The 55160-nt window shown below is 36.6% G+C and overlaps 1 protein-coding gene across 1 annotated transcript; it reads right to left on the bottom strand.

Annotated features, from left to right (window-relative positions):
• Window positions 1–15688: 15688 nt before the first annotated feature.
• EPYC (epiphycan) lies at window positions 15689–35680 on the bottom strand. Its single transcript, XM_039704091.1, has 7 exons — window positions 35630–35680; window positions 33367–33547; window positions 22732–22885; window positions 19733–19891; window positions 18839–19041; window positions 17156–17251; window positions 15689–15859 (listed from the first exon to the last, which is right to left on the bottom strand). Exons 2-7 carry the CDS (start codon window positions 33532–33534, stop codon window positions 15689–15691), a joined length of 951 nt encoding a protein of 316 aa, XP_039560025.1. The 5' UTR covers window positions 33535–33547; window positions 35630–35680.
• Window positions 35681–55160: the final 19480 nt, after the last annotated feature.

Here is a 55160-nt window from a genome sequence, read left to right on the forward strand (position 1 = left end):
AACCATGAAATTTCTTTTTCTTAAAAACAGTGTGTATAATCTGATAACAAAAATCTCTAAAATTTACAGTTGTCCCTACATGATGAATAGTTTCTCCTTATTGCTGTGATGCAGTCCTCAGCCTTTCTGGCATAACCCCTAAAATGTACATTTTGTTATCATATCCTGTTCTAATGCAATATTATTACAGTGGAAAAAAGGACAAATAAAACTGATTTTGTGAAAAAGTACCTGTGACAACCAGGTAGAAATTCCACTAATTTGAAGTCTGAGCAATTCTTCAAAATGTGACTGTACTTCTATTTTTTTTAATAGTAATTGTTTAAATTTTACACACAAAGTAAAGATTTCATTAAGGTTTCAAAAAAAAAACCAAACAGAAAAACCCAAAAAAAACCCCAAACAAACAAGAAAACCCCCAACAAACAACAACAAAAAAACCACAAAAAACCAAACCAAACCAAACCAAAACAAAAACAACAACAACAAAAAAAACCCCAAAAAACAAACAAACAAAATAAACCCAACAAAAACAAACAAACCAAACAAACCCCAAAACCAACAAATGAGACCAATATTTGCCATTGGGATCTCAGCTTTATCTGCTATTTCTGGGACAGTACCTTAGAGTTCTTTCCAGACAATCAATAAAGTCCTCAGTTTCCACATCAATTATATCTTACCAGTTTTCTGAACAAAAGGACTTTGTGCTAATTTTTAATTGTGGGGGTTTTTTTAACAAATGTGCTAAGTTTTATCCAGTGTTATCTAGAAATTTATTCAATAAGGAAACATTAAAGGGGTTTTGTTTGCTTATTTGATGACAAACTTGCTATATGTAAATTTTGTGTTTACTTCACAAAACTGCTGGTCTGCAAATAATGCTGTACATGTACAGAGTAGATTTTCTTAGGCTTGCAACAAATATTTTGATTTTTATTCAAAAAGCACATTTGAATGATAGCCTGCTGTCATGATTAATATGATTACACATTAGGAACAAGATTTTTGTGGCATAGCATCCACTAACCTTTCTCTAAAATATAATATGCTCATTTTCACATTCTCCACAAAAAAAATCTCTCAAAATAGAAATTTCAGCCATGTTCCAGAAAGCCATCGTTCAACCAAGAGCAAGCACGTATGAGCACCTGCTCTTCCACACTGGAAATTTGGGAGGCAAGAAAGGGTGTTGTGTGAATCCAAGGATTACTCAGCAATGACTGCTTGAGCAAACACATTAGTCTCATGCTTAAAACAGATGCAGGTCACGTTCTCTGGGCCAACATGTGCAGACAAGACTGTTGAATTGCCATCTGTGCTTAATCTGTCACTGAAGAACAAACAAGGCTGTTCCAGCCTTTCAAAGGAAATGCTGACTGGTAGGAACATGTGCAGCATTAAAAAGCCCTCCAGTCACAGGACTCTGTTCACTTATGCCTTCTGTTTGATTGCTTTCTTAATTAATTATTTGGCCAAGATAGTTATCTTAATCAGTATAGGCATTTATTTAAAAGATTAATTGCTATAAAAACAGGGAAAAAGATTCGCCTTGAAGTTTTTTTTCAGTACACTACTGCAGTTATGTAATTTCTGGACATGTCTGTTCTAATTAGCCATCTTCTTCTTAAAATAGTCCTAGGTTTTTAAAACATGATTCTCTGAAATTATGTGCTTAGAGCTGTAAAAATGTACAAGAAGTACTTTCAAGTTACTTTAATATATTATCTAAGGGGTTTTTTTAGAGACAAATCACACCAAAGCATGGTTCCAGGAGAAATGTTCTGCCAAAACCATTAGTTTGCCAGTGGGATTTTTAGTCCTCTTTTCTACTGTAGAGATACTTCTGTGGATTAAAAGTAGACTTTACCTTGCCAAAATCTTTCTCTTCTCTGAAACTCTCCTACGTATATACTAATTCATGCAGCTCCTTCTATCTTACTGCCATCGCCAAAGAAAGGATGTAATTTCACAAACCATGTATTATGACTCAGCTACTGCAGCAACTAGAAAAATATATCAAATTACTTTCTCTCTAGGGGCAAGGCATCACTTTGATAATTAGGCAAGATGGCAGAAAAAGCTGGTGGAAAGATCAAGACAAATCTGCATGCATTTTAAATAATATGGATGACGTATATCTCTATAAAGTGACAGAGTTCCACTGATATAAATGCCACTCTTAGTAAAGTAGCCTGAAAATTAAGCTTGATGTGTTTCGGATTTTTGTAATTTATCTAGCAAACTACTCAGCTGCCTGCTGCCATGGGCCGGGTGCTAAGGGCAGGGAGAGAAGATAAAATATAGCCAGGCAGTTTAGGTCCCCAGGCAGTTAAGAGGGTCCTCCTATCCATAAAGTCACAGGAATAGTAGAATAATTTTGTTGCACCTTCCACTATGTCACAAATGAACAGCAAACAGGACAATTTGCTAGCCTTTAAAAAGTCTTTGTAAGCTTGGATCTTTCTAAGAAAGAGAAAATATTATGAAGACAAAGACTTCTGAGAAGAGTTTATTATTTTCCTCTTTCAGTGCATGAAGCTGTCATGAATCTTCCATGATCTCAGACATTTTCTGGCCAAGCACCCCCTCTTTCTGAAAGTTACTGTTATATTTTGATTTGCCTCTGTCTCCTCAGATAATTTATTTTAAGTAGGTTTTCTTTTACATTTAAGCACTAGGTATCTCTAACCTTTATTTTACTGAGGCTAAAAAGGAGAAAATTCAGCTCTAGAATGGTAAATTTTTTTTTTTTAAATCAAAGTGCCAAATTCAGTGGCATATTGCACCAGCTATTGGGCTCTTTCTAAACAAATCTATCTCATTTTTTCGGGGTGTGGGCATAAAATAATCACTGTACTTAATAAATTCAGGATGGTTTCATCCTCTCAAGCACTATTCCATAGAGATAATGACATTAAAAAAATCAATGTGTGGATTTTTTTTAAGTCTCAAAAATATTTCTAAAGTAGCTCTTATGTACTCTTTGTGGCATATCCAGATGATATGGCAGTGGAATATAATGGTCATTTTTAGCAATATTTTGGGGTGTATGATGTAACTTGATCCTGGTCTTATAATTTATAGATAATTCAGTTTCCCAAAACTCATGCTAATAGAAATGAAAAATTACTGGAAACAAAACCATAACATGTTCTATTTTGCTTTTAGAGGAATCTCTCCTCTGTCACCATTGTTCTTTTCTAAACAGTGACAATTTTTCATTGTGAACCTGAACTATGCTTTGACAAACTGTGTTTTGAAGCAGGAGAAGCTCTGTTGGGCTCTCTGACTAGCTCTGCATATCAGAGATGAGCAGATGGAAAGCCTGTACTACTCCCACCAGCAGTGAGATTCAGGGAGTCGATGCTTTTCACTTCCCAGGAAATTTTACTGTCTTCAAATTTTTCTCCTCCCACTCTCAACCCTCAATCCTCTTTGGGGCTGAAACCAGCCTTTTCTGTTGTTTTTTAGTCTTGCTTCTCAGTAACAGTTAAAATCACTCCCCACCTGAAACAAGAGCTGGGATGACTCCTGGATACACAGATATTTTTATTTCTTTTGCAGAATGCATCCAGAGTTCTCTAAACAGTTTATGAGTGGATTAAACACGCTGGCATATCCAGCAGCCTCAGGTAAAAGACTGCTGTTTTGTCTACAGAAAAATCAAAGTTTAAATTTGTTTGGCAACTCACTTATCACCATTCAGAATCCAAGGACTGGAGTGGAGATTGAAATTCAGGGTTTACACGGTTGAGGGCAGATTATTCATGCTTTCTTGAACTATTTTGTTTCTTAACCATTAAGGCTATTAAACTATTTATGACTTGTCCAAAAATGACTGTCCCTTCCCTGCCCAAATAATGTAATGCCTGAGTGCCCAGGTGCCATTTGTTAGGGAAATTGAAAGGATACTTTGAGTTTAATCTGTTCCTTTCAGGCTGCAGTGACTTGGTGTTAAAAGCTTTGCTGAACAGAGACGGGTTTCAGTGCCAGGAATGAAAGCTCGGATCTGACAAAAAGCGACAATCACAAATAAAACCTTTTCTGCTGCAAAGGGCCTGCCACTCTCGTGGTGACAAATACGTGTTCAAGTGACAGTGAGGAAACGCCGCTGTTGCCCTGTTTGGCAGCTCCCTGGAGCAGCGGAGCGCAGCCGCTGCCGGGCTGGCGGGCGGCGGAGGCAGCGAGCGGGGCGCTGCTCCGGAGCTCCAGGAGCAGCGGGAGCCATCCCCTGCCCAGTCCATCCCTGCCTGCCCCTTCCAGCCCCGCCTGCCCCTTCCTTCCCCGCCCGCCCTTCCCTCATTCCCTGCCTCCCGCCTCCCTCCCAGCCATCCCGGGCGCGCAGCGCCGCCGGCCGGGAGCAGCGCCGCCTCGACAGTCACTGTGCTGCAATGGGGAGCAACGCGTTCTGAAATGCAAGAGCAAAATGTAGGGGCTGGAAATAACTCATATACAAAAATAATGAAAGAAAAACACCAAAAGCTAACAACACAGCACCACACCAACCTCTCCCCTCAAGCCCACCACATTCACTTTGGTTAATGCACCCTGTCTTGTCATGTCGTCATGCTGGCTCTGTAATTAATCCAGGATTTCCATCCAAATGTTTCCCATTCAAAAGGACTAAAAAAGATAATAGTAGATAATTTAAGACGCCGTTCTGAAGAAACTTTACAGTACTGGGACCTCAAATTTGTCGTAGCTGAGTATCACAACCTGTCCAGTCCTCTGACTGAAAACATCATAACTCGTGCCTCTGTACAGCTTGTTCCTACCTAGATTACAAAACTTTTCTGTGGGCATCTGAAATGGATAGGCAAATACTGTATCCTGCTAATGTTTCCATAATGCATGTGCTAGTATGCCAAAATGTTGCAGTCATTTGAACTCCATAATGCCTCAGAAACCACCTTTTAATTTTTTTACTACTAAAGCCAGCCATGCTGTGGATGAGGCATGGACTTCTGCTCAGTGTGACCTAAAGAACCTATCTTACACTTTCAGGGCTGAAGAGCATTTTTGTTTTCATTTGTGTCTGGACCATGTTCTTAAAGTTCTGGAGGGGAAAACAGATTTTTTTAGATATTTAAAAAGGTGGGACAATTCCCATCACAGGTTTAAGTATGGACAGACCAAAGTTGTTTATTCCATCCAGTATTCTGTTGTATTCTCAAAACATGTTTTTTTTCAGGTGTAATTTCATGGGGGAACAATTATTTAATATATGTGCAGTTTTTATTGGTAGTTCATTAGTTTTTAGTTTTAATCATTGCCCATTATCAGTTGTAATTGTCACTGTAGTATCCTGTCTTCAGTTGTTTGTAACTGACCTTGGACTGAAATTTTCCTTCTTAGATATATTCATCAGTTTTCACCTTTGGAAAACTTATAATCAAATTTATTTTAGCTGTTTCTGAGAATATGAAAAAGTGTCAGGTCCCTGTTAAAAATCCTTGTGCCCTTTCTTTTTTAGCCTCCTGCACTACCTCTAAAGGGCAGGAACTTGAAGTTGAACTGAAATATGCTTTTATTTTAGGGCACATATCTTCTGTTGCGAATGAAAAATACATCAGTATTTTTTCTTACATTTATGAACCTTTTAAAAAAAAGTACAATTTAGTTATGACTGTAGGAGGTTTGCAAAGGTTTTACAGTCTGGCTAAAAATTCCACTTGCTCTGAGTACATGCTATCCACATGGACACATGTACCAGTTCATATTCCAGGGCAGGGTTGAAAGGGCTACAAAAGGATTTGGGCAGCTCTGATCCCTTGCAGGCTGACTTGAGAGTTTGGACTGAATTCAGAATAAGAAGCTCGCTGCTGTGCTGCTAAAACCAAGAAAGTTTGAACCAGAAGGAGAGAAAAGTTGGCTCAAAAAACGAAAAAAAGACATACAGATAGGAACAAAGTCTCTGAAGCTGCATTTGGACATGAGGTCTAATGACACAGCATAACTTATTTCTATATAACTCTGTCCCTTCCACCCAAATATAGCCTCATCCAGACTGCTGGCTTTGAGTGGCTCTCAGCCCTTGCTGACTGCAGGTATTATGTAGAAAAACATTAGTTCATTCAGGTTAAAAAGATGCCAAGTCCATATTGGAGGTATACACATCTGCCCTACAGTGCCTTGTGCGTTTTACTCTTCTCAGGTAGACAAAGGCTTTGGGTGGTAGTGAGGGGGGAACAGAGAAAACACTGAACAGCTCAGTCTGGGAATATTAGAGAGAATGACTGACTAAGAAGTCTAAATAGAAAACATAAGTTTGGGAGAAAGATGGCTTTAGAGAAAGTGCTTACCATGGATGAGAAGCTCTTGGATGGGGAAGGTTGGGATCTGAAAGTAATTTAATTGTAATCTTTGTAAACAACTATATCATTTTCAAATACCGGATACTTATCTCCTAAACATTTATCAAGGCAAGGTGCCCAAATCTCTATTCTGACATAGCAATAACAACAGTCAAACAGTATGATAATCAGTCTGGGGCTTTGCAGTCCCAGATTAGATTTCATGGATTTTGAAAGATGTCTCATTCTTGTGTTTTTGTAATGATATCAATACATAATAAAGCATAAATCATGTGGATATCTCATTTTCAAAAAAAACCTTAACTGAAATCAAATTTGCATTGTTTGGACATCTTCTAAGCATATCCTTAATGTTGCAATTTCTTTATTCCATGTGGCATAATTTGTTTAATGTTTACATTTCAGATGTATATTCTAAGGCATGCCTCCCATTTGAACTGCAATTTCTGTAGGAATTTTATTGCTTTTTGAAAAGTTAATTAATGATCACTAGGAAGGTAAATACAAGGCAGAATTACTATGTGCTCAATTAATGGTGTGGAACTGTTTTTTTAGTGGAATCACAGATTTGCTAAAGTAGTGCTTAGCAACTAATCTGTGTTGCTAAAGGACAAAAATACAGCCAAGGTAAAATGCTTACAGAATCACACAATGGCTGAGCCTGACATCCATTTTGAGATTGTGCAGCCAAACCCCAATGCTCAGAGCAAGGTCTGCTAGAACAGGTTGCCAGGACAGGTCTTAAAGATCCAGAAATGGAGATGGCACAGCCTCTCTGGGCAATCTGAGTCAGTGTTTGACCACTCCCACCGAGGTAGTAAGTATTTCTCATATTTACATGAAATTGCTTATATTTCATTTTGTGCCCCTTGCTTCTGGTCACCACTTGGGCACCACTAAGAAGAATCTCCAGCTCTATCTTCTGCACTGTCCTTGGATGTTCACACACATTCATAAGATCTGCCTCAGCCTTTTCTGCTCTTTGCCAAAATGCTAAACTAGTGGCTGCAAGCTTCTTCTCAGCTGCTATTTGCCACTCTTTGCATGCAGTACCTAAAATGAAACACTGATCAGCCTGATCTCTGGCCTCTGGCACATAAGACCATGGAAAGGAAGAGACACCTTTTTTGTGCTGCTTGTATGATCTGCTCCCAAGGAGAAGGAGCAGAAAGGCATCAATTGTTCTGTCAATATCTCGTTTGGTAAATGAAGAATGGGTCTCTCTCGACAGGCACCATTGCTAGGATATAAGGAGTAGTAAAAATTGTCTTGCTTCTTCATTAGTGTGTAATAGAGAGCTTTTGCCAGGTCTGTGGACTGCCATTAATGGGATTCCATAGCAATATTCTGTCAGACTCATTTACTAAATTGAGCATATATTTGTGTACAGTAAAAATATTAGTGATTTAGATTTTTGTGTAATGAGCTTTTTTTTATTGTCAGCACCAAGCTGATCTTTACATACTATCAGATGTCATCAGAAATACCTATTAAGTCACAGTTCACAATAAATTCCTGTTTAAGGAAGTGTGTATGTTGGGAGATATTAAGAAGTTTTATTTGGGAGGCTGTCTGGTGATGTGCCACAAATTTGAAAGTATTTAGACAACTTGAAATTATTAGCTACTGGTTGTCAGGAGAACTTAAACTGTAGTTTGATAAATTAAATAAATTCAAAATGTTGCCATAAAGTTAGGGTTGATTCATGCTCTTAGCTGTGAGAGCACTTTAGAACAAATTATTTCTCCATATTAGCCTGCATTAAAAAAAAAAGAAGAAAAAAAAAGAGGGGAAGGGGAGGAAGACGCTGTTATTTTCTCTCAGCTATTGTTTCTTATTAGAAATTCATATGTGTAATTCATACCCTCTTGGGGTACCATTATAATCAATCAATTCCTTTAACAGAATGTGCCCAGACTCTTTACTATTAAAAGATCTTTATATCTTTTTTATTTCTCCAATTCCCAGCAATAAATTAAAAACCCACAAATTTTTCCTTATGCTCTTGGGATAAAATAGCATTCCTGAACAGCTCTCCTCTAACAACTGTAGCTTCTTTTGTCAGAAGATGGAGATTTTTAAAGTGCAATAAGCTGGTTTTCCTTAGAAGCATTTTAGACAGAAATTCAATATTTAAACAATATTTTGAGCAGTACCCAGAGCTGCTTTTCCCTATCTATCACAAAAGCAGATGAAAGAGATGAAAAATTCAGATATTCAAATCATGGGATTTAAACAGTTTTATTGCCACATTACAAGTACTTCTAAAAAATGAATTTGTTTCCATATATGTAAATAATTGCAGAATTTTGAAGAAAAACATTTCAACCTTATAACTTTTAAAGTTATAGAGTTTAACAGTCTTAAAAAGTTTTAGAGTCTTTTAAAACAATCTCCTGTGACCTGTACAGTGTCAGTGGTCCACCATTGAACTCAAAAAGATAACATACAGCTTGTGCAACGTGAATGGAGAAAATATTCTGTAATAATTTGAGCTCATTTGACTGTGGATCAAAGAGATAAATATTTTGTACTACCTGTGGCACAGTCATCTTTTCTAGTGCGATAACAAAACAGAGAAAGGGAATAAGCAATTCCAGCTTTATAGGGCTGTGGTATTGCATTGACCGAAGAACTCTCGAGTTAAGAAGCCAATTTTTTTCTTCCTGAGTTTTGAATGCTAATTGATGTTGCTTGAAGTATAAATTTAGGCATTACAAAAAGAAAAACAGATTGGACAAATATTTCTTATTCATAAAAGAAAATAAAGATCTTTATCTTAATCTTTCAATTGAAAAAACAGTAGGAAAATTTGAATAGAAACAGTCTGAATTAGAATGCAAAATACTTGAGAGCTACATTTGAAATGCTTTGGGGAAGCTGTTTTTTGTTCTTGTGATGCTGAAGTTCTTGTTAACCTTACAACATGAGTAGAATAGAATAGAATAGAATAGAATAGAATAGAATAGAATAGAATAGAATAGAATATTTTCAGTTTGATGGGACCTGCATTGATCATCTAGTCCACCAGCTTGACCATTCCAGGGCTGACCAAAAGTTAAGGCATGTGGTTAAGGCTATTGTCCAAATGCCTCTTAAACACTGACAGGCCTCGACCACCTCTCTAGGAAGCCTCTTTCAGTGTTTGACTGCCCTCTCAGTAAAGAAATGCTTCTCAATGTCCAGGGTAAACCCTCCACTCACAGATTTGAACTGTTCCCATGCATCCTGTCACTGGATACCTGGGAAAAGAGACCAGCATCTTCCCCTCCTTGGGAAGCTGTAGATAGTATTGAGACAGCCTCTCAGCCCAAAATCCTCAGCCTTCCAGCCCTTTCCTCAACTTTGTTGCCCCCCTTTGGATGTATTCAAGGATCTCCACAACCTTCTCAAATTGTGGGGCCCGGGATTGCACACAGTGCTCCAGGTAAGCCCACAGTGAGGACAGTGGGACAATCCCCTCTTTTTCCCAACTGGTCATGCAGTGTTTGATGCACCCCATGCATATTGCCTTCTCACTGCTGACCTCACTCCCTGCTGACCTGTGTCAAGCCTGCTGCCCACCAGCACCCACATATCCTTTCTTGGAGGGCTGCTATTCCAGCCACTCTTGTCCCAGTTTATACTTGTGCCCAGCTTTACTCTTCCTAGGTGCAGAATATGGCATTTGTTAAATTTCATCCCATTAATTATTGCCCAGAGCTACAATCTATCAAGATCCCTTTTGATAAGCCAGAGTTTTATGAAGGTTTTTATTGTCTTTCAAAGACAAAAATATACCAAAAGGAGATACTATAAGATGACTATAAACATTAATTACATTTATTCAAGTTGTTTTCTTCATGATTAGTGAATTTGAAATTATTTTTACAGACAGTAAAAAGATAGAAAATTACACTGATTGAGGAATAAATTTAACAACATGGTTTTCAATTGAACAAGGGTTTGATAAGTCTGGCATAAACTTTTGCTCCTTAGTTTATGGCATATCAAGACTGTTCTTGCTTTACTGCCTCTCACTCCCTCTGTCTCTCAACACCACCATATCTTATTACAGTCCATGATATCATCTTGAAGGCTATGTCAGAATATGTGAGCTGAAAACGAGGCTTTCTACCAAATAAGAGATTTGAATGCTGCTAAATGTTCAAGTTCTAATGGTTTAAAATGGTTTCTATTAACCAGCAGTGAAGAAGAGTGTGAAGGAGGAAGACCAAAAAGTATTAAAGCATTATGAGATTTAAAGGTGAACTTCAGGAGGAGAATTTAGGACTTTTAAAAATTATTTGAAGAAAAAAGCCCAAAGAAGAAAAGTAGATCCACAGATCTAGGTAGGCACTTACTTTTATGAAGGATTAAAGAAATTTAAATATGTCTATTTACATATACATGTATAGTTGCTTTGCACAGAAAGCCTGTCAACACCTATAGCAACATTGTATTTAATATTGATTTTATTTATATTTTTAAATTATTTGTTTCACTATAAACATGAAAAAAATACTTGTATAATAAACTGATTTTTAAATTTTCTTTCAACTTAGACCAAGTTAAAAAAGGCTTACAGCACCTCATTTTATCTTTGGCTACAAATATAAGGATCAGATCAACAGCCTTTCCTTTAACATTTTTCCTTCTCCCCATTAAAAATCCCCTGTCCACATCAGCATCATTCTCTCTCAAGCAGCTTCTTAACCCAAGAGATTTGACTGTTGGGAATACTAGTATATTTGTGATGGTTTCCATGGTTATAATTTCAGCCACCTTAAAAAGCAAAGCTATGGCATATCACGAACCCTCTGCCTCTTCTTGACCTCTTCTAAAAGGAAAGCTATATGAGCATTCATGGCAGGTCAAGGTGCATGGTCTGTGATCTAAAGGGTTTTTTTTTTTTTGTTCTCTTTCTGTTATTTTTGTAATGCATTTAATTTGCTTGTATATATGCAAATGCACACTTTAGTCATTGATAAACAGGTTGTAGTGTCTGTTTATAGCAAAAAGTACATTTATTTATCAAGAATCCTCTTTTTTTATTTTCTAATGCTCAAGAAAGTCTCCACTGTGATGTTTGCTGAAATACATGTTGGGATTTTTAAAAATTTCATAATCTAGTTAGGTTTTCTCTTTTTAGTATAACATAATAACTTAAATATTATATTAATAAGAATACATATATAATATAATGATAAAATATTTAATTTTTCAGTATAACTTAGAAAACCTTCCTGAATGAGATATATGTATCTGAGGGGAACAAAGGGTCTCTAAAAATAAATCTCTAGGGTAACAGTTTTGACCCCTTTGGCATATGCAATGCTAACCTTCTGCTTCTTATTCTGCCAGGCCTCTCTTAGTGTATGTGAATCATTAGACTGAAGGCAGCAGGGTTAGAAGTGTGCAGATATATATATTTATTTAGGGAGCTGAATGTCAAGCAGTTCCCTGCTCTTAATAGCTGATGATTTTACAAGTCAGACATTTTTCTTGTGCTGTCACTCCGGTTTGGGTTTCACATGAGATCATCTTGGCACTTGCAGTCTTGACAGGCAGGCTGTGTGCTCTCCTCTTCCTCTTCTGCTGATGTGCCTTCAGCCTACTGATCTGTGGAAGGGAAAGCAGCCATCAGAGGGAAATCCTCATCTTCTGTGCTGCAGTCACTAACTTCTCCAGACACCTCCACTGCCGCTTCTCTTTTGTCCATGTACTCGCGGTAGCCCACGAAGTACTGGTTGGTGTTGTGGGGCGTGCACATCCCTGGCAGGCGGTATCCTGCCAGGTTCATGGGCCGGAGGCGCGCTCTTGCCTCTCGCCGTAGTGCTGCTGGCAAACGTGAGGTTGTGATCCAGCAGCGCTTCTTTGCATTCCAGAGCAGTTCGCTCTTTTCATCGCTGCCACTCTGCTCACCTGCCTGGTCTTGGTGGAGGGGTTCAGTGCATTGTGGTGGTTGTTGCTTCCAATTCCTGCTGCACTTGTGATCCTGCCACTGTGCCTTCACAGGATACTTCTGCTGTGGTCCATGCGCAGGACTACTGTGCTGGCCACCCTGTCTCTCACAGCCATTTGAGGAAGATGCACAGGGGACCTGCTCCATGAGGTCCTTCTCTCTCTTCTGTTGCCCTTGCTGACCGTCTCCGTTAACGTGCCGTCTGCCCCTGTGCTTCCATTCCTGCTGTTGTTTCCTGCCCCTGCCAGCCCTGTTGCTATACAGGAACACAATGAGCATGTCTTTTGCCTGTACTTGGTGGCCCTGCCTTGGTCTCTTTTCTCTGTCCTCACCTTGCTGTGCCTTCTTGCTCTGCCCAGCAGTGACCGCAGCCAGCAGCATGGCACGGCTGGGGGAGCAGTATGGGGGGCGGTTTTCCCTCCAGCCACGGCCTGGCCCTGCAGCCATGGCCCCATGGCAGTTGCTTACCTGGCAGGCCAGTGAGGGAGCCTTGTACCTTGCCCTCTCCATGCTGACACCCTGCTGTCCTGCAGAAGCTCTTTGTGTGGGCACTTTGTGACAGACTGCTGTGCCACCCTGCCTGGAGGAGCCGTGCTTGGCAGTGACATGGAGCTGGTGACAAGGGCACAGTCCATCGGTCAGTAGAGGGCCCCTCCCATGTGGGCCCTGCAGGCCCAGGCCAGGCCTCGCTGGAACAAATCCGACCTCTGGCTCTGGTACCATCCCCAGCCCTGGTACCATCACCAGCCCTGGGCTGTGCTTCCCTCCAAACACCTCATGGCACTGAGGGAAAGCTGTCCTGGACGCCTGGTGAAGAAGGGTGTGGAGGGACTAAGTAGCTGTCAGGAGCTGGCACAGAAAGTCAGCACCTTCAAAAAGCCTTTCTCACCTCCTGACTCAAAGTCCTTTATCCAGCCCTTTGTGTCAGATGTTGAATGAATTCCTACTTTTTCAGTGTGTAAGGTGAAAAATAGATGCCAGGCTTATCTCAATATTACTTTTCTATACAAGGCATATTGGCACAACACCAGGTACAATTTGTAGCATCCTTCTTGTTGGCGTTTTGTGATACAGAATAAAAACTAATAAATTACAGAATTGCAGAGTGGTTTGACCTGGAAGGAATCTTAAAGATCATGTAGTTCCAACCTCCCTGCCGTGGGCACATCTCCCACTAGACCAGGCTTCTCAAAAACCCTAGCCAGGCCTTGAACACTGCCAGGGATGGAATTAAATAAAATAAAGCCTATTATTTTTTTTAGTGTGTTTGTTATGGTGAGACAAAAAGCTTTATAGATGACAGCTATGTTGAAGAAAAGAGTGTCTTCATTCTCATCACACAAAGATAAAGATGGGGTTTTGGGGGCTTTGTTTGTCTTTGGAAGTTTGCACATTTTGTATTGCTGGGAATAGGTGGGTATTTATTGTTTTAGGTTCCCCATCCATCCACTGATACTGTCAGACCAGGCATGATTTCATAGTAAGTGGTGCATTTAGACCATTTAGACCAGAAAATGTGCTTGTCTTTTGCTGAGAGATATCATCAAGGACTCTGAATTTTTGTACTTAATGATTAGAGCATCTGTATAGTATCATGCCCTACAATAAATTGTTCTGATGGCATTTATAGTCTACTTATTTAAATACAAGCAAAATGAAAAAATTCATAAAATAATAATTTGAAATATGCTATACAAAAAGATTTTCACTCTTTTAATTTTTTTTTATTATTTTCTAGGTTGGTTAAAAAACCCCAAACAAAATACCAAAGCCAACCAAACAACCCCCTTAACAAAAACAAAAACAAAAATAAAAATATTTCACATAATCTTCCTTTGTTTTTATCATAAAAGAATTTTCTATTCCTTCAGCTTTCATTAAGGATGAAAGAGAAAAAAAATGGGCATAAGGTCGAGTTTACCGAACAAGTAAAGACAAGACGTAGTGTCAGGCTTTGGTATGATTTCATGTGTCACTATTTAGCAACACACGATGGCAGTAGCAGTCCATGGAATGATTAGCTGACTCTGTACAGGAGTGAAACAAAATCTGTCCAAGGCCTTTTTTTTAATAGAGATGGCTATAGTCTTTGCTTATGTATATTGACAGTTCTGAGCCCAGCTCCACAGAGAAATTAATTAAATAAAAAGAAAAAACAAAGGAGGAAAGTTCACAGTCTTTTCTTGATCAGCGTGACCCTAGATGTTATCCCAGGTGCAGTTTGTGATCCCAAACTCCATGTAAGAAGTGCAGATCAGTGCTTTCATTAACCACAATGACTTTTTGGAAAACTTTCTGGCTTACAATGTTAATCATAGCAAGTTCTGCAGTCATGCCAGTCATTCTTTATCTCCTGGTCATTTTGGGGATCTCCTCAAATCAAAGATTTCTCTAGCAGCCCATTTAGCTTATAACACTCCCTTATCTGTGATCAGTTTTGAATGAGGTATAAAAGGTACTTACTGGAGAGCCATATTGACTAAGCATATACAACTTTTTTCAAACTGCATTACCACTTCAGCTTCATTGCATCAAGGGAAAGTCTTTTAGACATGTGGCTTAATCCTCACAACTATGAGTTTGATTTAATGTCATTCTTGTCTCCCTCTTGAACCCTGAGAGCCTCAGACCTTCTGCAGAACATATCTTCCTGTATTTACTTTCAGGTGAGATATTTACTAGAAAATAGACATTTAACATCAACTCCCTGTAACTTAAAGTAATTACATGGTTGAGATTCTCATAGGTCTCCCAAGTTGAGTGTGTGGCTGAAGGAATATTTGTACTGGCCAGTGGATTGTGCTGCTGAGGTAACCCTGTATGCTTCCCAGCTCCAGAACCCAGCAGCAGAAATAGCTGCATCACTGCAAAAAGCCTAAGTTAACAGGATTTACCAAGAACCTCATCAGCATTACAAAGATAAATTATTGCTGCAAAAATATATATAGATTATGGGAGGGTAATCTGAAGAAAATATTCTGTTTTCTGAAGAAAACATGTTTTTGGAAGATTGCTAGTACTTTTCCAAAATGAAGGAATCTTTAAGGAAAGAAGTAGAAAAATAGATGTATCTCTGAGAGATTAATATTTAATTAAAATAAAACCCAATAAATAATCAATTGTGTAAACAATTTTATTTTTATTTTGTTATTTACCATATGATAGTTATACTTTAATATGTAAAATTATTTGAATTTAGAATTCATACATTAGATTTGAACAATTCAGCAAAAAATTTTGTATTTTCATTGCTTTTGTAGTAAAGTATTTTTCTTGATTTTGCTAAATAACTTGCAGTTGGGTAGATAAGGGATTTGTCTTTCAGCATTTCATAATCTTCTCAGTATCTCAGTAATAAATTCCAATATTAACAGAAATATTTCCCAGATAAATGATGTTTGTAAAAATTCATCTAGGTTAATGTAGCTTAGATGAGGTTACCAACTGGCAAACGGGGTAGACACATGTAAGCATAAGGTGTTTTGCTCAGGTTTATGGGATTACCATCCAGTCTGATGTCTTCAAGAGCCCTACGCACATAAGTAAAATCTCTCATTTTGCAGAAAGTATCTTCATGAATCTCTTGAATGTTGTTGTTCTAAAAGAAAATGAGCAAACAAGAAAAAAACTATCAAAATAGTTACCTGAAAATAATTTTTTTTACTCTGAAACACCATTTAGGGATATATTTTCAGTGTCTAGAGAGATACTTGCTTGAACTCAAGAGCCCAGATTGTGGCAGCAAGTCATCAACAGAGAAATCTTCCAGGCAGGGGAAAATTTCTTGGCCAATGCAAAACTTCAAAACTAAGTAACTCAAACCATGTAACAAAGACAAATTTTGAAGGAGGAGCCTGGTAGAGGTATAGAACATTCTCATTTCCAGATTATAGTGAGGAGCCATATTGAGACAAATTTGATCCACGATAGGCCAGTCCAAAAATCATAGAAACATAATTATCATCCTGACACCTTAATACACCTCAACTTGCAAAGGTACAACTCTGTAATTTGGTCTGTGACAATTTCTTTCTCTTCGGCCCTTTCACATTATTTTAACTCACACCTGTATATATACTGACAAAATTGAATTATTTTGGTTTTATTTCTTTGATTTAAATTGCTTTTACATGCCTTATATTCACTGAGCTTCCATTCTTGAAGCTAACCATTCTCAACAATGAATTGCTGGAATAAAGCATTCCAGGAATGCTTTGTCCATTGTCAGGAAACTGGGACTAAAAAGCTCATTACCTAAAATGAGGGCTGAAAATTGTTTTCTTCTCCATTCCTTTGCTAGTGAAAAATTGGTGTGGACAAAGTCTTGCTCGCTAAATTTTTTTCTGTGGCACATAGCACTGAATCTTTAATTTACAGGCACAAACAGGTGAAAAGGAAGTCAGCTAGTAGGCAGAGAGTTTAAAAAAATTGACTTACTAAAAGTTCTAAGTTAAATGATGTGAGGTACATTACATTGCTTACTGAAAGAGGTTTTTTTTGTATGGTGTAGTATGTAAAAACATCTGATAAACAAAACTGTAAATTGGTACAAGAGGAGACAGAAGGAAAGAAGCAAAGCAGGAAAAGGTTAAAAGGAAGGATTCAGAAAGAAACTATTAAATAATAGTAATTATAGAATTTGATTTTTGAAAAATATTTGTATTTTTGTAAAATAAAATTGTATTACAAATTCTGAAAAAAAATGCTTAGCTGAGCTAAATTTTACTTCTCTAAAACACTGCAATCACTAGTTAATTTTATGTTTCCTATAGTTCATTTAGTCAAGTAACACTTTTGGATAAAAAGAATAAACACTGCAAGACAAATATTTGCCCTTCTGAGTTGTGCATATGCTTTGAGCGTGATATAAAGAGCCATTTCTTTTGTAACCTACCTGAAGATGAAGAGCTTGGAGGCTTTCAGGGAGTGGCAATGGAATGTGATCCAAGTTATTGTCAGTGATATAAAGATGCTGCAATTCATCCAGATTCTAGAGGAATATGAAAGAAAACAGGGGCAAATGAGAGACATATTTGAAAATCTCTGGCAAGTAAGTTTGAAATCTATCACTGCAATGAGCATCACTGGATAGCAGAGCATTTTGTTTCAGCGTGATATGGTGAAAAAAACAGAAATTCATAGACAGTAGTGAACTCTGATTTGCATAGGCTGAGAATGTTGCTGATAAGGGTTAGATGTTCAGATTAAAATGAAAGGGAAAATGTTTTTCAAATATTTACAGAATTATTAAAGATGTAATTTTAATGATGATGTTATTTCCTTTCTTTTGTGACAAAGCTAGTCAATTTTTCAGAAGTGTATCGTGTTGAAGCAAATTATAACTCTATAAGAAATACCTGAGTTAAAAATTTCTGATTTCTCGCAATTTCTCATTCCATTTCAAAAGGTAAATAATTTTCTCCCTTGACTTGTTGAAGGAATGAGTGCTGACAAATCTGGCAGACATTATAGCTAGGCTGCTCACAGTGGTCTTTGAAAGGTCACAGGGGTCAGGAGAAGTGCCTGAGGACTGGAGGTAAGCCAGTGTCACTCGTATCTACAAAAAGGGCAAGGTGGATTTAGGGAACTACTGTTCAGTCAGCTTCACCTCCATCCCTAGAAAGGTGATGGAGCACCTCATTCCAGAGGTAATCTTCATCCCCAGGGATGATAAGAAGGTGATCAGGAGCAGCTAGCATGGATTGACTAAAGGTAAATCATGCTTGACCAACCTGATTGCCTTCTAAAATGAAACAACTACCAGAATGGATGAGGAGAAAACACTGAATATTTTCTACCCTGACTTCAGCAAGGCTTTCAGTGCTTTCTCTCATAGTATACTCAGCAAACTCAGGAAGTGTGGAGTGGAAGAGTGGAGAGTGAGGTGGATTGAGAACTGACTGAATAGCAGATCCCAGAAGGGTCAATGGCACAGTCTAGTGGGAGGTCTGCCAATAATGCTGTCCCTCAAGGTTCAGTGCTGGGCCAAGTATTATTTAGCATCAATGACTTAGGAGGCACAGATGCCCCCTCAGCAAATTCACTGATGACACAGTGAGCTGGGCTGATACCCCAGAAGGAAGTGCAGCGCTCCAGAAGGACCCCAACAGGCTGGAGAGATAGAATGAGAAGAACTGTCTGAAATTCAACAAGGGCAAATCCAGGGTCCTGCACCTGGTAAATAATAACCAGCAGTACACACTGTGGGGGGATCTGCTGGAAAGCAGCTCTGCAAAGAAGGACCTGGGGGTCTTGGTGGGCAAAAAGCTGTCCATGAGCCACCAGTGCCCTTGTGGTCAAGAAAGCCAATGGTGTCCTGGGGTACATTAGGAAAAGCATTGCCAGGAGGTCAAAAGAAGTTATCCTGCTCCTCTGCTCAGCCCTGGTGAGGCACATCTGGAGAGCTATGTTCACTTCTGAGCTCCTTAGGACAAGAGAGAGGCATGGAGCTCCTTGAGCAGGTCCATTTGAGGGCTGCGAAGATGATTGGAGGACTGGAGCATGAGGATAGGCTGCACTTCTAACCACATCCTCTGGAGAGAGGAAGAAAATGTTTTCCCATCACACCCAAACTTACTTTAAATGCCTCATTTGGTATCCCTCTGCGACCAAGCCTGTTCTTACTAACATCAATGAATGTTAAGGTGGATGGTAACTCAGGGAGTTGTCTTATCCTATTGTCACGGAGCACCAACTCCTGAAGTTGGGGCAATCTTCGGAAGGCATCCTTGTGGATATCTGATATGAAGTTTGCAGTCAAATCAATCCTCTTTAAATGGTCTGGCAGAGAAATAGGATATAACAGACTTATAAGAATGTATTTCCTGAAATTTTTAACAAAAACCCTGCCTATGTCATTCTTTATACATCTTTCAGTGAAAGACTTCAAAGTCAAGTTTTAAGATTTCTGTGTGTTTTGGGAATCTTATGAATTATTATCTTTTGGAGAAATGACACTTAAAGAGAAACATATTTTTTACTACCTTGTTCCACATTTCCTATATGTAAGAAATTTGATATATTGACTTCTTTATAAAATAAATTATTATCTTTTGGAAAAATGACACTTAAAGGGAAACAGATTTTTTTACTACTTTGTTCTACATTTCCTATATGTAAGAAATTTGATATATTGACTTCTTTATAAAATATACTCAAGCCCTTTTTCCAATTAAAAATCCCCCAAAATTAAATTGAATATTTGGAGAGTTTCATTACTTTTCTAAAGATGATTGCAAGTAACAGTAAAAAGATCAATGATCATTGTTATTTATAATAACTCAAAAGTTTGACAGAGAATCTGCATCTAATCTATGGACCTTTATGATCCAAAGTAACAAAATTCATGTGTATTTATGCGTAAAATTTACCATAATCAAACATTATATAAAATATATCACTATATTTTTGGTTTATATGAGCCAGAAATAATCAAAATCAAAGCTGATTTCAATAATACTGCTATCCATACTTAAGTTAGCAAAGTCATTTCTGCTGATCTTCTTGATTCTGTTATAGCGTGAATAGAAATATGTGGTTTTCTTAGGCAATGGTGGAACAGCATGAAGCTCACGATCATCACAGTAGACTGTGGTCCCTAGGCATGTACACAAAAGGCAAGTGGGAAGACCTATCAAGGAATTTAAAAGAAAACACTTTGTTAGAAAGGACATGAATAAAAGTCATGCATTAATTACTACAATGAAATGTTCACATAAGCACCTAATGATCATTTTTGTCCATGGTAGAGTTCACTTCCCATTCTGCTTTGATCACCAAATCATATAATTGCAACACTAAAGTGATTAAATTCTTTTTTAAATGAACTTGTTTTTCTTCCTGTGCCTAGAACAATTAACTTGTTCTAATAAATCGTTTCTCAGGCTATAATAGACTACTTGGTGACAGCAGCCAGCCAGAAGTTGATTTCCCTTTAAGCTGGCAGGTGTATGCTTCCATCTAGATGGAGGAATATAAGCTGATGAATGATTTTTTCTACCACATCTGTCTCTCTGACACCCTCTTTTTCTCCTCCCCTTCCCATCTGATATTTCTTTCTACCTCTCTCCCCCTCACATTTACTAATAAATAAAATCCATCCTAGTGACTTTGGCATATGGTCTCATTTACATCTTTATTCAGGCAGAGGCATCCATCCCTCTAACAATTTTAAAAACTGGATTGTAACAATTGTGACACTGTTTTTTTGATACATCTTTTATTAGTATATTATGAGTATACATTATGAGTATAAATCAGCATATCTATTTATCAGTTTTTAATCTCATAGAAATATTTTTCTGTTTCATGTTTTCCTCCTCCTTGTAGCAGATGGGCTGGTTTGCTCTTGTTATTTATATAATAGTAGGATAATTCAGGAATATGAAAATGTTTTTCTTGCAGATTAGTTTTTTCTCCAGGTCAGATGTGGCTACATGAAAGATGTGCCTCCTTAATCTGCCCCAATTGCCTGTAGATTATTGAGGTGCTTTTTGAGGCAAGATTAAGGAATTAGTAACCAGAGTACTCTTTTATTTTTATGTGATAATTGCTACTTGGACATCCAGGAATACAATTTCCCAAGAGATAAGGATCTTTTTATGCTTTCCCTAACTTTCTCCACAGGACAGATTAAATTGGATGCAGAGAGTAGGTCTGATACAGGGAAAAAAATATTCACATCTTGAACTATTCTGGCAAGTCTAGGCCTGAATGAATATTGAGTTAAGGATGGCTGACATTTTTTCATAATATTGCGACATAGTACTATAGTATGGGGAAAGGGTTTCACCCTGTCCTAATTTTGATCTTGGAGGAGTGGTATTTTTCACCTATGTCTGGTGGAGGGAAAAAAATATTCAAAAATATTCACATCTTGAACTATTCTGGCAAGTCTAGGCCTGAATGAATATTAAGTTAAGGATGGCTGACATTTTTTTCATAATATTGCGACATAGTACCATAGGGAAAGGGTTTCACCCTGTCTTAGTTTTGATCTTGGAGGAGTGGTATTTTTCACCTATGTCTGGTGGACACATAAAAAAAAAACCAGAGGTAGGGGACGAATTCAAAAATACATCAACAAGAAAAATGTGTTTGGCTTAATGTTACTGAGCCTTGTAGTCTCTTATTCAGTACCAGGCCAATAAAAGTAACATCTGACAGGAAAATATGTTGCTAAAGTAAAGGAAGACAAAAGAGAAATCTGATTTGATACATTACTGTTTTGAGCATCTCTTTATTTGATGTACTACTTCATTTGCATTCAGTACTCAAAAATGTTGACAGATACAGAATTCATCATATAGAATATTTACAGGATATAATGTAATATCCTCTAATTTTCAAAACTGAAAAAAAGGGTGGGCCTTCTTTTTTTTTAGTTTATTTTTTTTTCTGGAATCTCATTGGAAGTTCTCATTCCATTTTTATTTGTTTTGACAGTGTATTTTTTTGCCTGGTCAAGCTAATTTGTAGTACGTACCAAAATAAGACTATGAATTATTAAGTTCACTGAATACACAAATTTGGAAGCAGGAATTCTGGGTTTTATGTTTGGGGTTGTTTTCTTGGTTTTTTTTTGGTTTTTTTTTGTTTTTTTTTTTTTTTTTTTTTTTTTTTTTTTTTTTTTTTTTTTTTTTTTTTGGTTTGGTTTTTTTTTGTTTGTTTGTTTGGAGTTTTTTAGGGGTTTTTTGTTTGGTTTGGTTTGGTTTTTTTTTTTTTTTTTGTTTTGTTTTGTTTTCACTTAATTTTTCTTCTATGTAACTCAGCTGTAGTGTTGGGCATAGTAGAAAGTAGGATTTTCCTGTTACTATATGTGGATCACCATACAACACAAAGATCCCTCACTGAAACTGACAGGTCTAGTGACCTACTATAATTTAGAGGCAATTCTGACAAATGCCAAAAATTACCAATGCAAAATTTGTGTGGGAGAGGGGCAGATTATGTTTTGCAAATTTTAATTCCCCAGCAATGTTTAAGCTCTTATTTCACTATAGACAGAACTGAAAATTGTCTCCACTAAAAAGTTCTAAGTAACTCCTTTTCCTTAAGTTTTTCAGTTTATAGCTTTCATAGTCAAAAATTCTTCAACATTTTAATTTTTCTTTGTATTAACACATTTATAAAAAACATGTAGTAAATCATTTTAAGTAAAGACAGTTGATAATGATATTGAAATATAAGACAGAAAAACATGTACTGGTAGCATTTCCAACCATCAGCAAATTTTCAAGTTGTAAATCTTCTGGAAGAACTGGCACAGTTGTTTTCATAGTGAAATAGTAAGGAAACCTTTTGACTAGGCGTCTATCTGACTTTGGAGGAGAATTCAAGATAGGCATGTTGCATCTTTCTTCAGTTAGACGCATACAGAAACTATGTACTTCATTTTCAGTGAAAAAGAAAATAAAATGGACTTGCTCAAAATCAACACTACACACAAAAACATTTCTCTTTCCTACTAACCATCTTGAGTCTGGGGTCCAAGAACCCCTGACCCCTGTGCTGAAGACCCGTCAATTAATTTTGGCGTTGATGCTTCATCCTCCGTTTCTTCTGTCAGTGGTGCAGAAGAATAACTCTCTTGAATTACAGAATGTAGTTTTGTCCCAATACCTGTCTAAGAAAAATTAAAAGGAATTGTTACTGCTTACTCCCCTTGGAAGCCATTTGTCTTCCAGTTATTCATATTCTTCCACTAGAGGTCACATGTTTTCTGAGATTTAGTCCTGGAGCTGCATTTTATCTAGGAGCTATAATGAATTCTGATGATATATAAACAATTCATGAAAATCCAACATACTTGTTCACTTTTTGTCTGTGTTTGTGTTTTTAATGTATGCACACATGCATATACTTCATTACTGACAATATACTAGCAAAATTGTTTTTCCATATTTATATAAAGACAAATTAGATTTGTGATAAAAAATGATAAACTGTATGTAAAAAATTAAAATTTACTATTAAATATTAAAAAGGGCAAGTCATTTAACATAAAAGTGTAAATTGTACCATCATAAATCCAAATCCAATATAGGTGTGCAGGTTCTGCTTAGAACACTAACTTGATTTTAAAAATATTATTATATAATTCTGATCTCCACCTTCACATACAACTTTCTAATATGTTAAAGACTCTGATTAACTTCATTCATTAGTAGCTGCATTATGTAGTATGTAAAAATTGATATCGATAAAAATATTGGATAAAATCTTGGTTTTAAAACACTTATAAAATTTGGAAGATCCTTAAATGGAACTAGAAAACTTTTTTTTTTGTCCATCACTCAACATGACTAATCCAAGTAGTAAATTTTGTCAGGTTATCTCTAATTCTAAAAATGCATTATGTTGATTTTCCTATATGATGATTCAGAATAAAAATTATGATATAGCAATTTTCTTGTTTCACATCTCTGCACATAAAAAGAGAATTGCAGACTTGCCAGGCTTGTTGCAGAGGGGTCTATGTTAGCAAAGAGGCAGAGTTCTTTTCTGTAATCGCCCAGACAGTTGTGTGATCTTTGCAAGTTACTTTCCCATTGTATCTTGATTTCCCCATGTGTAATAACATTGTTCAGCTGAGCCAGAGCCCCTTTTGAAAGTGCACTCTTTCTTCTTTAAATCCAACACAATTAATTAGTATCATTATAGGATTTTGCATATCTGAGGTGCTGTTAAAAGTGTAGGTAATTGTGGAGACCCTGGGGGGCATCCCCTCGGTTAGGGGGACAAGAATCTTCCCCCAAAAAGCTGTTAAGACCCCATTGGCTGCTACCCCTGTTCCTATGTGTGTTCGTATGTCCCTGAGCCACTCCCCCCCATTCCCTGATTGGCCCTCATCTTTGTACTGCACTGAGACCAGGTTCACCCCCTGCCCCTCGGATAGAGAGAAACCTGGACCCCACGATGTGTGTGCCTGGGACCTGAGCATCTTACCAGGCGGCTGAATAAAACATCTGTGGATACCATGCAAAGGCCCTTTTTGATTTCTTACCCTGGACTTTACTTGCAGCAATTCAGGCTGCAACAGGTAAAGCATTTAACCCTGTGAGTGCTGCACCCCTGTGCTGCAGTTAGCACTCCTTATCTTTTTCTAAGACACAACCAAATATAGGAATTTTGTCACAGTATCATCATTCCAAGTGCAAAGGCACCAAAGCTCAAAATTCTGCTTGTTTTCATCCACTGCAGTTTTCTAGCACATCACCACCACAAAACTGCTGAATCCTGAGTCTTTCACCTGACTAAGCATCTCCTTTTTTGACACCATTCCACAGCTACTGCTTTCTTTGCAGTCTTCATGATGAACCAGTTGTTGAAATCAATCACAGTACTGTTCATAAATTCTAATTGTAAAAGACAGGTAAAAAGTAATTAACTGGCCAAATAGAATTTTTAAAATTTGATTTTGTATGTAGACTATAGAAGTTAAAAGAACTAAAACACCTAACATCTGGATTCCAAGCACCGGCAAGTCTTGCTGTATTTGAATCTCTTTGTATGTGTATATATATATATTTAATATGTAACCAGCAGCTAAAGGGATGTGATTCTGCCCTTCTACCCTGTTCCTGTGAGACCCCATCTGCAGTACTGCATCCAGCACTGGAGTCTCCAGCACGAGGAGGACATGGGCCTGTGTGGAGCAAGTCCTGAGGAGAGCCAACAAGGTGAAGACAGGCTGAGAGGGTTGGGGTTATCCAGCCCAGAGAATAGTCACTTTTCAGTGCCTAAAGGAGACCTACAAGAAAGCTCAAGTGAGACTTTTTAGAAGGATATGTAGTGATAGGACAAAGGGGAATGGCTCGAAGCTGAAACTTTTTTATATTATTAAGTTCTTTACTATGAGAGTGCTGAGGCATTGGAAATGGTTGTGCAGAGAAATTATGGATTCCCTTGCTCAAGGCAAGGTTGGATGGGTGGATGGGGCTTTCAGCAATGTGTGCTAGTTCAGTGTCCCTGTCCATGGCATTGGGGTTGGAAGCAGATGATCTTGGTCCCTTCCAACACAAACAATTCTATGATTCTATGAACTGTGAAAATTTTGGAAAAAACACTTTACTTCTCATAATAGACTGTCTTGCAGCATAGCTATATATAATTACTTCAGTATTAAGCACTGTGATCCTGGATTGCCTCAGAACATCTAAGTAAATACGTAAAATCCAAATTTTTTGTACATAAATAATTTGGTTTAGGTTATATAATGGCAATAGGCTCAAATATTTTATATCAATTGGTTTTGCTGAAGACGGAGAACATGAAAGCAATAAAAAACCAGTAAACACTCTGAACTACACAGGCTCAGATTTTGACTAAGAACATTGTAGGTTTTCGGTATATTCTTTAGTTGTATTCTACTAAGCCACAGATGCTATTGCTAATTAGAGTTTATGGATAAAAACGCCCCAATACAGTTACTAAGGTCATAACCTCACAAAATGCAAGGTAATCAAATGAGCAAGATGACCTTCAGCTGAACTGAGTAACTTGAGTTGATGTAAGAGTAAGGATGTACCTTGTCCTTCTGTGCAGACAAATACACAACATTACCATCTGCAGCACTGACAGTAGACAGCTTAACCAGGAATGGACTTGGGGACAAATCAAAAGAAGGCTTTGGGAACAAAGGAAATGGGACAGCTGTTCTCCGAATGGAGGAAGCCTAGAGGGAGAGAGATACATTCCAGACTTTTATTGACCCAGGTTAGTGCTGCACTAAAGTTCTTGCACATGCTGTCTACTTCTTCACCAGATTTGTGGAAATCAGATAAGAATCCCTCTTCTGAATGTCGGAATTAAATCCAGAGATTTCAGATCTGTTAATGCCTTTATATGCAACTTTTGTTCTACTGAAAATAATATTCTATAGAAGAGTATTTTCAAGATAGGCTTTGTAAATAGACTTCAGACCAAAGATAATTTTCCTTTCACTTGTTATGGGGTTTGGGTCATCTACACTGACTGCCACCTCTCTGCATTTTTGGGGCATGCTTTATGGAACTTACTATCTTGGGATTTGTTATTTATTTTATGCTTTCTGAGGCTTCTTAGTTGATCAATTACTGCAGCTGTTTGGTAGCAAAGCAGAGGTGCTAATCTCTAGTACTTCCATTTCTACACTGTTATCTCTTTCTTACTGTAGGATGTCTCCCAGCAGTTTCCCTGTAAATGCAATATGTCTGGGGTTTAGGGAAACTGTTCCAAATAGTTAGCTTTAGCTATTCAGTGTTCTGCAGTTGTAAGTGTCATAAGAAAATAAAAATGATTGATGTTAACTTAAGGATGTTGCAATTTTTATACTTGCAACAGAGTAGGAGTTCATTGATATATGTGTTTTACATACCAGATCCAGAGCATGAGCAGTATTTTCTTGCTGTACATAACTTGGACTTGAACTAGTGACCTAAAGGTAAAAGTCTGTTTCCCATTATTGGTCATCTGATCCATGCAGCTTTGTATCTTTTACAAGTTTGATAAATCATGCAAGATTGTAACAAGACAAAGATGTTTGTTGGACTATATGCTGTACAGAACAATCCCTCATTTTCCAGATGTTTGTTTATTTTTGGCAACTGGACTTTAATAAAAAAAAAGTTGAAACATAAATGGTTGTATATCACCTAATGGCATTATTTTCCATAGGGCTTTTGGAAGGAGGGGGGAACCTGGAATTAGGCAGGGAGTAGACTTGTATTTCATCTGGTACTTTAAGAAATAATTTTTGTGGAAAATCACAAAGCAGGAAGAACATTTTAGAGAAATACAATAAAGTGTGTTTCTCTTTGCCAATATCTACAAGTCTTCAATAATAATCTGCTTTCCAAGACAGTTTTAATACACTGTATAAGAAAAAACTGAAGGGGTATCACACCACCTATCTTTAGCCATCTATGTGGTTAATAGTTACCCCACTCTGTCTTTGGAATCAATCAAGAGATTTAGAGAATACCAGTGCAGATTAGTCCCAGAGCATACCAAAGGACAGTGATATCTTTCCTAAGATTGCATGGAGTACCTACTTTTTTCCCCATCCTATATTTATCCAATGTGACTCCATGTTCTAATGAAAGTTTGTAGTGGGCTGGCCAATTCAGAGGCACTTTCAGAACAAGAAATTACAAAAGTCAAGAATGCAGAAATCAGAACACATGAGTAAGTGATAAAATGTAATTGGTAAAATCCAACTTGCAACTTGCCATCCATAGGCTGGGCATTTAGCTTATATTAGGATTGCTTCACAGTCAGTACAGAATGAGACAAAACTTCTGAAAAGCAGCTCCAGACATTGGCTACAGAAATTCCTTTTAGGGTGGGCTCTTTAGTTATCTATATCTCACCACAGAGAGTAAAAGAGGCGAGACAAACAAAAGACTAGGAGAGGCTCAGGAGTTTTTTATGTCTTTTTTATGTGTCTATTTTATGTCTACATCTTTTAGATGATGATCAAAACTCATGTATTACATGTGTTACATGTGATAAGTGTGTATCACATGTATTACATGTGATAAGTTTAAATCCACAGGAGAATCTGGAAGTGTGCTCTTTGTTTCAGTGTTTCTTTTACTGCAAAAAATACATTTAATATACAAAGAAAAATTCAAAACTTAAAAAGAGGCATTTTAACCTTGAAGGGACAGTTGTTCCACACACTGACCCATCAAAAGAAGCTGGTTTCTCCCATAGCTGTTTTGAAACTACCAAAGGCTTACAAGAAAATGTCTAATTATGGTAGAAGTTATTCATATAATCACAGAATGGTTTGGGTTGGATGGGACCATAAAAATCATCTATTTCCACCCCCCTTGCCACAGGCAGGGAGGTTTGCTTTCCTATCCAAAAGCGGCCTAAACTCTTCTTGAAATTTGCATTTGAAGACTTCTCCTATTGTTCTCTCTTAAAAAGAAATAGAATTGTTAGTCACTGCGGACAAGTGAATGACAAGCTGTAGTCAAAATCTTTCAGAAAAACTAGAAAAAATCCTATTCGAGGATAAAGCTTCAAATGATGTTTGATTCTCTGATCAACTATGTGGCCATCTGACTTGTACATTACTTGTACTAATTGGTAGGGTTTTTTCAAAATTGATATGATGTTCTGAAAAGTCATTGTATATCCACTTTAAAGGCTCTTATTTAATCAAATACCAACCACAAAGACAGGAACAGCAGTGTAAGCATTTCTCAACTCTGCAGAATGGCAAGAGTGAGTTCTTGCTCGAGCATGGCTCCTCTTTGTGTGTGTTATACCAACAGGAGAGACGGTTTGTGTGTATGCACACAGACATGAGCAAATGTGTGTGTGGAACTCAAGTTCTGAGCTTTGTGCAGGCACCAAAATGACATATTACTAGTTTGATTCAAAATCAACAGTCTAACAACCAGTGCTAATCAAAATGCATCAAATATTAGCCTTTCACTGTGTTTCATTCTGAATATTTTGTGGATCATATTTTACAGCTCGCCTCTTTTGTGTAACAGACCCAGACCAACCTTCCTTTTCTGCTTATTCAGTGCTAGGCAAACCATTCTTAATTAATTGCTCCTTAAATTTTCAGCCTCACTGATAGCTTATCTTAGCAATGAAAATATTTTTCTGATGTGCCTATATTTTTCCTTCTTATTTTCCTAACTTAGTTTTTCCTACCTAAAGAAAAAGTTACTGGTTATGTTTAACAGACACTGTGATAAAATTGCAGTGCCATTTTATTATGTATGTAGGTGATGTACATAAGAATCTCTCTCCACAATTTGTTTTTCTCACACATTTTCCAAACAAAGTTGTAGTTTCAAAGAGGGAAAAAGTGAGAAGCTCACACAATAATTCCTTTGAGTGTCTGGCTTGATTCCATTCATTTTAAAGAAGGAAATCTCTCTTTGTATATGCTTTCAGAGCAGCTGGGAGACCCAGTATTGACTGTGGCCTCTGGACCCTATCATGATATAAATATTAATTCAAAATAGTAATGAACTGTAAAGAAAAGGGGAGATACATCAGCTCATGTTTATACTGTTATTGTCTGTTTCAGAAGATAAATCCAACACAAAGCTTGTACACTTACAGTGATATTTCTTTGCTGTATCTTTCTCCGTGAGGACCTTAGAATTCTTTCCTTTATAATAGGCTTTTCTTTTGCACTGCCTTTTTTAGCCATTATCTGTGAAAGACTTGATACTGCTATCTTAATGTCTCTATGCACATTTTATTTCTGAGTGGTATTTTACTTAAAATTTTTCCCGTAATAATTTCCATTTGGATGCAAAACATTAGCCAGGTCTTCTGTGTCTCACTGGGATCTTGGAAACCATAGATTTTATAATCTATAATGTCACCTAATATGTGACAATACATAGCTTTGATTGAGGATTCAATGCACTTCTCGCAAGTAATTCACATCTAAAATTACTTTTCCCATGGAAATATTTGCATTAAAAAAGTATTCCATGTATACATTACATAATCTTTCCCAACCTAAAGATTATTCCAGAATCTATGACAAAAATGGACTTCAGCTGAAGAATATCAAGAGCCACTACCTATAAATGTTTTCAGAAAAATGTTTTCAATGAATGAATGAATCAATCCAATGAATTGTGTGTGTATATACACACATACCCTCTACACAAGAAACAATACTTCCAGACTATGAGAATTAGCAAAGTCATGAACTTGGACTCAGATACTCTTACACAACTGTATTAAGATGAAATTCTCATACTAAGCCTGAAACAGATGTCTAGGGTTCATCAAAAGTTATATGAGGAAGATAGGTGTATGGGGTCTGGCTGGAATGGAATAAACTTTCCCCATGGCATTCCTCAGTGCTGTGCTTTGTGTTTTCTGCTGAAAAGGTGTTGATAATGCACCAGTGCTCAGTGACTGCTGAGCAGTGCTGGCACAGCACCAAGGCTTTCTCTCCAACATTCCCCTCTCACCAGTTGGGCAGGGGTGGTCAGGATCTCCGGAAGGGATAGAACCAGGACAGATGACCCAAGCTGAGCAAAGGGATATTCAATATGGCATCTGGTCAGCAACAAGAACTGAAAGAAAGGAGGCAGTGAGGGTTGGGAGTGGCCACCTTATCATTAAGGTGTTTGTTGTCAGGAGCACCTGCTACACGTACTCAAGTCCTTCTTCCCTGGAAGTGTTTGGCCTTCACCTGCTGATGGGAAGTAGAGAATAAATCTGTTGTTTCCCTTTGTTTCTGCACGCAACCTTTGTTTTTCTTCATTAAATTTCACAAGTTTTTAACCTTAATTTCTTTCCCTGTCTGTCTGAGAAGGGGCAATGAGAAAGCATTTTGATGGTCACCTTGGTAGCTAGCTAAGATCAACCCATCTCAATAGATATCTCAAGAGAATGATTCATACTTGTCTTGGAGCATGGTATTGGGGTGCCAAGCCTAATGCCTAATTTTAACCAGATCGAAAGAGTGGAAAGAACCCCTTTCTAATTATCTTCAGGTCTTTCCACACTTTGATGATTACACATCGAGTGGGTGATTACAGTACATAATAGTCTAGAAAAGGACATGCTGACACAGGTGCTTTAGTTTAACTCCTTGAGGTTCACAGGTTAATTTCTACTTCAATTCACATTGAAATTAACAGCAGTAGCATCTGAATGCATCTAAAGTACTAGAACTTGTCAGTTTCCTGGACCTTCTGCTAATCAGTTGGATACACAACCTTGCTAAAGTTTGCATTTTTGCCAATGAGTCTAAAAATGGATTAAACAGAATGGCTTCTACTTGCACATAACTGAATTTTCAAATCTTAAATTCAAGAAACAACACCAGAAAATGCTTTTTACGTTTTTCTCCACTGTTTCAAAAGCCTGAATACATGATTTAGAGCTCTCTAAATGGAAATTCAAGTCTTAAAGAGTTACTTCACACAGGCTAGATCTGTTGAAGGCCTGCTGTTTGGGTCTCTGTGGTATTGCTCATCATGTAAACTATGCATAATAAAAACTAACCTGTGACCTTGAATAAATATTGAATTTTACACATAGATCCACTTGTGTTGTTCACATCACTATGATAACAAGATTTTAAGCAGTAAAGTCATAACCACAATCAAGAAATCAAATGTATTCTGCTTAAAACTTGGATGGCATCAGTAATATCAGTGATTAAAATATAACTTGCAAGACTGTCATGCCCTATCAAATAGTACATTGACATGTCTATAAAATTTGCATGATTTCTACAGCACTGACCATATCTCCTGGGATATGGGTAACTACGAATGCTTAGGATTCTCTTGGGTGGTACATGATATTAGGAATGTAAGCAAAAAAAAGATTTTGGCTAAACATCTGTGAAAAAAAGACTCTCACAGGGAGGTCCATCCATATGCAAAACAAAACTCTGTTCAACTGCTCTGTTGGATGAACTTCACCTGATGAATTTTAAAAAGGCTCTCTGAAGAGCTCAGTAACGGAAGATAATCCTGTCCTGGAAAAGAAGCTTAAGAGTTTACCCTGACTCTGCTTATTCCATGCCTTCTAAAAAAACCCAATCCGTGTTGGGATCTCGTATCTTTCCTTGTTGGGTGCAACATCAGTCACCCCAGATTCCCTTTTGGCTGGAAAAGAACATCCAAGCCTTGCTTTATCTCTATCCTTCACTCAGAAACTTGGAAAAGCCACCCTAAGTTTTGGTGTTATAGGACCTCACAGAGAGAGCGCAGCACAGAAAAATCCCACCTACCATTAAATGCATTACTAGGAAATCTGTTTGAATGAGAAAAAATCAGTGATGAGCCACATTCAAAATAACTTCTCCCATTTCTGGGGAGGAAGTAGTTTCTGTAGGAATGGTAAAGGCTTCATTTCTAAGAGCAAAGAGAGACAGAAACTGTGGTTTATTAATCAATGTTAAATAGAGCACAGCACTAAAATTGGTAGTGACTTTATCAGGAAAGCGAGCTCAAACAAAACCAAGTAGAGCACAAGAGTGGCACAAGGGAACTAGGCCAAAGGCAAGGTAAGTTCCTTACAGCAAAATTCTTCTCAATTCCTCTTAGATTGAAAATTGATTTCCTACAAATTATAAGGTTCTGATCTTAGTGCTAACATTAAGATTATTTTTATCTCTTCAGTTTTCTGTTTTGAAATACAGAAGAATAAGTTTTAAATAAGTTATTCCTAAATTCTCTGTCCTTTGATTTCAAAGCTGTTATCCAATTTCTCTCTCACATTGATGAAAGAGAGCCTCCTGTCCCTCCTGCTGTAATCATGAATCTTTCAAAGGATTGTATTTTCATGAATTATTCATTGTTATGTGAAAAAGCACTAAAATATTATGTATAAAAATGAAAATACCTTATTATTTAAATGTTATATTTTTCTCTCAGCTTCTATCATACACAATCCTGAATTAGAGAGTGCTTATATTACCTTCAGGGAAGTTGTGCTAATGTCTAATCAGCAGGGTGAGAAAAAAAAATGAAGGTAGCCTTTTAGTAATTGTAAAGAAATAAAGGATTGCAGAAGAGGAAGGAAGCATTTAAGCCAACAAGTGGGGTCCCTTGCTTCTACAGGCGACATATCTTTCCCTCTCATACTGTATCAGAATTTCAACAGGTTTTTTTTAATAATTTTTCTTACTTTCCTGTGTTAAAATTCAAATGCTTTCCCTTTCTTTTTTCTTCCTTCTGCCACTTTCCTAACAGCCAGAGAAAACATTAGCATTTATAGCCTGACACACTTGTAGTGAACATAAACCTAAGGAAACAACATTTTACAATCTCATTTAATGGGAAATGCTGGAAATTCTGTCTCAACTGCCTCCATGCATCACCCAGACAGATAAATTACAATGATGATCTCCAATGGAATTTGTGGAATTCCATAGAGACCTGAGGAAAGTGTTTCACCTACTCTTAAAAATTACCACAAATAAAATCCAAAACAATTAAAATAAATTTTGGCTGTGTTTGTAGGTTAGGGAAAACATGAATGAACTGCAAAGGCAATAGAAACCACATGAGTAGATTTGTCAGATAAGTATTTTCATGGCAAAGAAAAAGTGATCAGTAACTACTGCATTTATGCATTTTGGAAAGACAGAATAAATGAAGTTCTAATTACCTCTACTTGGTCAGACTGCTTGTTTTCATCATAGGTAAATGGGTGAGGCAGCTCTCCAAGTGGTATGTCATAGAACTCAGAATCATAAATTATGGTATCACTGATAGGGGCAGCTCCAATGGACTCAAAGATAAAAAATCCCAAAAAAACATTTACAAAGATTTGCATTTTGTTTTCTTTTCTGAAAGAGAAGAAAATGGACAGATGGTAGGAACTCTGGTGTTGACAAGGAATCTATGACAACTTAATGTCACAAATACAGTACTTATATGTAAAACCCACAATATTTCTGATGAATAATTCATATTTATTTGTCGTGGCTCAGTGGTTTAATCTGGTTTTCTTCATGAAGAGTCCCTGGAGCTGAGAATTCTTCATACTGCTTTGGCCATACTCATAGTCATATAATTTAGAAAAGACCTATGCAATTTTATTGGTGTAAAAAAAATCAGAATAATATTTTTACCCTTTCATCTAACTTCACCTGTTTTCATTGCAATTAGATATGAACTTTTGAGAAACTAGCTAAATTATTATATTACTTGTCTCTGTCACAATAATCTTTTGGAATGTATAACAATGTAATATTATATCTCTCCTCCATCATAAAAAACACAAAACAGAATCAAACAAACAAACAAAGCTACCAACCTGTTAGAAAACATTAGAAATTCTGTCATCTCTGGATAAGCATAATCAAAATACTTTTCACCCATTAGTTTTTTGGTCAGAACATAATTTTGCTTGATGTGGCACATCTAGACCATACTTTCACAAAAGTCTTGGGAGCAAAATAAAAAATAATATGTGTTCTCCATAGCCCTGTGGACAGTAGTGCCAGTACTCTGAATTCCTTCATTATTCAACCTAAACAGTTTTTAAAGTAGTGAGAAATTGTGGTGTGGTGTATTCACCTGTTCTCCTTGGAAAATAGAATTGTAAAACTGAATTATCACCCATTTAAAGTTCTGTAAAATTGAATTATCACCTATTTAACGTTCCAGAATTTTGTAAAATGGTAGAAAATTCATGCTGGGCTTGAGAAGTAGTGTGTATGCATTCCCTTTTCCTTGTAAACTATGCATTCACTATTATCATATAAGGTGCCTGACACAAGGCTCTATTCAGCGTTCTTTACTTACATCTTTATTTATCTACAGCTCACATTAATTTCACCAAAAGCCCAGTGATAATGAGTAATGCATAAGTCCAATAAACTGTATTCCTTATGTGATACACACTCTTCAATATTTAATTTCAAAATTGCAGCTACTTATAATAAAGTACAAGAAATACATGAGACTTTTTTTTAATGTATGTACTGGACAGCAAGCTGAATTTTAGCTTCATGAAAAGAGGTCTTTATAAAGTTGGTTTAGGCATGAGGATATGAAATTCCTCTGGGGATGGTCAGTAACACAAGGCGTTCATTTTTCTCTCATTTTCTTTATTCAGAAAGACTTTAGCTGCTGCTGGAAGAAGCTAGAGTCACTGGGTCTTCTCTTTGAGAAAGCTTAGATGAATTTCACCTTTCAGTATTAGCTTCCAATATTAATAAGAGTATTCTGCTTTATTTATAAATTAAATAAAGTAAAATAAAATAGAAACACAATCAATTCTGGAATAAGCAACTATGCTAGAATTAGCGGGTTTTTGTCAGTCTTTACGTTTTCTGCTGCCTATTTTTGACAGAATTGGTTTTGCTCTCGCTTTTCCTTTCCATGTCATTTATCTAAGATGATTCAGCTGTAAAGAGTGTTATCTATCAACCCAAAATGTAGTACTAGCATATATGGTGTAATTTTTCTTCTGAATAAACAATTCTTAAATAAAAAATTGTTCACCATGCATAATTGTTTGCATGTCACAACACCTAAAAAGAAAAGATTTTTAAAGGTTATAAGGCTTGATAAGTATTAATTTTTACATATATAGAGACAAAACCAGCAAATATCTGTGGAAAAAAATGTTTACCTGTGGCTACAGGATCTGCACTAATTTGCAGGGTTTGCATGTCTCTATTTCCCTTTCATGTAATATATTGGAATGCACTGTAGAAATATTGGCATCTGCAGTAGCTGTAAGATCAAATATTTTGATGAAGATTATGTACACCTCTCACAGGAAGGAACTAAGACATATCCAGGGAAAAATAAATAGTCTCCACAATCTGCAAGCTTTGAATCGGTATTAAGCATGATAAAATAAAACAAATACTAGTATTCCAGCGATAAAAATTCAGCTAAGAGAGAAGTGCCAAAACTTACCTTTAGCTTCCACTGTCTCAAACGGGATGGAGCTACTCAGAATGCAGAGCCAGTGCTATTAGACCCTGACCAATGGCAGTGGCATTCTGCGGCTGTGGGAGGTAGTACAACTTCTACCCTCAGCTGAAGACCTGAGCCTAGGGAGTTTCTCACACTTAAAACACCTTTAATATATGATTTTGTTGAACTGAATTTTTGGAAGGTCAAACAAAGATATATTGTAAGGAAATAGCATTTCACATAACAATTTTTTACCCCTTCCCCTCAAATTTCTTGTTGCTCCTACCAATACAGCAACAACACTCTTAGTTGTACTCTGGAAACAACTTCTTTGTATTACCTGATAACCTACAAATACAAATTTGTCAGTGTCCAAAATCAAGGCTTAAGAAAATTGAGTTATATATTAATATTTTCCCTATATGTAAAATCTCTATTTTGTGACTTATTATATTTGATAATAAGGAGGTACTTCCCCCCCTCCCCTTTAGGTTTCTGTAAGTACTTATGAAGCAATGCTTATAGAATACACTATTTCCAGTGTTTTCCTTCTAAGAGGAAGTGCCGCTTTCTTAATAGATATGAACCTCTAACACAGGTTGCAAATGATGGGCACAAATGATGCACTCTAGTATGGGCATATAGTTCTATTACACCAGAAAAAAGTTTCACTATATTAGCATATCTAGCTATCTCTTTTCCTAATTGATTGTGTTTTCTTCTTTATCAGCTCCTACTTAATTCTGTACTTCTATATTATCAGTATTTGTACAACATTCACCTATTCCTCTGAATATTTTCATCATTTTTCCAACTCTTCAATGAAATATGCCATCTAGTACTGTCAACATCCAATATTAACAACAGAACCACTCCTATATCTCTGGAAGGATGTAAGGTTCATATATAAGGCTCCAATTTGCTAAGGAAAATTTATTCCCTTTGCTTTATGTAACTTCCACAACAATTTAACAATTTTTTTTTTCAATAAGGCCATTCTAGTGGACAAAATTTGCATGAGACACTAAAAGCACATCAAGAATTTTAAGCCACGTGCCTTGTGGCAAGGATCCAAGAAGTCTGGCCAATAGGTCAAAGGGTAGAAGAGCAATAGTTCTGTTGGCAGATAGTAGAGGTTAGGGTGTTGTGGGACATACCAAATAGCTCAAGGTATCATGTGCCATTTTAGTAATATGACCACTCTTGGATGACAGACTTCTTTCTTAGGAAGGTTTAGCACGAATTGCTCCTATGAAAATAGAGGTCTTGAATCATTAAATCAGGTATTTTTAATTTCTTTTTTCATTGTCTTTCCCATTGCAAAAGCATTTTCCATGAAGAATCAGGGCAGTAAGTAGAATGAAAACACCACGCTGTTGTGTCCTGTTGCTCTTCTCTTTCTTTAGATCAGTAACCTCCGTTTACTCCTTAATTTAGTGATCTAGTTGCTTGCAATGTCTCTTTATGCTCCTTCCTGACAACAAAGCAAACATCTGTACCTGCTGCAGCAAAAATTAGTCATTCACATTTTTAGTGCTACTGATAATTGTTATGCTGCTCTGTTTGCAAGTAGCTAACATTATTTCCATTTTCAATATAGTATTTTCTGCTGTGCTTGGTAATTTAAGATTTATTCTGCTAAATCCTCACTTCCAATGTGTCTCCTTAATTTACAAAACATATTCTCTTTAGGCAGGTCTAATATTCATTGCTTTCACTTGTGCAAAAGATCCCAATTTTTTATATTTTATTGAAGGAAAAATTCTTATCTGTAACAAGTTATTAATATATATACATAATTAATATATTAATTATTAATGTTTATCTTCATTCTTATACAACTAAGTAGATTTAGGCATGCTGAGACCTAGGGTCTGAAACCTTTGTATCTTTTGGTCTGTAGGTTTGCTTTTTTGTTTTATAAGACTGATGAAGTTCAAACCACTTTGTGTCTGGGTCTTAACTTTAATTTAGTGATATACTGTATTCCTGTCAGAATACAATATGCTTTGCTAGCCTTGTTTTCCAGGAATGCTTAGCAAGTAAAATTAATTGAAGGCAAATGTTAACTTACAAATATTATATTTCTATTTTTTGTTGGAGCTAGAAGACTTATCTGAAAAAATATATTTTATATAAAAAATTTTACAAGCTTTTGAGAACGATAGTTTGCTAAGCACACAAATAAGAAAACAGTTTTTGTTTTGGTTTATGCTTTAAAGAACAAGAATGTGGAGATTGAGTGGTGTATCTGTAGGGGACATGCCTTAGGTGATGCCAAAATTAATGTTTGGCAATTTGTTTGAGCTTGGATGACAAAAGTCCTGATGTTAGCAATCCTAGACCAGCTAGAAACCCAAGAGACCCGACGACAAAAAAAAAACAAGATAAAAGAATAAAAAGACTACTTAGAGGTCTTGTGGCATTGCTGAGCAAAACCCCAAGGTTTTTAAAAAGCTCACAGAAAATTTGCACTTAAGTTAGAAACTGATTCAGATCACTGCTTGCATTTTCTGAGTCCTGTTATCACAGAAGATAATGAAATTCCTGAGACTTGGGAGTGAGCTTTTCATATCCTCTAATTAGTCCCTTCACTGACACTTGGGCTTTTTCCAGATCCTCTGGCCTTGTGCAGTCTAAGTTACTGTCTTGTGAACTTCCTCAGCTGTCTTTAAATCTTGCTGTTTGGCTTAGTTGGGCTTGATTAAAAACTCACTGAATTTAATAGAGAGTTCCATCCCATTCAGTGGTTTTTCGGGCACTGCTTAAACTGGAAGCATACCCAGCTGTGACCATTGCCTAACACATTCCTAGGAAGAATGTACTCCCACTGCATAATTTCTGGAAGCAGTAAATGAATTAATTTATTCCCCTGGTTTTTTGAGAGGGCTTTGTTTCCGTTTCAGTTCTCCCAGTTCTTGGAGGTGCAATGACTCCTAAGTGTGTTCTTGAACTCGGTGCCAAAGCCTCAGGGTCGTCCTATTCTTGTTTTTCCAAAGCTTTGATTGTAAAGCTCTGAGCCTTAGATTCAGACTGTCAACATTCACTCGTTATAATTTTTTCTTTGCTTTCTTTTCTTTCAGTTCTCACAGATTCATTCCCAGGAACTTATAAAAAAAGTGTGGAAAAAATGCTACCTTTGCCATAAAATGAAAAATCCTGTCTGAATCTCAGAAAGAGCTTGGGTATTGTACCAACTTTCTCTCTTGTCAGCTTCTTGGCCTGCCAGTCTGAACAGAAGCAGAGGTCTTCAGTCTACTGTGTCAGCTCTGGAAAATTCTAGTACTGATTTTTAAAAAGAAGAGCAAGATATATCCAGTGTTGAACTGAGTGACAGGAGAATCCAAAATAACTTGTTCATTTTGTTATTTCACCTTGGCACCAGGCTAAAAGAGTCTCCTGGTCTGAAGCTATAGTGTAAGATTAATAAAGCAAACTAAGTTAACATGTTGATGTATTCTCATCTAGAAAAATAATAACAAAATAAAAGATCACCTTCTCCTGGACCGGGGACCAGTCCTAAATAAGGGGGGAGGTAATACATGAGTGCTCCTGTAATGGTGACAGTAAGTTCAACTGTTGGGTTATGCAGTCTCTTAAAACATCACATCCAGTTTCCTCCAAATTTTTCATATTCTGTGACTAGAAAAGCATCTGTCAGATGAACCAAATTGGGTCACTCATATTGTGTGACAGAGACAATTGTGTTTTGGTCAGAAGTGGGAGGTCCATGAATATTCATTTCTCAAAATATGCTATGACTCATGAGCTTGCTAATGTTAGTATGAGGAAGCAAATGAATCTTTTCTTTGAGTTGACTGTAGACAAGTAACTGCAAAGTATATGTAACTCCTTCTACAGACACTTTAAATTCTTTGGAAAGACATGTATTAGTTTGAATTAAAAAAAATATTTTAGGATTTAAAATATGACTTTTAAACAATGTGCTTTTACCTACACATATGTACCTTTACCTAATTCAAATTGATTTGGTTTGGTTTTCTAAATAAAAGTAGTATTTACTATTCCAGATTAGGCCCACTGAATGAAGAATTTTACTACAGTGCATATCAAAGAGCACTGGATCAAACATCTTTGACATCCTACTTCTCCCAGTCATTTAATATGAAAATCCTCCAACATTTTCACAGATGTTACATGACATACCAATGTGTCTGCTTCATGCCCAAACAAAAGCTTTTCTCACCTTGTTTTTGATGACTTTATTATTTCCTGCATCATTATGTATCATTCATTTTTCAATCTTAAATATGTGGTCAGAATTATACTGAACAAAGGAAAAGAACAATGTGAAATTCTGGAATCGTTGAAGATACTAGGATCAGTTTCAGGGCTAAAATTCAGGCCAGTATTTTAGACTGATTCCTTCTGCAGTACTGAACACTCTTGACTCTTTTGTTTGTTTGCTTGTTGGTTTGTTCTGTAGGCATAGGAAGAGGATGGAGAGGTAGGAATCTGCCTTGATAGATCCCTCGCCTGTCTCAGTATCACTTGCATTTCATGACTTGCTGGACTGTGGAATTTTATTCACTCTAGGGCCCTGGGAAAAGGAGAGCATCGTATGAAGCTCACTGGGACTAGGGAACAAAGGCTGGATAACAGAAAAACAAATATCTCAGGGAGCAGGAGAAAGGAAGGAAATCATGTGTCTGCAGAAGGGATTAGCATTTCCATTTTGCTCATCAAAGTTAAAAGAAGTACAAAAGAAGGATTTAGAGTGCTCCAACTGTTCCATCCCCTGTGCAAATTAGCATAAACAGCAGGGAAAAGAGAGTTAAACAGAAAATGTGAGATGGCTACAACTGTTTTTGCTAGCAAAGTCTTGTTTAGATTTGAGTATTCCTGCATAAACAGTGAATGCTAGCAATAAAAAGAAGCTTTTTAATGAGTCACAGAAATAACTACCCTTTACATACAGATCTACCTAAGTGTCTTATTTATCATGTTTGCCTGATTTTTTGTTCTTGATGGCAGATTCCTTTTCACTTCATGTACTCTTAAAGTCTGTTATTCTTTTCCTCTATGGTTACTTTAATTGTCACCGTTGATGGTTACTTTAATTGTCATGGTTGATGCAGGCAGATAGCATATGACTTTTTCCCTATCCTTCAAATATATATTGCTGCTTTTTTTTTGTACTGCCTGTCCAGCTGTTTGGTTTTGGATTTGGGGGATTTTTGGTTGGTTTGTTTTGGTTGGTCAGGCTTTTTAAATCTTTCAGAAAAAAAATAACATGACAGTTTAAAATTTGTCAGATGTATGCTAGATCCATTTAATATTGCTTACTAGCAAAAAAATCTCAGAAAATTTTCATGCAGTCTGGTCTACCAGACTGATGAATTTCTAAATGAGCATTCAGAGTATTATTTCCTTGCATATGGAAGGCAATATCTATATAGTCTCTGATACATCATTGCATTCAATATGCTTGCAAATTCTTAGTTAAGAAAAAACATTTGTTTCAACAAAGACCATGCACATTTACAGCAGAATCAAACAATCCATAGTTATAGCAACAGGAATGGATGGCTCTCACTTTACTTTCAGAAAGGGTGATTTAGAACCTTCAGTGTCTACTTCTGAAATTACTAAACTTTGTAACTTATTACTTTCAATCACCTTAAGCCAGGCTTGATATAAAACTCAAAGATCCTATTTAAATACATTGCTAATTTTAAATCTCTAACATTTGTTTATATAATAAGCCCACAAGTTAAATCCATCATAGCATGCTATTCACTCTTTCTGCATGATATGAATTTTAAAGCAGATGAAAAACATGTCAGATTGTTGCTATATATTGTATAAGAATAAACCATACTGTTAGCCTAGAAAAGCACTTTGGAAACCAGAGAAGTCCAATTTTCCAAACACTGCTAAAACAGGTCTGAAATACAGTTTATAATAAATTGTGTTCCTTATACTTCTTTTTATTTGATTGAAAAGTATCAAGAGAATATATTTTTTGAAGGACATTTAATAATTTTGGTTTTGAAACAACTGGCAGGTAATAGTGAAATATAATTTAAGTTGGTGCCTAAGATAAAAATTTTTCCTGTTGCATACAAATATGCATATGAGAGAAGGAAAGATGATTTTTTTCTGAGGATTTTGCTGGACAAATCTTTATGGGTCATTTTTTTTACCTTGTTGCTACTCCTTTCATACTTTTGAAATTACTTGGGTTACAACACACTTGGGCTGCTCTGTTGGGGATGTGCCTGCACACAGATCTTTGCAGGTTGTACCAGAGCTCCACAATGAAGGAGGATTCAGGAATTCCCAGTGAGGCCAAAGGCAGGAGTCAGAGTTTCAGGCTCACATATTTGGATTCTGTTCCACGCACATCAGACAGACTGTCATTCTTCTAAACCCAAATTTACAATTTGCTGTTTAAGAGGTATAATTTACATCAGTTTTGAGAAGGAGCAGGGAAAGAAATTGCTGTTCTTTCTTTAATCATGGTTGAATATAAGATAGTACTGCTGAGTATGCAAGCATGTGGTGTTGCAAAATGGTTTTTATTAGTATACAGAGCTATTGTCTGCTGTTCCAGCCCAGACTGTGGACTGGTGGTGTTAGACCCTTTCAGGAAAATGCAGTTCCTGGCCCCAGAGATGGAAAATTTCAGTGTGTTTTTGCTTAGCTAAACAAGTACAGTTCAGAGCTGGGTTATCATATTTATCTCTAGAAGATGAATGATATTTTGCTTGGGATTGAAAAATAAACCAAAGTTCAATTAGACAAGGATTTGGAATTCAGTAGAGCACAAGCTTTGTGTTATATGTTGACATACCCATTTTTTTGAAATGAAACTGTGAACAATATTATGCTACACTTATTTCATGGATAGAGAGTAGAAAAGATTTTATGTAGCTTAGTGTCCTCAATATTCTGAGAAAAATTGAAATTGATGTATTGAATTAAAGTTGCTTTTCTCATTAGCATAAATATTTCCCAGCTTCCTATGAAGTTTGATTATTAAATTTTATGTGTACTCTTAGGTTTGCATTTTATATTACATATGTTGCAGTGGTTTATACCCTCTATGTGTGTTTCCAAAATGTTAAAAAATGTTTATAAAGAAGTTGGCATGATCATTTGCATTTGATGGCCTTAAACATTTGCAACACAAAGGAGTTCTCTGCTGTTATTGAATTTGTTATAATATGCATGGATAATAATAATTTGTAGCATCTTAGAGCAACTCACTAGCAAGTAATTCTCACACACAGTGACCCCAAAATGTTATAATTCCTCCAGACACACATTCCCAGAATACAATCTGGGAATTATTAGTGCAGTATATCAAACCATTATTTTAACACTTTGCTTAGTCACCAGTGTGTCAGACATATAGTTAGTATTCAGGTTCTCAAAATATCAGTTGCACCCTTCAATGCCATAAATGCATTGTCTCTTTTTGATTGTTTCTTCTAGCAGGAGCCAAGGTAGTGGCTCTGAGGGTTTGGATCTCAAGGGAAGCTCTACTGACTTAGACCTTTCCCTTTAATTCTCTTTAATTTACGTTGCTCTGACCTAGTACATTGGAAATATATTAATTCTCTTAATCTCTTATGGAATCAGTGATGAAGTATGGGTCCTGTTAGATGATCCAGCCCTGACTATAACACAGAATTTCAGGCTCTATCCAGCTTTTGGATGGTTCAACTTACACAGCTGAAAGGTACAGAGGGAGTGGTGGCACGCAGTGGGTGCATGGGAGGTGGGTGCTGGCTCAGAAAACACGGGGCAGAAGTGAAGGAGCAAATTGCACAGAGTGAGACAGACACAGCTGGTGTGGGCCAGGGCTAACCACAGCCTGACTGCAGGACCTCTGGCACTGTAAATAAGAGACACATCACCCTTCAGCCAATTGTTCTGTTTGTTTGGTTTGAATTTCTGCTTTAAACTCTTTATTTTCTGAGTAGATGTGGGAACATATCCTTTGAGACACTAATGCACAAAGAATGTGAAAATCTTACTTTTTCTCATAGGCTTTAAGGAAAACTATTAATTAGCTTTAGTTCTTGGAATGACAATGGACTTACTTATTATCAATAAAATAATGTGACTGTGAATGAGAATTAAAAATCTTTTAAATAAAACCTTCATTTATACAAATTAAATATTTGGAAAAAATCTTAATAAAGTTTGGAGAAAATATCAACGCAGATAGCAGTTCAGCAAAAGTGCAGGTCACTGTGAGCATGACAATGAAGAAAACTGTAATTTGTTAATAAGCAGCATGTGAATTTCTCTGCTATTTTACAGGTCATTTTAAAATTATTTTACATTCATATTTTTAAAATGCAGATATTCATGAAAAATACTGAAGTTAATACTCTGTACTCATGTGTGGTTGAGCTGAAGTATTACAACGTTGCTTTTCAGATCTGTTTGAAATATAGGTGGCATTTTCCAAAAGTGTTTTTCCAAACGTTTCAGATCTGTTTGAAATATAGGTGGCATTTTCCAAAAGTGTTTTTCCAGTTTATACACATACACACACACAGTCACATACACAGAGGTTCTGGTAGCTTCAAATGAACTCAAGACAGTGTGATCAAACTTTTGATTAGTGGCATTGTCTTTTAGGAGGTTTCTTTGTTGTGTTTCATTACCTGCACAATGTGTCATTGACCCTCATTGCTTAAAATCAGTATTTACTCAGGTCACCATCTGCATCAATTTACCACGTGGTCTCTGCTCTGTAAACTCCATCATCTCTCTGTCGCTGTTAACAGAAACAGAACCAGAACAGGTGATGAAAGGCCTTTTATCCAGCAAGCTCAATACCTGTTTTCACACAAAGATGTGTGAAAGAATCATTCATGGGGAAATTTCAGCTTGTGCAAGTTTCCTGAACTCTGTATACCCAGATTAATCCGGATTCATCCAGTTTTAGACTAAGGGAGTAACTCCAACTATGTGCAGAGAAAAATTCTACATCCAGGCACCCGGGAAACAGTGTTAAATTTCATTGGATAAATGGTGCTTTCTTTTTTTTTATGTCCTTTAGTGAGCAGTGCAGTGATTATAGTGTTGTTTGCCCAGATGTCGGCAGTAATTTTGCTGATTCCTTTGGTTGTCAGTTGGTCCACTGTAAGTAACTGGGGAAAAAATTATCTGCTGGCACCATGTCAAAAGGCCTTCTGTGAGCCATATAAAAATTCAGGTGGAAATTTTAAAGTTTCCTAACTGTAAGAGCAGCAGAGGAATTGTCCTATGATGGCTAAAAGCCTTTGGTCATTTTAGTGTAAAATCACAAAAATGTGTTTAAATTATGTGATAACAAGTAATGAAGATTTTTGCTCCAAATGAAAAAGTTGTACATGAAGATCAGAAGGGTTCCTTTAGCATTTGGGGAGAAGGAGAAAGTGGGAGTATTCAACTATAGCCTCTCATTGTCAAAATGGCAGGCAAGAGGAGTATTTGAAACTGGGTGTTTACAATGCATGAAGTGTATCTGAATGGCCATGTACAAGGAGAGAAGGAAGAAGAAAAGAATTGCTGTACTGGACATCAGAAGGAAGATATTTTAATAACAGAGCTTTATAAAAACACTGACATGAGCCATGCATAGGAATAACAGTTCAGGTACATGAAACAGCATAGCATGTAGTGCAAATATTCACGCCATAGAATTGTGGTACCCAAAAGAAGAGTGAGTGAGATGTTAGTATCAGTAAAGGAGGTACATAGATGACATTGTGGAGAATTGTGAAGAAAAAGAGTAAGGTCAGTTTTCCCCATTTAAAATTCCAGTTTCTTTAATATAGTTGTCAGCAGGAGACTGGGGAATCCCTACCACAGAGGTTAAAGATCAAGTAGTGTGAATCACTAAAGCTGTCCAAGGAAAATGAGCAAAGGGAGATCAGCAAGGAGGGGAAGAGATTGAGGGAAGGACTGAGAGCTACTGAACAATGACCTGAGAAGTAAGAGGATACCCAGTTACTGATGTTGCTGTTTAACCCATAACTAAGATGCAGAACCACCACGTTTTCACATAATCATTTCCTGGAAGGAAAGAAGATATTGTGTATGCAAAGATGTAAGTCTTCATCTCTTTTGTAATTTCTATTATCCATAGATTTTCTTTGCCTTAGTAAATTCTGAGGGACACAGATGCAGCTGGTGAAAAATATCAGATTTTCCTGTCAGAGTGAAGATTAATGAAAGTTGAGGCCTGAACATTTTATGGTGGTTTAATGACAGCTAATACATAAGCATGATCAGCCAAAACTAATTAAAGAACAGTGCAGTGTGACTCGTAAAACTACATTACTAAAGTAAAGCCATCTCTGAGGTAAATCACTTGGAGCCTGTGGTGAGCTTAGTCTACTGGCAAAAGCCAATGCTTTCATTTACACCTCTGAAACCCCATTAACAAAGGCATATTTTGGCCCATGTGTTACTTTAAATAGAATTCAAGGGGAGTTAATAAGTCAGACATTTCTATCATTAAAAAGAATCCTGCTGAGGGGACCAGTCAGTTTTGGTTGCTGCTCTATAGTGCCAGTGACTGTCACTGTATCAGCTGCTACAGAGAAAAGTTTGTTCCTGAAGGACTTAATGTAAGAGCATTTGAAATGGTTTCATTTCATTATGTCTGGAATTTTATATCATTGAATAAAGATAATAAAAGGAGCAGAGGAGACCTCCATAATATATAGTCTGAGAAGAATAACCAAAGGCAACAAAAACTTTCCCTTTGGCAGTTAGTTTTTTCCCTTTTACTCCATGAAACATGAGAACTTTCATTATATAAAACTGTGCTTTCTTCTGAATTTTTCCCTTAGGTTTGCCAGTGAGAGATGATGATTTAATTCTTTCCAGATATTCAGTTGATTTAATATAATTTCTTTCATGTGGAACAAAAGGGGATAAATGGCACAGATCCTATAATATCTATTCTTTTTCACAAATCCTTAAGGGTACATTTCATGGAATCACAACATATTTTTGGCACTCAATTCTTGAAATAATTACACGGTGTTTGATTATAAGGCTGTTTATTGAAGATCATATGGTGTTTGTCCTGTGTCCTTAATCTGTTTTTTAATTTTGTTTTAATGGACAGTGATGTATGCTTGAATTAGAAATACTATTAAAACAGACATATTTGAATAAGACGCCCTCTTGTCCAGGTTCTCTAGACACAGCTGTTACTTTTGCAAACCCAGAAGCTTTCATGTACCTCATTCTCATTTCATTTCTCTTGGATTGTTTCCAGAATGGCTCGAAGCATTGATTATGGTTAAGAGCTTCATTTTCCTCTAACTAAAACCAGTTTCATAAAAGTCTCCATTTCATAGTATCTTTTATTCACTCTTGTGCCTCTTCCTCTATACTGTGTCTTTACGTGCATGCAGTATGTTTCTTTTGTGTGCTGCACATATTTAGTTGGAAAAACTCATACTGAAACAAGCATGTGTATCACTCATTTGGGAGCTATTGACACAAAGAACAACCTTGCCACTGTGGAATTCTGGCAAGAAGATGAGTCACTGTGGAGAGGGAATGAATGATCCAAACCAACATTTTATTCCCTAATTAGATTTTGTATTGAAATAAAAATATGTTGTGTTAAGGTTGAGCCAAAAAAGCAGCTCTGTGGGTACAGGGATTTGGTAGGAGAGCTGTTGAGTATTTTCTTCTCAGCTTTCCCTTTCTTTGAAATGCACTTTCAAACTTAATGTCTTTTTTTAATGTTCTACATATGATTGAGGTAAAAAAGAGCTTAGGGAAATTCACAGTTTACCTTTTATCCATTCCTTCTCGCTCCCTTAGTTTGTTTTTTTTTTTAATAGGAACCCATAAGATCATCCTCCTGGTCTGGGAATGGCTGCTTCACTGACTCAATTGTCCCAAATGAGGGAACAGCTGAATTTTGTTGCTATTGCTGTCATGGCCATTTCAAAACAGTGTTGCTGTTCTTACTGTCCAATTGTTGACCAGAATCCATTTGGGAACGATGTAACCTAATCTGTCTGTATAGTAAGAAATTCACTTTGGCATTCCTGGAACACCAGAGGATGTAAGATCAGACATTTATCTGCCTTTAAAACAAACAAACAAACAAACCTGAAAAATGTTTATCTTGACAGGTAACCTGTTCTTCAGTGAAAAAAAAAATCAAGTTGGATTTCTAACATTCTAAAATATTATTTCAAATTTAAATTTGGCCCATATCAGTCACCATTAAGTATTCAGTTATTTTCCCATCAGGAGTAAGATGACTTTACAAAGCCATCCCATTTAGATGGCCAAAGATTTTATATTAAGCAGTGTTTGGACAGTTCTTTGAATTTCTTTAAACATTTTTTCTATAACCATCAAATATTGACTTTTCTCCTTCAACATGGACAATTTTTTTCCAATGTTCCTAGACAAAAATAAGACTTTTTCATTGCATGATGTGAAATGGAGGCTAGCAAGAAGCAAAACTTAGCTTTTGATATTGTAGTACATCTGAGCCATGATTCAGCACCTGAAAGTATTTGTGGGGCCACAGCACTTCTGTAAAGCCCAGCTAGTAAACATGCCTCTGAAAATTAGTAGCCTTGGATCTTATATCAGCCAGTGTCTGATATGTCAGCTGATAAAACGAAGTATATAAGCTGATAAAAAATGGAGAAGCATATGTTTTACAGGATGAAGACTAAGCCTGAGAAACTGCCAGAGCTAATTTGCCTCTGACATTACTGACATTACCTCTTCATATGGTTTCCAACTAATGAAATTGATGGCTGCGGCCTATTACCATATTCCCTTTGGAATTCATTCTAAAAGGCATGAAGAAAAGCATGAAACACACAGAATACAGCAATGCATGATCTGAAGAAAGCTCAGGGGTGTTATTCACACACCTGCACACTTTGTGTTTGGACTGTGTATTAATCAGTGCTTTAGTCAGCATTACAAATATTGAATTTTACTTATTCTTAGTTGTTGCTGTCATGCCAGTTCCCAAACTCTAGACCAGGCTGAAGGATTATAAATTTCAGACTATAAGCACCTTTGTGGACTGATATTTTCCAAGATTTCCAACTCCCAGGTTTTCTCTCTAAAAGCACCAGAGCATCTTGTGTCCTTCTTCCTCTTTTATCCCCTCATCACAAATTTTTCCTCTTATCTTCCTAGTCATCCTTTTCATGTCTTTTATTTTCTCTCTTTTAGTATTTGACTTCTCTTTACTTCTACCTTATCAAGGTGTGGTTATATTGCTTCCATGAAAAAGGAAGGATAAAGTTTTTTTGTTACTTTTTCAGACATGAACCACAAGAGCCTTTTCATATATCTGGAAGTACTGAGTAAAAATGGTAACAACTAAGGCTCCTGCACATATTTTTGAGATCTCTAAGATTTCCCCCTAAAAAGGCTGTTTTTCTACAATTACAATACTGTGAAAGGCCAATTTTTTTAAAGGAGGAAAAATGCCATCTATAGGGCTAAAGTTAATATACCTTTCTAAGTAAAGAATGCCATCTTCAGCTATTTTGACTGTGATCTGTTAACTGATTTCTGATTTGTTCATATCACATCACTTTCACTTCATCACTTCATCACTATCTGTAACTACAACTGACAAAATAACTCCATGATTTTGTGATGCAGATGAGGAAGTCTCGCCTAATCTTGGTCCAAAGCTGTACAAGCTATCTAATTTTATTTCAGGTTTGGTTTGTTTTTTTCAGCTGTAAAAAGGACAAGGCTTAACTCATCTTTAGACAAGTTAAAAGGCATCAGTCTGAGGGCTGAGTCTCTTGAAAGACATTCCCAGCAAGGCAGTTAACTGGAGTCAATAGCTCCAGTAATTCCCAGTATCTTAGGCATTTTATAAAATTTGAAAAATCTCTTAAAGTTATTATATATGTCACTACACACACACAGAGCAGGACAATTCAGAAATATTAAATTCTTGCACTTCAATGGGAGGCAAATATTCCATACTAAATGTGTTTTCTAGCAGATCAATGTGAAAAAGTTTATCTAAAACTTTTCAAATTGTCTACTAATGACAAGTGTATTTGCTTTTAAATAAGGCACAGGAATTCCTCTGAAAATAATTTCTGAAATAATGAAAATTTAATGCAAACTGTAGAATTTCTAAGTATATTCTCCCTGTAAACAATAACAGCTTTCAAAGGAGAGGCACTCTTTTTAGTTTCCTGGGGTTTTTTAAACAAGTTAAATGTTTACATGAGCTTTTAGCAACACATGTGACTGCTGGGCTCTGCCTAAACTGGTGTTTTAAACAGTTTCTGGAGATCTAGAAATGTTGTCTGATGACTGTTTAGACCCAATCTCAGTGATCAGTATAGAAAAAAATAAAGTTTCAAAGCAGCCCTTTTGACAGCCTACTGTTTATCTGTGAGAAGGTAAACAAGAGACAAATCCTCACACATTATTAGAAAACTCTGTGAGTGTTCATTCAGCCAGTGCAATCAAAAGAGGCAGTTAGAGGGGACAAAAGTGTTTCCATTTCTGCACTCACAGCTTTCCACTGTTTCTTCTCTCTGAAGTCCCTCTGGGTTTATGCCATAGCAGCAAATTGTCCAAGCTTCATGATAGGTCTCCAAAGACCTGTACAAGTACTTGCATAAACTTTTTACAGTTTGTCATTTTGCCCCAGCTGCATCTTCTTCTCTGTCTGTCTCACTCTGGATTATTTTCTGCTTTGCGTGTTTATGATGAAATAGACTTCACTGAGTTGTTGAACCCATTTTTGCCTTGATTCCTACCACATAATTCAGTGCCTTCATAAGCTGAGCTGCTGGTTGTTTGCTTCAGCTCCTCAGTCATAAGAGACCCTGGCTGTCATTCCCTCACCAAGGCCAGATGACCCATGTCAGAAGCAGCCCACCAGCAACAGGACTTATCCCCCTCCATGCCTTACAGTACTAACACTGGGGAAAATCCCACTATGGAGCTAGTATTAAACCAGCAGGAAATAAAACCACATGAGTGTTGGGAGGTAAGCAGAGGAGGTCTAAGTATGGGGAAAGCAGGCACCACAGAAAACCTTGAATCTCCTGGAGCACCTTTTTCCCTGAATAAAAACCAGGGGCTGTAATGCAGGGTTTTCAAAAGTAGGAAAGTACAAGCCTAAGTCTTATTAATGCTTTGAGTAAAATTGGAAGCATGGATAATACTACAGCTGAAATATATTCTTGATGTTCCTCAATACCTAATAAGTCTGCTACATTAATCCCAGACAGAATGCAGATGTAAATGCATTCAGTACCTTCACAATGGAGAAAAAGAGGAAAGCATGGAAATTTTAGCTTGACAACAGAAAATTTTCTTTTCCGATTGTTTGTTTATTTGGTGGAAAGTCAAATGCAAAATTATTTCTATTTATTTGAGGAGGAATTAATTATTTTAGCCTTCTTCTTCATAGAGAAATGAAAAATAAACCTCACACCATGTTCATATGTGGTATTTTAAATTTAAAGAACTTGCACCAAACCAAAATAAAGACATAAATAATTAGCTTTTTAAAAGATCCAAACCAATGGGACTTTCAGAAACAACCTTCATGAACAGCTTTCTCTTCCCAATTTGGTCAGCAATTCAGAGAAAAGGAATTTGGGCACCTTGTTTCTGGCAAATTTTAAGTATAACTCACTTCTATTCTCCTGCTAAGCAGAGTTGAGAAGGCTTGCTATCAGTCTTCTTCATTAGAAGCAGTTCCAGTCATTGAAAGAAACAAATCTTAGGATTCACAAAAGAGCATGAACCTCTAGTCTGGTGCTGAAAACAGCCTCCTCAGAGAAAAAAAAAATAAAAAATCTGCACTCCAATTCCATCTGCTTCTGATTCAGACAGGGTCTTGAGCCTAGATCCTATAATACCATGAAGCCTATCCTCACTGCCAGGAGAGAGAATCAGTGATTATTTGAAGTCCTGTAACAAAGTAGAGTATCACAAGGAGATTACCATCCTCAAAATAGGCTTCCTAGCAGTGGGAGCAGGATTTCAGACAAATTCAAGGATTTCAGTAACTGGTGAAGGGCACGTCATGAACATCCTAGCAACAAGAATATTACGTAAGAAACATAAACACTTTTTTTTTAGAAAAGTGAACGGCAACTACTTGTAATAAACATTGGAAACCACTTGCGCACAGCAAGGGTCACTGAAAATCCCTCCAATGACACAGGATATGTGCTGGAGTTAGTAGTTGCAAAAATGCAAATTAATTTTCTAGTGTCTTCTGATTTTTTACCTCAGTGTTTGTGTTCTGGTGTCATACAGGTTGCTGTGGTCACTGCCATCTATGAATGATTGTTATGGTGGTGTTTTTCTCTCAAAATGTTGAAGAACAGTGGTAGCACACTCCACTCTTGAGAAAGAAACAGAAATGCCAGAGAACAGTATGGAGCAGGGAGAATCATACATGTGGCTAAATTTTTAACTATGCTGGCAGTATCTGAGAAGGACTTTTCTTCCTGCAGAGCCAGCTGTGTTATAAAACCCCACAGCCCTTTGATAGATCCAGCATTCCAGCCTCCAGCCATGCTGGCAGACATGTCAGAAACATCTGGGTATTTTTCAGTTCTTGAGTCTGTCACTTTGCTTTAATACTTTTCTTTACAGGGCAACTGTCTGCACCCTGGGCTGAGGTGATAGCACATCTGTGTTAATTACCCTAATTTCAAAATTACCCAATATGTAAGATGGATTTCTTATTGCAAAAAGCACTGGATGTTTCTGGGTTGATTAGTGATGGACCACTGCTGCAGTACACTTATGGTGACTTGTTCTCAGCTTCTCATACTTGTAAATATCTTTGTTTCTGCACATGGTATTCCATTCAAAACTGATTGCAATGTGTTCTGACAAGTAAGGGAAGCAAATGACTGTTCCTTGATGCCAGCTGCACTTTCAGACGGGACAGATGAGAGGTGTATTCCTCCCTTCTTTCAGAGGAAAAGAACACAATTTTTTTCTGAACCAGGAAATATCTGTGAGAAGTCATAGAGAAATCTTGGATTAGGAAGAATTAACATCAGACTTTCATGCACAGTGATGCTTTTTACATTGTATTAGTGGGTCTCCACATTGAGAAAAAGACAATGTGTTTTATATATTCCTTTACAGCCTGCTGGCATAATGAATGAACTGACTATGTGGTGGCTAAAAGCCTACATTGTTTAGTACCACACAATAATGTAATTTAGGCCTGCTATTGTAGTCTGAAAGGAAGTGTCACCAACTTTCCCAGGAAGTTTAAGAATATTAAAACTGTTGCAAATGGCTATGTACATGCAGTAAAGAAACTTAACCCCCAATCAGTATTGATTTATTTTTTGAAGGTCGCTGCAGCATAACTGTTTTTTATTCTACTTCATAGAGCTGGCTCTGGGAGACAGCATCAAGATGGAACAAATTAGCTTAAGTGAGAATACTTAAGATTTTCTCTTTATTAAGTAATTCCCAGACATGGAGTCAGTGCATTGCACCAAAGGTGTAGAATATAGAGCACTTGGCAGCAGCAGCTCTTCAGCCCAAGAGAGGTTTGTCCTAGGATGTATCAGGAATTTTCACTTTACTCACATTAACTGGGATTTGACAGAAACAAATCTTGAACATCAATCTGCATGTGTTCTAGAATTGCTGTATAGGAGAGTACTGACTGTTTGAAGGACTGATTTATAAGGATTTTCACATTACACTGCATTGGAAAAAAAGCAGTACAGCTGGTGAAAATAACTGTTAAAAATTATTACATCACATTCTGTGCTCTCAATTCCATCACATAATGTCCCTATCCAGCAAACGGAGTACCTTGATGCTCTAGTATCCCTTTATGATTTTACATATCAACCTTTGATATATGTAAGCTTAGCATCTCTTTGGGAAGGTTTAGTCTTTTCTTCAATGTGTATATGGTACCTAAAAGAGTAGTTACTATTTACTGCACCTTCAAGATCTTTTTTGTGTGATTAGAACTGTAAATAATATTAATAAATGTACATATGTCTGTGAATATTCACTTTGGAGTATGTGTGTTTGTTCTTTGTTTAAAGTAGAAATTAATTTCCAACTGCAAGAACATAATTATTGTTATAATTTAATTAGTAATATTGTCACATAATTCTTTTTCCAAAAAATAAATTACTATGCTATTATTGAGTAAAGAACATAATTAAACATGCATACATATTGTAAAGACTTTTTAGATCTGTATTTTTTCATATAGAGGTACAGAAAATACTTTTGTTAGAAGGGTAGGAATTTCTCAGCAATCATATAGAAAAAGTAAATGGTTTAGTGATCAGATTTCTGAATGGGTTATTCCTATGCTGGGTTTCTATATTCCACAAGTTCTTTGGATCAGAATAAGGCCTGATTTTCAGATAAAAAAGATTGTTTGTCAGAAATTACTGTTCTTAACACTCAAAAATCTACTTTTAAGAAAATACCTAATCTGCAAAGCAAAAATTATACCTAATCTGCAAAGCAAAAATTATTATATTTATGTGCATAGTCTTTAAATGCTTGCTACTGAGGCCAGTCTTAAAATGTTAGCAATAGATGAAACTAATTGCTTCTATCTAGAAATGCAAGAAGACTAAAACAATGACTGATGGATAGTCTGTTGTGCTGGCTAGCAGAAATAAGAAACTCATATTCTGTCAGTGAATAATTTTCAAGTCATTTATTGAAAGCCAATATTATAAAATAGAAAAAAAAAATCCACTAGATTTGATAAAATCAGACATATTTCATTAAAAGTTACCTTCTGATATCTCCCTTGTTAGTGAATTGTTAGTGTATTGTGTTCTAATAATTTGGACTTCTCTAAAATCCAGTATTATTGTGTGCATGTATATGAGTTAGGAGATAGCTGAATACTGCTCAGAGTTGATTGTTTTTGCTTAAATGATGCAGTTCCTATGCAAGTGCTTTCCTAGTTCAGTAAATAATTGGGAGGGGATGTATCTCTTAATTTCTTTATTTTCTCTTCATCACCATTGCATTAACTAGCCATTCAAATTTTTATTAAGTACCTAGTCTATCAAATATGTAATCATTACTATTCTTGGTTGTATCTCTCTGACAACGAAAATTAACCAAATATTCAATGATGATCCCAAAGTTGCAGAAAGAAATGGCGTCAAAACTAGAAATTGAATAAATCAGCAGAAAACTGGGGCTTTGATAGAACAAGATTACATCTCCTGTTGTCTTATCCTTGGATTTGAGTTGGATCAATTTATTCCAGTTCTGAAATTCACTGAATGAATCCCTACAATGATATTTATTCAGTATGCTGCTTTGGATGCTAAGCCTCCTGTACTTTTCACCTTAAAAGTATTAATCTCCAAAGGATGACAGCAATTTTTGGGTTATTTGCATGTTAAGTGGTTGTTCACCACGAGTCACTATCTGAAATGTCAGTGGCAATTCTGATAACTAGTAATCACGCAGCTCATGATTTTCTTAGCATATGTATTTTGCCAAGTGCACTCAAGTTCATTGTGTTAGTTACTA

This window comes from Passer montanus, unplaced genomic scaffold, assembly GCF_014805655.1.
Source record: "Passer montanus isolate IOZ18808 unplaced genomic scaffold, ASM1480565v1 scaffold17, whole genome shotgun sequence".
In the NCBI taxonomy this organism is placed as follows: domain Eukaryota; kingdom Metazoa; phylum Chordata; class Aves; order Passeriformes; family Passeridae; genus Passer; species Passer montanus.

Bases quoted from the DNA above. Each gene is read 5' to 3' on its own strand.
- EPYC (XM_039704091.1), bottom strand. From the start codon at position 33,534: ATGCAAATCTTTGTAAATGTTTTTTTGGGATTTTTTATCTTTGAGTCC. The intron at 19,892-22,731 runs GTTAGTAGGAAA...ATTCCTTGATAG, and splicing joins TGGACCCCAGACTCAAGATG to GTCTTCCCACTTGCCTTTTG. The intron at 19,042-19,732 runs GTATGGATAGCA...TTTCTCTGCCAG, and splicing joins AAATGACTTTGCTAACTTAA to ACCATTTAAAGAGGATTGAT.